Source organism: Narcine bancroftii, chromosome 7, assembly GCF_036971445.1.
Source record: "Narcine bancroftii isolate sNarBan1 chromosome 7, sNarBan1.hap1, whole genome shotgun sequence".
NCBI classification, from domain to species: Eukaryota; Metazoa; Chordata; class Chondrichthyes; order Torpediniformes; family Narcinidae; genus Narcine; species Narcine bancroftii.
In genome coordinates, this window is record NC_091475.1 from 174543705 (window position 1) to 174613730 (window position 70026).

The following is a 70026-nucleotide window of genomic DNA, read 5'->3' on the forward strand; positions in this document are numbered from 1 at the left end:
TTATATTTAATTTACCACTTCTCTGACCATTCTCCTAATCTGTCTAACTCAGTGGTTCTCAACCTTTTATTGTCTAAGGCCCACCTGGCTTCCGGCCTAACGTGCCATGGCCCACTATTGACAATAACTGAGTGACAATATTTTCAAGTCAAAGGCAGCTCTGTAATGAACATTTAAAAAAAAACATAAAACACTGAACATAAAAAAAAAACTCCCAATCAAAATCAAAGCTCAAGCCACTTTAATATTCCTGATGTTTCTTCACCAGTTTCCATATCCTTGGTACTGTTGTAGATGATGCACACCTGAGATCTGCCTCCACTTCAATGTGGTTTCCTGTCTTTATCTTCAACTGCCGCTGCATCACAAAGCCTGATTCACAAAGGTAAGTGGTCGTGAAGGGCAGGATATTCTGAGTCCTTCTGCAGCCTCCCTGTTTCCTCAACCCCACCTGCTCTTTCACCTACCTTTGCATCATCCGTTAACTTGGCCACACAGCCATTCATTCCACAGTTTAAAGTTTACATTTATTGTCAGAATACATTCATGACATCACATATAACTCTGAAATCTTGAAATTACCAGTAGCTGTAAACCGTCCTCGAGAAGAAAGAAATGCCTACAAAAGGAAGCAGTATAAAAAAAAAGTAATATAAATAAACAGAATGTGCAAATACAGAAAATAAATGTTCAGTCATAAATAATAAGTAAAGTAAGTGTCCTGAAATGAGTCTCTGATTGAGTCTATTGTTCAGGAGTCCATTGTTATGGGGGTAGTAGCTCTTTCCAGACGGCAGCAGCCACAACTGAGTCTGTCCTGGGTAGAGTGGATCCTTGATGATTGCTGTTGCTCTGCGATAGCAGCGTTTCATGTAGATGGTCTCGATGGCAGGGAGGGTTTTACCTGTCATATACTGGGCTGAATCCACTAGCTTTTCCACTCAGAACTATTGGTTGCCCCCATACCAGTTGGTGAAGCAGTGGTCAGCACACTTTCCACTACTTATCTGTAGAAGTTTGCCAAGGTTTCTGATAACGTTCTGAACCTCAGCAAACTCCTGAAAAAATAGAGGTGCTGACGTGCTGTCTTCGTGATATCATTAGTATATTGGGTCCAGGAAAGGTCTTCTGAGATAGCGACTCTCAGGAATTTAAACTTGTACACCTCTAATCCCCCAATGATCACTGAATCAAATAACCTCTGGCTTTCTTTTCCTAAAGCCTCCAGCTACTTGGACTTGGTGACATCAACGCAAGATTCTTGTTAGTTCACCATTCAGCCAAGTTTTCAATCTCCTTCCTGAATGCTGACTCATTACCTCTTTATTATAGATAATTCATAATCTTAGTCAGCGATTCTCAACAGGGGCCATATGGATCTCTGGGGGTACCACAGCACATTTAAGGGGGTGGGGTGGGGATGCTTACTGAAATCATAAACATGTTTTACATCTTTTTAAGTAGTTGGTAGGGAAGAAATATGGAAGAAACCAACTAAGCTTGGAAGGGAGCCCAAAAACTTTGCTCAAAGAGTCCTAAGGGACTCATGGTGAAATAAAAGGGTTGAGAATGGCCTAAATCATTGCTATACAACATGAAAGAAGTGGACCTAAAACAAACCTCTCTGAAATGCAACTAGCAACTGGCAACCAACAAGAAAATAATCCCTGTATTCCAACTTTCTGCTTCCTGCCAGTCACCCAGTGCTCTATCCACACTAACATGTTTCCTGTTATATCACGGGCTCTCATCTTCTTAAGTAGCCTCATGTATGGCACCTTGTCAAAAGCCTTCTGAAAATCCAAATACATCATGTCCACTCCCTCTCCTTTATCTGCTCTTCCAATTCCTGTTGTCTATTTGGAGGCCCATAATGCCACCTCATCAAAGTGACCATTCCCTTATATTTTAAATTTAGTCATACAGAAATGGTAACAGGCTATTTTGGGTCATGAGTCCGTGCCACCCAATTATACCCCATTAACCTACACCCCCGTGGGAGGAAATCGGAGCCCCTGAGGAAAACCCACACAGATAGCGAGGGATTCGAAAACTGGTCAGGCCCTGATCGCTGGTGCTGTAAAGACATTGCACTAACTGCTATGCCAACCGTACACCCTACTTATTCAAAGTTCTACCTATCTAGTTTGACTGGATGACCTCCCAAAACTATGTAGTTCTTTCCTCTCTTTTCAAAAATGCAATTCCCCCAACTGCCCCTCTCTCTTACTTGTCTCTCTATTGCACCTGTAGCATCCTACTATCCTGTATTCTGGAACAATGATCTGCTTGTCTTGCTCTTCCCTGAGCTACGTTTCCATTATGGCTATAATATCCTAGACCCAAACCAGTCCTGAGTTCATCTGTCTTTACCAGTTATGTCTCCCACTGAAGTAAATTCAACCTAAACCACGGGACTTTACACTCAGTTTGTTGCACTCCTGTCCACTATGTTTGTTTTCCCTCCCAGAGTCCCATGCAACCCAATGTGCGCTGCTTTTGCCGATGCTCAGCGCTGGCCGCGAGTCAGCGAAGACGCACAGTCCTTGGTGATGTCAATGCCTGCCATCCTCCACTAAGTAGAACCATTCATAAAAAGTGTGTGTGCTGTTGGCCTGTTGTTGCAGTGGTCCACTCATTAAATACCCCACTTGTTTATTTTACCTTTTTGTTTTATAATTTGTGTACCTTCTCATTACGTGAATGGGGCAAGGAAGTTGCCCGGTACATGAAATGAACAGCAGGTACACAAATTGCCAAAATGGCACAGTCCCACAGACTAAATTTCTCTGATGAAGCTGGCAGAAAACCAATCGGCATTGCATCGAGGATCCAGTAACTCCCCAATAGCACAAGTGTCACAAAAACAACAAGAAGCTCTTGTTTTGTTTGCTTTTGATGATATTGCATCAACCCCAAGTATTGATCTATATCAGACCTGTTCCAGCGTGAAGATTTGTATTTCAACTTTGATTTTGTTTTACTGGAGTAAAGTCTGTAAGTCATGGAGCAAAAACAAATTGCTAGAGGAACTCAGTTGGTCATGCAGTATATTCTGAAATTATTTATTTAAATTATGTCAGAGCGCATTGACTGCAGAGAAGGTGCTTTTCTGCAATTCCTTTTTCGACTTTAGTGGTAGTATTAACCCATTAACTCAGTCAAAATAGCGACAGACATTTCCAACAGCCTCACCAGTCACACCCATCAGCCAGTAAATTCCAACAAATATTCAGATTCAACTACAAACAAATTCAAGTTTAATAGAGGGAAACAACATTACATTTAGATGATCCTATTTTTCCTATGGGGGATGATGGATGGGGTTAGGTAGGACCAGCGAAGCCAAGGTGGTTGGGCCTCAGGAGTTAGATAGTTAGATGGGAGGGGGTAATGGATGGGGCTAGGTAGGATCAATGAGGCATTGGGTTCAAGAGTTAGCTGTCGGGCTTACTTGGGCAACGTCTCAGCAGGGGCTGGATCAGCGGTAGGGTTGGCGGGCGAAGAGCACGAGGTGAAAGGTGAGGATCAGCATTTGGCTCAGCTCAGGAGTTCGATATTGGGTAGGCAAGGTGAGAACAGTGGGGTTTCCCTTCAAGTGGCCTCCATGGCATGTGCCCTGGCTGCCATACCCTAGATACACCTATGCCGGGCAATACTAATTGCAACTCTTCATCTGTTTTATAGCAGGCAGAAGGAAATTTTCTGTAATATTACATTTTCTGTATTACTACATGACAATAAAGGAATCCTGAATCCATTCCGCATAAGAGGTACCTTTGATCCAAGAACTTCTTCCCCCACACCAGCTCCTCAGCCATTCATTTATCTGTCCTATATTTCTATTCCGCGTGGCTCCGACTGTAATCCAGAAATTACTCCCCTTGAGTTCCTGTTTTTTAATCTTCTTCTGAGCTCCCTAACTTCACTCCACAGGACCTTACCCTTTTCCTATCCACATCATTATTGCTGATATGTATAATGACCTCTGGCTGCTCACCCTCCACTTTGGGAATGTTCTGTAACTATTCAGAGGCATCCTTGATCCTGACATTTGCAAGGCAAGAAACCATCCTCTTGCCTCGCTTGCTGCACCTCCTGAATACCCTTCTCCACAGCAGTATCTAAAGCAGAATACCTGTTACTGAGGGGATTGGCCACAGGGGAACCATGCTTTGTCTGCCTACACCCTCTATGCAAAACCACAGCCTAAGCTTTAGGTGTAACCACCTCACTGTAACTATTATCCATGATTTTCTCGGCCTCAGTGGTGATACAGAGTTTGACCAACTCTGGCTTTAATTCTGTGGCTCTGTTAGTAAGGAGCTGCTGCTGGATACACTCCCCACAAGCTTAATCACCAGGGACACTCCAATTCTCCCTGATCTCCCACATCCTGCAGGAGTAGCGTGGGAGGGCAGAGACCAGGATGGGACGTCTTTCAGTCCTCATTCCCTCAGTGCTAGATTAGTGAACATTTAGTGAACATGGGCAGCTCGGTTGGTGTAGTGGTTAGTGCGACGCCTTTACAGTGCCAGTGATCGGGACCAGACCAAGGCTCATATTCCACACTGTCTGTAAGGAGTTTGTACCTTCTCTCCGTGCCTGCATGGGATTTCTCTGTAGGCTCCGGTTTCCTCTTACCTTTCCAAACGTACCAGGGGTGTACATTAAAGGGGTGTAAATTGGATGGCCGGACTCATGGGCCGGAATGGCTTGTTACCATGCTGCATGTCTAAATAAAAAAAAAGGATTTTGAACTTCCTCCAATCCAGAGCTGGACCACTGACTTTCCACAGTTTGTTTCGACTGCACCATCATACTGGTTTAGACTAGAATGAACTATGTAGGGATAGTACAATCTCATTGACCAATGTGACCAAATAAGGAAGGGAGAGTGGATTGCAACAAATAAACAAAAAAAGTGCTGTGCCTGGTATTGTAGCACAAAATCAAATTGGAGATCCAGTTCTTAAACAGGCAACCATGAAGAGTAAACAACTTGGTGATTGTTTTCATTTATTATGATGTAAATTTAATTTTTATTTATAATTTTATGACATTTGTTATTAAAAAAAATCTCTTCAAGCATCCAAGTGGATGATGTAAAGTCAGCCTTGTGATTAAATCATTATTCTCTTCCAAAAAAAACAAGCCTCTGGAGGAACTCAGTGTGTCAAGCAGCATCTATAGAGCAAAAGGTCCACATTTTAGGCTGAGGGATCGACAGAGAAGGTAGTGAGTGTGAAGTGGAGAGAGGGACGGGTGAGACAGAGGCTGGTTGATGAAAGGTAGAATCAGGTGAGAGGGAGATGATGGTCAGCTAGACAGTGGGGAAGAGGGGTGGGGAATATAGGTTGGCAATTGGTTCAAACAAGTAAGAAAAAAAACCAGCCAGATTGAGCCAGGTGGGGCAGGCAAGGGGGAAGGAAGACACAAAGGCTGGAAGGTGATGTGAAAGATCTCTGCCAGCTGCAACAGTGCCATTCAGAGCCTCCCCTTTCCCCTTTTCTGCTTTCCACAGGGACCACCTGATCTATTCATCGCTTCCCACCCACTCCTCTCCATCCCCTGCCACTTGTCTCTGAAATGGTAGGAGATGCAATGCTTGTCCCTATATCTCTTTTCTCACCAACTCTTCCAACTCAAGCAAAGTTTCATATGCATTACCTCCAACCTCATCTACTATGTTTAGTGTTCTCAGCATAGCAAACGTAGGGTTCCTGGTTGTATATCCTTTCAACTCCCTTTCCCATTCCCACATAGACTTATCTGTCTTCGGGCATCTCCATTAGTACCAGGTGCCTAACCACAAACTACAACAACACCTCATATTTCAGTTGGGTAGCTAGTCAATGGTTATGAACATTGAATTTTCCAATTTTAAATGTCGCTCATCCACATTTTATTCTAAAATTGGAGAATAAATCAATCAGATTGTCTTGAATTGAAAAGAATGAGTGAGAATCATAAAATGGACTTGCATATTTACAAGGAGTGAATCTGCAGAAGCTGTGATTGCAGTGAAAACACAGGAATGCTGAAGAGTCTTAGCAGGTCATGCAGTACTTGTAGGTCTGAGCCCTTCTTCAAGGTATGAGTAAAAAGCAGGCAAGTGCTTGAATTAAAAGTCTGGGAGAAGGAAAGAAATTGAAGGGGGAGGGGCACAGGCCAACTGATAAAAGATGATCATTGGACATGGATAGGACAGGAGAGGAGAAGAGAGAAAGGATCGGGTCTGTGAATGCAGATCCTGGGGTAAAGGACGGGGAGGGAAATGGAAAGAGAGAGAGAGAGAGTCAAAACTAGAGGAATAGGGATAGATATCGGTGGTGGGGGTGGTGTGGGGAAGTTAACAAAAACTGGAGAAGACTAAATTTAAAGTCAATGTTAATGCCATCCTGTTGGAGGGTACCCAGACACAAGATGAGGTGTTGTTCCTCCAATTTGTGATGGTCTCAGTCTGGCAGTGCATGAGACCAAGGGCTGATATGTCAACAAGGGAATGGAGTGGAGAATTGAAATGGGTGGCCACGGAGAGATCCACAGTCTTGCAGTGGACACAGCTGTGGTGGTTTGAGAGAAGGCCTTTTGAATAGAGATGAGCTCCCTATTCTCACATGTAATAAAAGTAGCAGTGTTGTTTTTCATCATATGTAACCGTCCTCCAAATTTTCTTGTAATAAAATCTTAAAACGTTCAACAAGGGAATGGAGTGGAGAATTGAAATGGGTGGCCACAGAGAGATCCACAGTCTTGCAGTGGACAGAGCCGAGGTGCTAAATGAAGTGATCTCCCAGTCTGTGTCCAGTCCCTCTGATGCAGAGGAGACCTCAACAGGAGCACTGGATACAGTAGATGACCCCTGCAGATTCACGAGTGAAGTGTTACTTCACTGTTTGTGTCCTCAATTGGTGATGAGGGAGGAGGAATGGATGCAAATTTGCAGATGTTAATGATAATTCAGTTGAATTTATTTAACAATGTTATTGCAGGTTATTGGTAGCAACTGTAGCATTTCTCATCCCTGACTCAGAGGTTAGTGAACACACTGTTACTGGTAGCATGAAGGAGAGCAAAAAACTAGTTATTATTCTTCAAGTGGGACTGCTTTCCAACAGTAATCACTCTTCTGAAGTTCACAGCTGCATTCCAATGTCTATGGTATGCTTTCATATGCCAGGTCAGAATTTTAATTAATTAAAAACAGACTCTTGGATGACTTATTTGTTTAGGACAACATCCATTTGGCCTCTAATGACCTGCTTTTGAAGTTTGCTCACATTAGTGGTGATTAAAGTTCCCTTTCTCTCTAAAGGGTCTAAGCTTGAGCAGTGTTAGTCTCGTTCTCAGATCCATATCCACAGTACAAAATCTCCAATAGTCTGGCACTGGATGTAACTGGTTGGCAACCTTGTTCAAAGAAATCATGGGTTTGGACAGAGAGACTAACAAGATTGGTTTCTCAGAGAAGTGGTGTTTTAAAATTTAAGAGCTGAGTTGTAGGTGAATGTATAATGTTTACGCAGTATGGAACAGCTGCGGTGGTTTGAGAGAAGGCCTTTTGAATAGAGATGAGCTCCCTATTCTCACATTTAATAAAAGTAGCAATGTTGTTTTTCATCATATGTAACCATCCTCCAAATTTTCTTGTAATACAATCTTAAACATTTTGCAGGACAGGATCATTTTACTCTTCTGATGGACAGATGCTATATTATTGATTATCTTCAATCAATCCAGTCCAGTTTAATGAGATGAAAGATCTGCGAGCAAGTTGAATACAATAATCCCTCATTCCCCTTTTTCCTAAATCCTAAATAAATTAATTGACATTTTAAAGATATCAAAGAAAAATGCTAAAAACACAGCAATATCCCAGATGGTGTCTAAAAGTGTCTATGATGTGAGAGAGTTAACCAGTTAAGGAACATGTAACATTGTACTGTCTAGGCAATCAAAGCTATCCCATGTCTAAAGCATGTTGGATAAATTGGTGGAAGCACAGTAATACTATTGTTCATACTGGAACAAATAAGATTAGAACCTGCTCTTTGTATGCCAACAATATTTGTCAGAGAGAAAAAAAACATTTGAATGATTCTGGCATAGATGTTAGCACACCAATGAAGTCATATTTCCTGCAATTACAGTATAGTGTGACAATTGATACGGACATTTGCGCACAGAATTCTGTGACCCTTTTTCATTATTTAATGTTTATCAAGAAATAGCTTTGTTCTTTATAAATTGCTTAATTTGTAAATAGATCTTTGGGTTTTACATTACATCTTGTCCCATTAGCCAGCGCTTTTCAGCGTGGATAGTGACTGGATTCACACAATGGCCTGTTATTCTGCCTTTCACATTGTAAAGGCTAAGTTTGAATGCATTCCAGCAATGGATCACACTTTGTTCTTCTTGTTACTGAAAACATGTCCAGAGTATGTATTGGTGAAATAGAAATAATTACAAAGAAACCATATTTTCCAGTTTTTGAGCCAAGAATGGTTTTATGAACAGTACTCTTTAGATAAAACTCCAATATTTGAATATATGATCTTTGAAACTCAGATCATTCTTTCAGCATCTATGAAGCATCTGCGTGCATTTCAATCAAGGTCTCTAAGTTGGTTTTGACCTATTTTCGAGCATTTAATTAGTGGGATTCAGGGAGCAAGTGAGCCAAAAATATGAGACTGAAACTGGCATGAAATTGGGCTTTAAAAATCTTGCATCATTGAGCTCCCCAACATCTGTTGCTACCCCACTAGGTACCTTGCACAGCTTCCTAAAACAAGGATTGCAATATTTCTTTTAGACGAGTGGTTCTCAACCTTTTTCTTTCCGCTCGCACACCACTTTAAGTAATCCCTATGCCATCGGTGCTCTGTGATTAGTAAGGGATTGCTTAAGGTGATATATGCGTAGGAAGGGAAGGTTGAGAATCACTGCTCTCGACCCAATTGATACTGAAATATTTTGCTTGAGAAAAATTTTCTTTGGCCTATTTCCTTTGGGGTTATGAAACCATGCACATAACGAGTCAATTAGGTATGATTAAAACAGTGGTTTTCAAACTTTGTCTTCCCACTCACATACCACTTTTAAGCAATCCCTTACTAATCACACAGCACCTATGGCATAGGGAATACTTAAAGTGGTATGTGAGTGGAAAGAAAAAGGTTGAGAACGACTGTTTTAGACTGTAAATGATCATTTCTAATCTTTATTTTAGAAAGCAGTTACATCCTGAAAAATGGCCCTTTATGTTATGTGTGCCCTGGGTCCAGGACAGTTGTCAGAAGCATTGGTGTTCCTAAGAGTGCAAACCTGTGAAGTGGATGTATCAAGATCTAATTTAAGATCAAAAATAGTAAAGTGGAATAAAAAGTTGTACAAGAAATGAACTAGTTGTAATAATTTGATTAGATCATTGTCTCGAAAAGCAAAGCATTTCTGACATTTTCTATTTCTATTTTCATTGGATTGTTGTGTAGTCAGTCACAGAATGATGAGAGCAGTGATTAATAAACTGAAATTCACAGCACAATTGAAATGCCTGGATTTGAGGAAGAAGTTCTTTTGGTCGGAGCATTGAGGGTGTGGAAGACTATTGGCTGCCTCACCCTTTGCTCATTTGGTCCCATGGAAACAAGCAGGTGGAGGTGCATTCATCCTGTACCCAATATTCTTGCCTGAGCTCAGTGTCATGACTGAAAATGCATGATTTCACATTACTTCCCCCCCCCCCTCCACTTGTTATCTTGCAAAAAAAAAATTGAGTGATAGCATTTAAGTTTCTATTAGTCAAGCATCAAGTCTTGTTGCACTGGAAGTCTGAAAGGGATCCAATGGAATAAGGATCCAATGGAATAAGAAATAAGTTTCTTTATTAAACTGGAAAAAATCAAATGCACATTAAAGGGTCCACAATAAATTTATTTTCCTTATGTGTTATTTCTCTGAATTACGAGTGCACATGGAGTAAATATCTTACTGTACAGTATTATGTACTGGTATAGGTAATATACAAACGATACTGTCAGCAAAGGTGCCAAGGGGTTTGGGTATGTATTTGAGGGAGTGTGTTAATATGTATGTATATGTGTGTTGGATTTTCTTTTGTAAAAAATGGGGAAGAACGTACACCTGTATAATGTGAACGAAGTTGTTTTGGTGCTCAATAAATATATTTTGAACAAAAAATCTTTGATGAAACTCAACACAATTTGACGTTTTTGCATTACCCTATCATTTTTTGCATGCCTAGATGTATGGGAGACCACTGTGTGAAGGTGGTTTGCTAAGACAGAATCCAGCTTACCTGCAAGTGGCCTTAAAAGTCACCTTAAGAAACTGATTACTTATGGAAAAAAAATCATCCAAAAAACGTCTCCCTTGTCTGAGCCAGAATGGATCCATGGTTGGCTCCATAAATAGCAGTTTATCAGGTGTATGAGTTAACTGAACCTCTGATAGCTGAAAATGTAGTCCTTCATCTAGTTCAGTCCATGCTTGCTAATGGCCATGTCTGAGAAATCCAGCGACTCCATTCTCCAGAAGACATTTGGACAATCCAACATTTAGACCGAAATTCCAGAAACTTGGTGGGCCATGACTAAGCTCCAGGGAAAATCTGTCAAAAAGATTGCCCACTAACTTATTCATATTTCACCAAGTGAAGCAACTGGTGACTTCGATTCTTCTATTGTGAGTAGAGGTACCTAAGAAAATGGGACCCTGGTCTTCAAGGCATAGTTTGCTGCCTCACCCTTGGCCACGATACTCCAGTTATGGAATGATTAAACTGAACATTTCCTTTTCTCTGATTCTGCTCCACCTTTGCTTTTTGAAATTAAAGTTGGAATTGTGTTTGTAGATTTTTTTCCCACCCCATTGTGGATCGGATGTTGAAATGTTTTAGTGGAGTTTCAGTGAGTGAAACTGTGTGAAGAAATTCTTACCCAATCCCAGGTACAGATTTATAATAATCTTTAGCTTATTCCCAGAATTTGAAGTGTGATAGGAAAGCTGGAGGAAAATGTTCATTTCCAGTTGCAATCGTGATTATTTCGATATTCAGTTGGCTTCCTATGTCAACCACAGAGCTTTGGGCTGAAGCCCCAAAGTACACAGTCAGGTACAACTGTAATATAATATGACCTGATTTATAAATCATACACCAAGCCATATAGTCATTAGTTTTGTTTAGTTTGTTCACTGCTTTGCAACTGTCAAATTTACAGGCTGAATGAATGAGCTGGCAAATCTTTAGATCTCTTTTCATCTCAGTCCCATCAAGCATATTATCATGTAATGCACGTTGTCACTTCTACCTCATCTCATGACATTGCAGTTCTTCATGTTGAATTCAGTCAAACATGAAAGTCTGCTGATGCTGTGATTGTAGTAAAAATATAAAAGTGCTGGAGGACCTCAGCGGGTTTTGCAGAGTCCATAGGATGTAAAGATATAAAGTGTAACCAAAGTTCCAGGCCTGAGTTCGTCTTCAAGGACGGAGCAAAAAGAAGGCAGCTGTCTGACTAAAAAGGCTGGGGGAGAAGGGAAGAAAGGGCAGGTGGAGGAGCACAGGCCAACAGGCAAAAGGTGATAGATAATTGGATATGAGGGCAGGAGAGGAAAGATGAGAATTGATCGGGGGGAGGGAGGGAGGGAGGGGAGGGGTGGCTCTGTGAATGCAGAGCTGGAGGAAAGGAGACATGGGGAAAGGGGAAGAGAAGGAGAAATAGTGATGAGGAAGGGGGGAAATGGGGGGTGTTAACAGAAACCAGAGAAGTCGATGTAAATGCCATCTGATTGGAGGGTGTCTAGACAGGATATGAGGTGTTCTTCCTCCACTTCTCAAGTTGAATTCTAACTGCCGCTTCACTGGCTATCGACCTTGTCAATTCATCCCCATCCGGAACGTTGATTAGAATCATTTGGCTACTATCATGTGACCTGCTGAACGACTTAAAGAACTGCTCACACTAACCATCCGAGACTCTAATATTTACTAAATGATATTTATTCATTTATTTTTACATATGTACATTTGTCCTGTGTATGTATTGTTTGTCTGTATGTGTGTTCTGTCTGGTTGTGTGCCTGCATGTTTTGAACTGAGGACGGGAGAATGCTGTTTTGGTGGGTTGTATTTTTGCAACTGGAGATAATAACTTTGAACTTGCATAATTTTGAACATTATTCTGTGCATTAATTCATAGATCAAAGTTATCAGCAAACACTCAAGCTCTCTTTCTTTGGCTTGGCTTCGCGGACGAAGATTTATGGAGGGGGTAAAAAGTCCACGTCAGCTGCAGGCTCGTTTGTGGCTGACCAGTCCGATGCGGGACAGGCAGACACGATTGCAGCGGTTGCAAGGGAAAATTGGTTGGTTGGGGTTGGGTGTTGGGTTTTTCCTCCTTTGCCTTTTGTCAGTGAGGTAGGCTCTGCGGTCTTCTTCAAAGGAGGCTGCTGCCCGCCAAACTGTGAGGCGCCAAGATGCACGGTTTGAGGCGTTATCAGCCCACTGGCGGTGGTCAATGTGGCAGGCACCAAGAGATTTCTTTAGGCAGTCCTTGTACCTTTTCTTTGGTGCACCTCTGTCACGGTGGCCAGTGGAGAGCTCGCCATATAATACGATCTTGGGAAGGCGATGGTCCTCCATTCTGGAGACGTGACCCATCCAGCGCAGCTGGATCTTCAGCAGCGTGGACTCGATGCTGTCGACCTCTGCCATCTCGAGTACCTCGACGTTAGGGGTGTGAGCGCTCCAATGGATGTTGAGGATGGAGCGGAGACAACGCTGGTGGAAGCGTTCTAGGAGCCGTAGGTGGTGCCGGTAGAGGACCCATGATTCGGAGCCGAACAGGAGTGTGGGTATGACAACGGCTCTGTATACGCTTATCTTTGTGAGGTTTTTCAGTTGGTTGTTTTTCCAGACTCTTTTGTGTAGTCTTCCAAAGGCGCTATTTGCCTTGGCGAGTCTGTTGTCTATCTCATTGTCGATCCTTGCATCTGATGAAATGGTGCAGCCGAGATAGGTAAACTGGTTGACCGTTTTGAGTTTTGTGTGCCCGATGGAGATGTGGGGGGGCTGGTAGTCATGGTGGGGAGCTGGCTGATGGAGGACCTCAGTTTTCTTCAGGCTGACTTCCAGGCCAAACATTTTGGCAGTTTCCGCAAAGCAGGACGTCAAGCGCTGAAGAGCTGGCTCTGAATGGGCAACTAAAGCGGCATCATCTGCAAAGAGTAGTTCACGGACAAGTTTCTCTTGTGTCTTGGTGTGAGCTTGCAGGCGCCTCAGATTGAAGAGACTGCCATCCGTGCGGTACCGGATGTAAACAGCGTCTTCATTGTTGGGGTCTTTCATGGCTTGGTTCAGCATCATGCTGAAGAAGATTGAAAAGAGGGTTGGTGCGAGAACACAGCCTTGCTTCACGCCATTGTTAATGGAGAAGGGTTCAGAGAGCTCATTGCTGTATCTGACCCGACCTTGTTGGTTTTCGTGCAGTTGGATAATCATGTTGAGGAACTTTGGGGGACATCCGATGCGCTCTAGTATTTGCCAAAGCCCTTTCCTGCTCACGGTGTCGAAGGCTTTGGTGAGGTCAACAAAGGTGATGTAGAGTCCTTTGTTTTGTTCTCTGCACTTTTCTTGGAGCTGTCTGAGGGCAAAGACCATGTCAGTGGTTCCTCTGTTTGCGCGAAAGCCGCACTGTGATTCTGGGAGCCAAAGCCAAAGCCCAGGAACAATAAAGCCCCCAGAAAGAGGTTCAATGTTGGAAAACTGCAGTCAGACGAAGCGAGAGGAAACTTCCAGGCAAACCTCAAAGCAAAGCTCGACGTTGCAACCCGCCTCACGGACCCGTCCCCTGAAACCCTCTGGGATCAGTTGAAGACTACCATACTGCAATCCACTGAAGAGGTACTGGGCTTCTCCTCCAGGAAAAACAAGGACTGGTTTGACGAAAACAGCCAGGAAATCCAGGAGCTGCTGGCAAAGAAGCGAGCTGCCCACCAGGCTCACCTTACAAAGCCGTCCTGTCCAGAGAAGAAACAAGCCTTCCGTCGCGCATGCAGCCATCTTCAGCGCAAACTCCGGGAGATCCAAAATGAGTGGTGGACTAGCCTCGCCAAACGAACACAGCTCAGCGCGGACATTGGCGACTTCAGGGGTTTCTACGAGGCTCTAAAGGCTGTGTACGGCCCCTCACCCCAAGTCCAAAGCCCGCTGCGCAGCTCAGACGGCAAAGTCCTCCTCAGCGACAAGATCTCCATCCTCAACCGATGGTCAGAACACTTCCAATCTCTTTTCAGTACCAACCGCTCAGTCCAAGATTCCGCCCTGCTCCAGCTCCCTCAACAGCCCCTAAGGCTAGAGCTGGATGAGGTTCCCACCCTGGATGAGACATATAAGGCAATCGAACAACTGAAAAGTGGCAAAGCAGCAGGTATGGATGGAATCCCCCCAGAAGTCTGGAAGGCTGGCGGCAAAACTCTGCATGCCAAACTGCATGAGTTTTTCAAGCTTTGTTGGGACCAAGGTAAACTGCCTCAGGATCTTCGTGATGCCACCATCATCACCCTGTACAAAAACAAAGGCGAGAAATCAGACTGCTCAAACTACAGGGGAATCACGTTGCTCTCCATTGCAGGCAAAATCTTCGCTAGGATTCTACTAAATAGAATAATACCTAGTGTCGCTGAGAATATTCTCCCAGAATCACAGTGCGGCTTTCGCGCAAACAGAGGAACCACTGACATGGTCTTTGCCCTCAGACAGCTCCAAGAAAAGTGCAGAGAACTCAAGCTCTAAACTAATAACAACTACATGCCACTCTGACACCTCTTTAGACGCAACCACCTTTGTTGTTTATTTTTTAGTGAAGCATGATTTCAGACTAATACTTTGCTATCTATCCTTTGCAAGTGCATCTTATGAAACGGCCTGTGATGCAGGACAGGGCCAAGTGCCTATCTGAAATTTAAGGAGATAACATTCATTGCATCTATCTCCTATCTATTTTAACTTCCTTCAATTTTACTTCTTTCATTCATGCTTTATCTGCTCAAAATCTGCTCTCTTGAATTCCATTTAAAAAAATCGGCTCAACCTTTATATCAATCTAAACCTTAACAACTACCTTTGCTTATCTTATTTTTTTAATATTTATATGAAGGCAGAAAAGATGAATCTAATTCTTAGGCTTCCTTCCAGAAAAATGTGTTCTTTTTCTTAATGCACGTACAAGATTATTGAAAGAGTTCTTTATTCACTTTTGATCATTCGCGGGAATGTCAACAATCACAAATGAATGAACTGTCCATGGGAAATCCTGCACTTTCCAACCAAGTATGCATTCTCCCAATCTCGCAGTTGAGAAAAGTAGAACAAAAAAAAATGATCACATCGGGCAAGCACTTTCTATTCACTGATGGTAATTTAATTCTAACAAAAATCTTGGTCCTTTTTTTTAATGTGCTAAGTCACTAATTATTTAATGAATTTAATAAATCAGCGGCATTCTCTAATAGCTGTTTTGTGGTGAAATACTGATGAGGAAAACTATTATGCAAGTAGGAGCTTGTTGTCTGCTGTAATCACATATTCATTTGAGAATAAAAGAGCTCTTTGTTCATGTGGGTACCAACAATATTTCATCCACATGTATAAGGGTCGCATTTACTTTGGTTTAACACGATAAATCTAATGGTGGCAGTAAAAGGAACAGAAAAATCGAAGCAAGCAAGATTAGCTTTGCTGTTGCTAAGTCATTTTGAAGTTCTGCATCCAAAAGAGACTCAACAGGGTTCAGCGCCAGATGTGTTATCACACAATCTTTCAATAAATGTGAAAAGTATGATATTGCCACATTTTGCAGAGACTCCATCTTTTTTGTGATGTATTCATAACTATGATTATCTAAACAACTCGACAATTTGGAAGTGGCATGTTCCAACCAAATACCATTTTAGTTTAGACTCTGCAAACTGGAATGTAAATCTTTAAAAAATATGCTACCATAAAGGATGACATAGCTCATTAGCAATGATCATGTACGTTCATGTTGATGCCTGGATTTCAACAAGATGTGGATTTGAAAACTCCATGGAATGCAGTACAAAATACTAATCTTTACCATATAAAGTTATTTTTGCTAGTTTAATGGAAGGGTTATCCTGTTTACAATAAGGAGGTGAATGGCTTCATTAAAACCAAAGCATTGCTGTAAAAAAATGCCAAATATTTCCACGTGAATGTTGGCTACAACAATTTTGTGCCTGATATAATTTTAAATAACATTGGTATGAAGTTGAATAGTACAGTGAGCTAATGTTGACTCACTAAGGGCAACACAATGCAGTGGACAGAACGACAGAACACTACTGCACAAAAACAGGCCCTTTGGTCCATCTAGATTATTTATTCTGCCTAGTCCTATTGATGTGGACCCAGACCATACAGCTCCATACCCCTCCCATCCATGCATCCACCCCTTCCGCTGACAGCTCATTCCACAGTCTCACCAGCCTCTGAGTGAAGAATGTTCCCCTTAAACATTTTACCTTTCACTCACTTTTCACCCTAAATGGAAAGAGCCTGTTTGTAGTTCCCCTATCTGTACCCCTCATCATTTTGTATACCTCCAGTAAATCTTCTCTCATTCTCTGACTCTCTAGTAAATAAAGTCCAAACCTATTCAACCTTTCCCTGTAACTCAGTTCTTCAAGTCTTGGTAATTTTTCTCTGCACTCTTTCAAAATTATGAATGTTTCCTGTAGGTAGGTGTCCAAAACTTCACACTTTTCTCCATATTTCCATATTCAGCTTCACAAATGTCCTATGCAACTTCAACATAATGTCACAACTCCTATATTCAATACTTTGATTTATGAAGGTGAATGTGTCAACCCTATGTACCCGTGACACCACTTTCAAGGAATTATGTATCTGTTTTCCAACATCCTTTTGTTGAGGATGACCCTGTGGTGGCTCTCCAGAGGCTTAATTGAACCAGCTCAGGAGGTTCCGAATGACGTCATGACTTTTACTGAACTTTGACTCGACTACGTCTGATCATTTGCTCATTCTCCATTTCGCACTGTGACACAGTTGCTATATTGGTGACCCTGACCTGCGCAAACGGATTTTGGACCCATCATGGTTTGGGCAGGCTGAGGTGCAGTTCCACATTCCCAAGATAGAAGTGAACGCCACTAAGTACTATCATGTGGTAAGCGCTCTCGACCAAGACACAGCTTTGATACCTGTACCAGGATCGTGGGTTCGGAACTTACTGTGGTGAAAAACAATTCGATATGTATATACGGCACATGGACTATACCCCTGAAATTCAGTGACAGTAAATTCACTTGGAAGTTCATTCTTGCTGCTGTGTCCCGGCCGTTTCTGGGTGCCGATTTTGTCAGAGCTCACTCACTGATGGTGGTTTTAAAAGGGTGCCACTTAGTGAACACCACAACGTTGCAGATTCTTCGCCTTGGAAAAGCTGAATTATCCACCCCACACTTAGATGACATGGAGTACTTGAACAACGAATTCGTCAAACTTCTTGCTGAGTTTCCAGACATTGTCACTCCCTTCTCCACTGTCACATCCAAACATGGTGTTACACACCACATCCTTACCCAAGGACTTCCTCTACAAACCCAAGTCTGTCGTCTGCCGCCTGACAAGTTGCAAAACAAGAGTTCCACAAAATGGAGGAACTTGGAATCATATGCAGGTCTGATAGCCCTTGGGCTTCCCCGCTACATATGATGCCCAAAGCCACGGGAGGCTGGAGACCTTGTGGGGATTACAGGCATCTCAATGATGCTAACACTGCAAACAGCTACCCTGTGTCCCCATATACAGGACTTTACAGCTAATCTTCATAAGGCCAGGATATTTTCTAAAATTGACTTGGTGCGTGGGTACCAAGTAAACCTGGAGGATATGGCCAAGACCACCATCATAACATCGTTTGGTCTCTTTGAATTTTTGAGAATGCCTTTTGGGCTTAAAAATGCTGCACAAACATTCCAGTGATTGATGGACGAAATGCGGCATGGCATGGATTTCCTTTTCATATACTTGGATGACATACTCATCGCCAGCCACTCCCACAAAGAGCACCTGCAGTATCTGCGTTTACTCTACTGCCACTTACAGGAGTTTGGGCTAAATGTGAACCCTACCAAGTGCAAATTCGGGCAGTCCTCTATTGAGTTCTTGGGACATCAGATCAGTAGCCGGGGTGTCATTCCATTGCCTAGCAAGGTGGAAGCCATCCTCAATTTCATGAAGCCCGATACCATCAAAGGACTCCAGGAATTTGTGGGGATGGTCAATTTCTGTTATCGCTTTCTACCCTCTGCAGCTCATATTATGAAACCCCCTCTTCGACCTCATGTCCAACGATGCCAAAGAACTCAAGTGGACAAAGGAGATGACAGTAGCATTCCAGCAGACTAAAGACACCCTAGTGAAGGCAACATTCCTGGTCCATCAACAAATGGATGCAGTAAGTGGGGTCTTGGAACAGTACACCAATGCACAAAGGAAGCCTCCAGAATTTTTTAGTAGGCACCTCCGCCCTCTGGAAATGAAATACAGCACATTCGACAGGGAACTGCTGGCGATGTACCTAGCGGTCAGGCACTTTCGCTATTATTTGGAAGGCAGGGATTTCACAGTTTTTAATGACCACAAACCGTTAACTTCACCTTCATTAAGGCATTTGATCTCTGGTCAGCCTGCCAGCAACACATATCTTACATATCCAACTTTTCAACCAGGATTAAACACATCTCTGGTAGTAATGTGGTGGATGATGCCCTGTCATGCTCCTCTGTTCAAGAAGTTCTTGCCCTCTCTCTGGGTGTAGACTACATGCCGCTCACCAAAGCTCTGTGCCAGGACGACGAACTCCCGGCTTATAGAACTGTTGTCATGAGTCTGAAACTCGAGGATGTAGCCTTTGGGCCACAAGGTACCACATGTCAGCCTTGCCCTATTGTCCCTGCTGCATGAAGATGTTGCATTTTCAATGCCATTCACAGACTGTCCCACCCCTCCATTTGAGCAACATTCCGCCTGATAGCTGACAAGTTTGTAGGATATGGACTCAAAAAGAAGGTCACATACTGTGCAAAGATGTACATGGACTGCCAATCTGCAAAAGTGCAAAGGCACGTGAAGGCGCTGCTTCAGCCTTTCCAGCCACCACAGCGCAGATTCAGCCACATGCATGTGGATATTGTTGGCCACTTCCAGTGTCATGAGGGTCTAGATACTTGTTACGGTCATCGACAGATTCACTAGGTGGCCAGCAGCAGTTCCTCTGACAGACTCATCGACTGATTCATGCGCCAGAGCTTTTATTTCTGTCTGGGTATCTCTTGTTTGGTCTACCCACACAGAGGCCTGCACCTCTGCATTCTGGGACATTTTGTGGCGACTGCTGGAAATGCAGCTTGACCTACCACCTGCAGTCGAATAGCCTGGTGCAGTGGTTCCATAGGCAAATGAAGGCTGCACTGATGGCCTGCCTCCAGGGACCTGATCGGGTGGAAGAGTAGCCTGAGATCCTCCTGGGAATAAGAACAGGACTCAAGGAGGATCTCAACTCCTCATCAGCCAAGTTGTTTTATGGAGCCCCACTCATTGTACCTGGGGAGTTTGTGCCCGCAGCACGTGGACAAGAGGTGCCACTGACTGAAGTCTTAGGCAGACTACGGGAGCAGTTTGGAAAATTGGCCCCAGATCCCATGACACCCTTCATTCCAAAGGAACTCCGGGACTGTGAGTTTGTGTTTGTGTCACTCTTACAGAGGCCGTATGAGGGCCCCTTCAGAGTGCTATAGAACAATCATACAACATCGGGGGCATCCAGAGATATTTACGATTGATTGACTAAAGCCCGCTCATCTCGACCTTGATCGGTCCTTGCCATGATCCCAGATGTGAAGGTGCGGACGACCACCTAAGAGTAATGGACTGTAATGGCACCAGAGGTTTAGCCTCCTATCACTGGTTCTGGTGGGGGCGGGGTGTGTGTGTGCGCCATGTAGAGGCTCACCGGAGGCTTATAAAGGAAATGCGGGAGGTTCCAAGTGACGTCACAATGCGATAATGTCATTTGGAGTGTGCATGGTTTTAAAAGCTGCGTGTGACTGAGTAAACAATTTTTACTGAACTTTGACTTGACTATGTGTGATGATTTTCTCTTTCTTGATTTCACACTGTGACACAGTTGCTACAACCTTATAATAATTGTTACCCGATCATCCTTCAGAATCCACATTATTTTTACAAGGGTTAACTAGTTAAATATTGTATGATATTACTTGCAGAATTTTTATTTTCTGATGTTCAAGTTCAAGTTTAATTATCAGCCAATTGTAACAGTATAACACGGTGAAACAGCTTTTTCCGCTTCACGGTGCATAACACACATTCGGGATGGTAGGAGTCCACTCTGATTTTGCGAGCCCTCTTTAAACAATGATCCCAGTAAATCCCATCGATGAGGCAGTGGGTGGGGGTGGGGGGGTGAGGGGTGTGGAGGGCAACTCCTGTGATAGTCTCTGTGATTTTTATGGATCCTTGCACTGACCTCCGATCTGATGCTTTACAACAACTGTACCACACAGTTACACAGCCAGCCAAGCAGCACACTCTTGAGAGAGCTCCTGAAGAAAGTTGACAGAATAGTGTCCAATAGCCTTGCCCGCTTCATCCTTCTAAGGAAGTGCAGTCGCTGTTGATCATTCCTGACAAGTGAGGAGTTGTTATTGTAGTGCTTTGTGTGGGATGTATTGGCATACAAAATGCTGCTGTGTTTATCTATGTAACAATAGATGCTGAACTTTAAAAATAGTAGAACAGAACAGAACAGCAGATGAAGATTTGGCTCACAATGCATGGAAAACGATTCCAAATTAAACTAAATCTATCCTGCTTGCACATGACACACATTCCTCTATTCCCTGCATATTTATATGTGTGCCATTGTATCTATCCTTGCTAAGCGTCCAAGCTCCTACCACTCTCTGCAAAAAAAAAACTTGCTCCAATCATCTCCTTTAAACTATGTCTTGCCCCCCCACTACTCCTGCCTTAAATGAACGTCCTCTATTTTCTGAAATTTTTTCCATATGAAAAGGATTCTGGCTCCCTCCCCTTATTATGCTTGTAATAATTTTATAAACTTCTGTCAGGCCTCCCTTAGCCTCTGATCCACCAAAGAAAACAATCTCAGTTTGTCAAACCTCTCTTTATAGGTCATACACTCCAAGCCAATGTCTACCATGGTAAATCAGTACTTACTCTTCTCTTTCCATAGTCTTTACATTCTTTCTGCAATGGGGTGACCAGAATTGCAGTGCATTCCAAATGAGGCCAAACCAACTTTGTATATTGTTTCCATTTGACTTTCTTACTCTATCCATAAAGGCAACATATTAAGGCAACATACTACCCACCTTCTTTACCTCCTTGTCAACTTGTGTGGCCTTCAGGGATCTATGTCCCTGAACCCCTAGATCACTTTCCCGTTAACTAATACTATACACAAAACTCTGAAGAGATAAGAAATAAAGTTATGAATATACAAGACTTTCATTGTTATTAATTTTGTCTCCAAGTATAAAATTGATAATCATTCAAAGAAATGGCTGATGTTTAAGATTTTGTTTGATGGTGAAACTTTTGTAGTCTTGAAGAGGAAGATTTACATCATAACTATGGGTCAAGTCACGCCAATAAAAGTTCATTGCTATCCAACACCAATTGGTAGATGCCAGATAAGTGAATTTTCTGGTTGCTTGAGAAGGTGAATTGTGGATTGGCGAACTAATGGTGAGGTGGTTCCATTTTAAATTTCCATATTTTTTACCTATTTATTTTCCGCAAATTTTTTGCCGGTTCTTGAGATTGCCAGTTGCTTGAATTCCTGTTAACAGGGGTTTTACTGTATCACAAACTAATACAGTAAGAAAGTGCACCAATCATTAGATTGGTATCAAATGGTATCAAACGAGGTCAAATTGAGGATAAATTAATTCACATAGTTTCTCAAGAAATTTATGATAATTTTATGATAAAAGTGGAATTCCTCTCATAATCACTAACGAAAACAATGGTCAGGGATGATAAATTGAAAATTTGATGAAACTACAGATCAAAAACTTTTCTCTTTAATAGGATACTCTGACCATGAATGCATTAAGAAACATTGGAACAAATGGAGATTAATGACTGATTAAAAATATGAATGTCTGTTTAATTGAGTTTTTTGTTACGACTATAACAACTTTATTCTTTATTTTTAAAACTAAAAACACTAATCTTGGTTCAGGTGGGAGATAATACTTTCGTATTATCATGCAAAGATCGGATCAGAAATAGACGTTTACAGAAGCCCAGTTCCCATTTTATTTGCATATGAAATTTATGAAAGTGAAAATGTAAGCTAAACAAATTTCAGTAAAAGAAAAGTATATTGTTAATAGTTTGCTGAATCCGAAGAATGTTTAATGTCGGACATGAAATCAGTAGTGGGGAATTTGAAACTTGTACTTGGGGAGAACCATTTGGAGTAGTTAGGACAGAGACGATGAAGGATGCAATATGAGTTGTGATATGAGTTAGATGTTAAGGAGAATGTTGGAGACGCTGGACCCTGTGAAGAAAATGACCAGCTAAACTTTTCATTGGATAGTACAATAGAGACTGGAAATATAATGGCCAAATATTATAGCAAAAAAAAAATGACACCAGAATACCACTCTTGGAATCCAGCATTCACATCTGAATAGGTTTTGATTTACTGTAAGTAACCGTTGACTTGCCTTGGAATTGATTCTTGATGTTGAAATCCATTCGTGAGAACTTTGATCTTGAATTGAAAATAAATCCTGGCTCATCCATTATTTAATTGTAGGTGGCAGAGGTTATGAGCCTCAGGTAAAACAATGGCAATAAGTCATAACTATTGTCAAACAGATTTGTTTCGTGATGTCATTGTATCCTTTGGAGCTCGATATTACTTTTGCACAATAGAGTTGTGCTGAGGATTAGTTCATTATAGATGGCTGATATTGAGCTATGGTTATTTTCAGCAACTGGCTTTGGGCTAAAGGGTGTCTTTACTTGTATGGTGCCTTCCTGTTAATGTAATTGATAGATGGATTTTCTATCTGTCCTTAAGCAATTGTGAATTATTGTAAAAACTGACTTCCATGTCAAAATGGTTGTCATTCAGTGCTGTGCTGAGCAAATCTGATGTATAATGTACACTGCGAGCTGGTTCTGCATCTTACTGGGTTCATAGATCTGATTTTCAGAGGATCACCTTTGGCAGGGATTCAAAACTCAGCTCTTGAAGTAGTATATTTTAATTCCCGGATCTTAGATGAACTTTGATTTTCCTTATCCCACTCACTTGAGATGGAAAGTTGATAGGAGGCAGTGGAAGATCACAAAAGGCTAATATGACCCAAGAGTGTCCCGACATTGAGGTTGTGTGTGTTGGTTGAGGAGGGGAGTATTGCTGGAATGAACAGTTGAAGTGGCAAATTATTCCAGCTGGGAAGGTTTAAAGTTTTCTTCTTGGACCCACTGGAGCATTTCTGTTCTTCCTAGTCCCACAAGAAAACTCCAGCTTTGATGGCCTGATTGTAAAGTCACTGACCTTCTCACACAGGCATCCTGAAAGTAGAGGTTGCATTTGAAGTTGTTAGGGGTTATATTATATGATATATAAATATGTCTTTAAAAGAGATAGATTGTGGGGGTTCAGTGTAGGTCACTTCACAACATTTCATTTAAAATGAAAATGCTGTGCTGAAGCCAGACATTCAGGCACCAGCGACTTTTGCAAAAACAATGGAACAGCTTTGGAAAAATTTCAAAAGCAGGTGAAAATGAAAAGTCCAGGAGACTCAAGTGCTGATAAAGATTTTTCAAGCATTGGGTTTGGAGCCTCGAGAAGAGGTTTGGTTTTTACAAGGTGAGAGAGAGAGAGAGAGAGAGAGAGAGAGAGAGAGAGAGAGAGAGAGAGAGAGAGGAAGAGATCAGTTCCACAGTAGCTTTTGAGGCTACAACATAGCAAGCTGGCAGGCTTGTTGAAAACCCCATTTTGAAGACGGGTTATGAATTCTGAGTTCAGCCTGTTGAAAACCCTTGTAGTCCTTACAAGAGGAAATGGCTGGCTAAAGTGTTTCTCCTGAAATAAGGGAATCAAGAGGTATTCTGGTGACATGGAAGAAGAAGTAGTTATTATTTGGAAAACCCATGATGAAGTAAGTTTCTTTGGCAAGACACTGAAGTGACTGATAGGAGGAAATGAATTTGTGTGTGTCTAATGAGCAACAAATATCTCTCTAAATCCAACAAGAACCTTTCTGAATGGTAATCATTTACCTTTAAGCACCAGAGCCTGGTGAAAATTCATAAATTTTAAATTCTGTACCCAATATGAGAATTTCCTGATACCGGAGAAGTGAGGAATAAATGATTGAACTATTAAAGCAAAGAACTTTCCTGAACATATACACATTACATGCATTGAGAATTAGAAGGTGGTTAAGTCAAGTTAATAGTAATAAGTTAAAGTTTGATCCTGTTTTTATGTTTAAAGAAAATTAAAAACAACTTTTGTTTAAGTAACCATTTGTCTTGGTGAATTTCTATTGCTGCTGGGTTTTGGAGTCATCTGGGCTCATAAGAAAGTGCAGAGGAATCATTGAGACCCAAAATACTTATTAAGATTTCTTGACTTTTGGCTTGGTCCTTTGTCACCTATTTATTGTCGTCACAGGCCACCATCTGGTAGGGTGGGAATGTGATTTAGGATGATATTAATTGCATACCTGCTTTCTGTCACATAGATAGGATTAAGCTTGCTCCTAAATTTTCAAATTAATGTCACATGACATGTCAATTTTCTTTTCTAAACTACTCAAGTGGAGACATATGCTTACTCTAAGCTCAGGTCCATGCATCTCCCAGTTTCTAATTCAAAACACAACTACTGGAGGAACTCGGGGTCAAGCTGCATCAGTGGGAGAAAATGAATTGTCAATGTTTTGGGCCAATACCCTTCATTAGGATGCCCTCCACAGTTTCTAGATTTTTTTTCTGAATTTCTATGGTTATTCCTTTGGCCTGGGACTGCAGAAATTTCTGCTTCATCTCATTCTGCCTTTACTGAACTCCATCTGCAGTAAATCTTTTCACTGCTCCTTCCACTAAGTTTGAAGATTATTATTCCCATACCTAACAATAAGTTTGAGTGAAATCTGGAATACACAATTACAATAACACCATAAACAATTACACTGAGATGAGTGACTTAATTGGTCATCTGAATAGCAGAACTCAAGACTATGATCAACTAGAACATTTTGTAATTTGAAATAAATAACTGGCCAACCAGTGTTTAGCAGTACGATCATCAATTGCCCACAATTGCAGTAAACAACGCAGCAAAGAACACAGAGTGACATACAGTTAGCTTCAGAATAGTGTTGATTGGAGCATGTTGTCTTCTGCAATACAACAATGGGCTTCAGATAAAAAGTCAAGCTGCTTCACCATTTCTAACTACTCAAGTCTATGATCTGTGTTAAGACTTTGCCATACACACCAAGTTAAAGAGACGAGCTCTGACAGGAGACATTCTTGCAGGTTTGATCACAAGATATTCCAACCAGCTAACCATGCTCAGGTCATAAGCATTTAGTTCCTGTTATTTGAATATCCTTGTGAATGATTTTGAGCTAATAGCTGTACTGTGAGAAGATCTCAGTACAAGAGGTGTTCTGCAGATGAGTGATGATGGAACCTGAGCCTTAGGTGGAATAGCAATAGAGAGAAAACATTAATGGCTGCAGGAGAGTATGTTGATGAAGGAAAACAAGCACATATGACAATTGTCTTTGACAAAACAAGGAGAATTGGGAAAGACTCCATGGGTCAGATAGCATCCAATAGAGAGAAATGGTCAGTTTATGTTTCAGAAAGGCACCCAAATCAAATTTATCTTTTTTTTTGCTGAGATAAAAGAGAAAAGCAGATAATTTTTCAAAATACATTTGATAAATGGCCACATAAAGGCTCGTTAGTAAAGCTGAGACATGAATTAAAGGGCCACTCAAAGCAAGGATAGGAAATCAGCTGAACAGCAGAAAGTAAAGAGGTCAATTCTGTGAGCACTGCTTTTTTTAATATATTTTATTTTTTATTTTTTCCATAAATATACATAGAAAAACTCTCCAATATTAAATATATCTATGTAGCAACTACTCCAGTAGAGCTACTAAATGAATTCACCAGACACAGTGTTAGTCAGCAAAAAGCCCTTTATTCAAATTTGCCTCCTCTTTTAAATCCCTTCCAGCCCACCCAGACACCCAGGACCAGAAGAGACATCACCCTGTACCTACAACTCACCTGCAGGGCGTGTGTCTTAAAGTAAAGATGACGGGAGCTCCTCGCCATCCTGAAGGTGAGTACTCAACTCCTCAGTATGCCGTGACCCAGCCTGATGTGCTGCGTGCGGCCCACCTGGCCAGGTGAGTGAGCAGTGACCAGACCCTCGGCTCTGTGCAGCTGTTCGGCAAGCTGGATAGGTGACGGTTCAGCCCACTCACAATGCGGTCACTGGGCCTGCTACACTGCTTGGTGAGCCACACAGGCGAGAGTTCAGCCCACTCGCTATGCGGCCACTTGGCCCTCTACAGCTATCTATATATAGATATCTATCTATATATATATATTTTCTTTACAAAAACAAACAAAACAAAACAACCCCTTCCCCCTCACCCCTCCCTTTCACAGTATAAATCCACGCACCGTCAGGGCTCACATTTATGATGATCATCCAGAATTCTATATGGGGGTCAATTGTTTTGCACTTTAGTAGCATTTATTATTATCCTTTATATTATTATATTTATAATTATAATTGGGCCCTTATATGATCCAAATATGGCTACCATATCTTGATAAATAGGTTGTATTTGTTCTTTAAGTTGTATGTAATTTTTTCCCATTGGTACGCAACTATACTTCTCAGCAGCCCATTCTGCTATATGTAGAGGGGAGTCAGATTTTCAAGTAATCACAATACATTTCTTAGCCACTGCTCAGGCTATTTTAACAAATGAAATTTGGAATTTAGTTAGTTCATTACTTATTTCAATGAAGTTACCCAAAAGATAAAGCTCCAGGTCACCCATGAAGGCCACCTGTTGCTCCTGTTAATATTTCAGTAATATCCAACAGAAAGGTTTCACCTTCATACACGACTACGTAGCATTTAAGAACGGACCTATTCCTGTCACACACCTAAAACACATCTCGGATATTTCAGACATTGATTTATGCTACTTCTGTGGCATGAGATATAATTGGTGTGGGAAATTATATTGCACTAATCTGTATCTTGCATTTATAATTGATGTCATGCTATCCACACACCAATCAAACCAACTTCTTTCCATTATTGCAACAACTTGATTCGACTCCCATCTCTCTCTCTCTCGATTTCTGTAAACCTGTTTTCACACTTTCATTCTGGAGAGCATAGTACCTCTTCATTAAAAATTTAGGTGTATTCCCCAGCCAAATTGTTCATTCCATTTCACTAATTTCAGGTGGGACCAGACTTGGACCCCATTTTTCTTTTAGGAATGATCTTAGCTGGAGGAAACAAAATAAGTCCCGTGAGCTACTCCGTATTTATTTCTTAATTGTTCAAAAGTCATAAGACATCCCTCCAAATAACAGTCATCAATATAACTTATTCCTTTGTCATCCCAGATTATTACCCAGATTCATAGGCAGCTACACATTTTTAATAATATAATATATATATTTAATAATATACCTGCTTTTTTTCCTAATACACTCATTTATTTCTTGTCATTATTCTAATCACATGTATAGGGTAATTCTTTTTTTTATTATTAACATTCAATTTATAAATAATGTCCTTTGCTGTTTCTGCTTCTATTGAATTCAATCCCATTTGGATCCAAAAAGGGGACTGTCTTCTTCAAAAAAGGATGATAAAACTCTTGCTTGTGCAGATAAATAGTATTTCTTAAAGTCCAGAAGTGTTAATCCTCCCAACTTATAGCCCCATATTAGCTTTTCCAATAAAATTCTCGGCACTTTGTTATTCCATAGGAATCACCTTATGTAATTATTCACTAATTTAAATAAATTGTTAGATAATGCGACAGGCAATGATTGAAAAATATATGCTAATCTTGGCATCACATTTATTTTAATACAATTTACTCTTCCAACTAGAGGAATCAGTAAGTTTTTCCATTTCTGTAAATCTCAATTTTCTTCTATAAGAGTAGTGTAATTAAATTTATATAAGTTCTGTAAATTATTATCTGTCATTATTCCTAAATATTTGATTCCATCTATCTTCCATTTAAATCTACTAACTTTTTAATGTTTTCCATAATCATAATTTTTCAATGGCATTATCTGACCACTGCTTTATTGAACTGTGTTGAAGACTTAGACATGATGGCAATAATAACATTTTGAAAGTTGTGTATGGCATAAAGATTGGAAATGAGGTAAACAGTGAGGATGGTAACAGCCTGCGGGAGGCTGACTAAAGGGGCAGATGAAACTTAATACAAAGAAGTGTGAGCTCAGGCTCCTTTGCAGAAAGAATAGAGAAAGAGATAATACAATGAAATCCCAGTATCCAAAAAAAACTGAGGAAATTTTAAAAAATTTAAATAAAAGTTTAAAATTATGAAAGTAAATGTTCTCCAAAGCAATACACAAACCCTTGGTGAAGATGGCAGCAAACATTCAGCCAGCAGAGCACCCCAATCATGACCACTCACAGCAACTGTTTGAATAAAGTTTCAATAAAGTTGCATTTGAATAAAATGGCGGTGCCCAGGATGAAGAACCGATTGATGGTACTCACCCTAAGAGTCTCCCTATCTCTACCTGGTAATCTTCTTTATCTTTATTAGCAAATAATTAAGTTTATTAGTAAGGCTTTATCTGTAATTTTAGTGGGGGAGGGGTAGTAATTATAATGGCAGAACGGTTACTACAGTGGTTAGCGCAATACTGTTACAGTGCCAGCAAATGGGGTTAGAATGTAAAGGAAGGTACATTGAGGGTCTGACCGGGACACTGGCATGGAGGTGAGTTGGGTTAGCACCAGTGACTGGAGTTTGAATTTAAATTTATATTTTGTAAATTATGGGAATTACCTGATTAAAGGGAATGTTGCATAATTAAGGATTACAATGGTGATTTTTTTTTCAAATTACATTACATTTTGCAATGACTTTTTTCTTTTAAACTGTTTACTCTTAATGCAGGTGTCTAAGTTAGGCATTGTTAAGTGTGTGGCTCAGGCAATAGGAAAATTTGCATATCTGGCATCTGTAATCCCCATAGGTGCCAGATGCTGGAGATTTTACTGTATATACTTAATTATAGTTCTAAAGCCAGAATACAATTGGAGAGAGTGGTTAATAAACATATAGGATCCTGTGGCATGGAATACTAAAACAGAGTTGTTGAACCCATATATGCAAATGGAGTATTGCATCCGATCCCAGAGAAAGTGCAAAAAGGCTTCACTATGATGGAGCCAGGGACGAGAAATTTCAGCTGTAAAATTAGACCAGAGAAGCTGGGAATGTTTTCATTAGATTAAAGAAAGTTGAAAGTGGATTGGATGAGAAGTAACCAATGGTAACTGGTTTGGAGTGGGTAAGTGCAGGAAGCCTATTCCCAATAGCGGATGATTCAAAGTTCAAGAAATACAAATTTAAAATCACGGATAAAAAATACAAGAGGAATGTAAGAAAAAGTATATTTTAAATAAGATTTAGAATACACTTTCTCTGAGGGATAGTGGGTAACAGATTAATTTAAATAGAACTGGAGAGGCACTTGAGACAGAATATCTTACAGGTCTAGGGAGAAAGAGGGAGGGAAAATTCATAGGGCCATAAGAGTGGCAGAGAGGATCAATGGAGTTTTTCCCCCGCCCCCCCCCCCCCCCATACCCATCGACATGATCTACTGGGATCATTGTCTAAAGAGGGCATGCAAAATCATGGAGGACCCCTTCCACTCTGCACATAGAGTCTTTCAGCTGCTCCCAGCAGGAAAGAGAGATAGAGGAGTATCAGCGTCAGAACCATCAGGCTTCTTCCCACGGGCAGGGAGACTGCTGAATGACCAAAGGAACTGATCTCACTAACCATTCAAGTATCTCATATTCATGAAATATTATTTATTATTGGTTTGTCTGTATGTGTGTTATGTCTGGTTGTGTGCCTGCGTGTTTTACACTGAGGAGCGGAGAATGCTGTCTAGTTGGGCTGTACTTGTGCAATCGGATTAAAATAAACTTGATGTGATAGTTTAAAATTTTACCAGCAACTTGTAATTGGCTTTACAGCCAAATTGGCACAAAGCTAGCACAGCTGAACATTTTGAAATATGATGGGGAGACTTTGCACAGGGCGAAATACACAGGCTGCTGTTTTTCAGCTGAAGTCTCCATGCCACCTGCTTCCTATTGCTTGACATTTAGATGCCTAGGTTGTGTAGACACTTTAGAATCCTCAGAAATCTGTCCCTGTCCTGATCTTAAGGTTGAAACGTCAATAATGAAACATCTAACCATGATCTGGATGAAGGTAAAACCTCACTGAATTTCTAGAGTTATGGCGAGTGGTTTCTGATCCCTACAAGCATCTTTCTGAGGATCAGGAATGATTCCATCCTGACACCCATTTCCCCTTTCACTCCCAATGGCTGTACTTTTGCTTAGACATCCGATTGGTAAAAGGACTGTCTTGACATTGAAAGGAATATAAGTCATTTTTATAGCATTCTTCTCTTTTCTTTTAATGTCAGATACATCATTGGTTAAAACCTAATTTTATCTGACATTGTGTGACCAGCTGGCCTGGAATGTCTGGCTCATGTGCCTCACTCCTGTCTATGGAATTTCATCACCTTGTGATTCTGTAAAAATGTTTTAGTGCCATCACTTTCAGAATGTTAAAATCTAGCTGCATCATCCAGTACTGAATCTCTCACTTCTGGTCATGAAAAATACTGTTGTTTTGCAGCTTAGTAATGCCACTTAAGCCAAAGAAAAATATCCAATTGTAGTACATAGATCATTATGCACACTTGAAGCTGAGCATTTGATACACGTCTCTCCCCATCCTTTCAGGAACTAGATATGCTAAATATCTCTGCATAGAAAACCTGCCATAGTTGACTTAATGTCTTTTACTAGGGTATTTTACTGACTTCAAAAATAATTATGTATTTATTTATTATCTTGGCAGTGGGATCTCAGTTCATCTCCATTCCCACTGCTTGAGGAGACAATGACTTGTATCAGAAGCAGAATCTTTTCCCAGTTCAATATGATACAAGCACAACTCAAGAAATAAGTAATTTCCATGTTTAGTTGGATGTATTTTTTATTTACTATAGTTAACAACATACTTTAAAAAGTTCTGAAACTGTAGAGAACCAAGTTTCCTGGCTCATCCACTCACATCCATCTGGAGGTTTCCACATCTCATTTTATTGACCTTTTTTTTCACATCAGCATCCTGGGAATGTGTCATCAGGCTCCATCCCTCTGAATCCAACCTGCACTGGCAGGGTGGACAGATTCTACCCCTTACAAAGGCACCAACAATTAGGTTGGTCTACAGGGATTAAAGATGCCACTCATTTACTCAGATCACTACACAGAAGTAATCTATTTAGCCTGTCGGGTCCAGGTGATCTATCAGAAAAGTAATCCTAACAGTCCTATCAACCCCTCCTTGTCCTGCTATAATTTATTCTCTCTTACATACATCAACTCCCTTTGACACTTTTTGCCACTGAGGACATTACCCTTGTCAGTATATCTTTTTTTGTAATATTTTATTTTTCATTTTAAGTATATTTAATAATCAACAATCATACCACACACAAAACATCAAGAGAATCCCTCCTTTTTATATGTCCTATTTAACAGAGAAAGAACAAAAAAGAAACACAAGAAAAAAAGAGCATCCCATTGTCAGTGCGTGCAGTAAAACATATGGAGACACGATAATATCACAGTGTTAAATTCTTTACAGAGGTCTACTGGCTAGCCAGTAGCAAATGTAAACCTATATTGGTGCCAATGAGATACCTATATGCTCTAAATAAGGCAGCCAGATTTTTAGGAAGGCGTTATATCCCTTCCTGAGATTGAATGTGACTTTTTCCAAGTGGGATGCGGCTGTTCATCTCCGAAGACCACCTACGCATGAGTAGATGGGAGTCAGACTTCCATGTTACCGCTATGCACTTCCTGGCCAAAAATAAGGCAATTTCTGTGACTTTGAGAATTAGTTAGTGATCTATCAACCATGGTAAAGTTCCTCAGAAGACAAAGCTCTGGGTCTTCTGGAAAGGTGACTCCAGCGATCTTGGTTAGAAGGGCCTCACCTTTGTGCAAAGCCAGGTAGAATGTAAAAAGGAACCAACCTCTACACCACAACTAAAATGCATCTCTGATAAATCAGTTTTATATTGGTGGAATTTCTGTGGGGTGAGGTACAGTTGATGGAGAAAATTGTAATGGTCTAATCTATACCTGGCATTGATAGCAGCCAACATACTCCCCTGAGATAGATCTAACCAGAATTGTTTGTCAATTGTTGTGTCTAAGTCTGACTCCCATCTCACCCTAGATTTATGCAAACCTGGCTTTGGGGTTTCACTCATCAATAAAACAATACCTTCTAGAAATAAACCTATCTGTGGGATACTCCATATTAGAATGGGAAAGATCTAATGGAAGGGTCATCAGTCTCTTTCATCTGAAAACCTTCTGGCTGCAGTTTACCGCAGGAATTTTTCTGGTTCAGTGAGATGCAGGTGCTGAGCTACCAGCTTAGGTCTGCCTACCTAACATAGCTCCCTCATCTGGTTCCACCTATGAGCCTCTTTTTTCATTCCTACTCTTACTTCTATATACTGGCTATCTTTCTGCTGAGCTCTCAGTCCTGATGCCACCACCAATGCAATCATGACAAACTGGATTTGAAATTTGGACAGCTTCATTGTAAGCCTTATGTTTCCCAACAGGAACAACTCTGGGTCCTATGGGAATTCTTTACCTATGATTTTTTTTCAGGGCTTGGCCAAATTCCACCCAAAAGGGTCTCACCTTTCCAAATGTCCAGGTTGCATGCACAAAAGTTCCTGTCGCAATGTCACATCTAAAACTTTAGTCTGATAATTCAGGTTAAGATGTTCAATTTTTGCGGCACCAGGTGCAGCTGGTGTAGAGAATTGTATGCCACCAGCCTGTACTGCTCATTGATGACTGTCGTCATGCTGGTCCGACACAGTCGTTCATCAATTATTATTCCTAAATCTGACTCCCACCTCTGCCTTGATTTGTCAAGACCTGGCTTGAGGCCTTCTGTTTGAAGCAAAAAATACATTGCCGAAATGAGCTTCCATGTGTTCCCCCTTCAGCAAGCTGGTAGAACCATAGTTGGACCTAATTTGTCCTGTAAAAAGATCTTATCTGAAGGTAGCAGTGAAAAGTCTTATTTGATAAACCATACTTATTCCTAAGTTGTTCAAATGACTCTACTGATGCAGAGTCTTGTCCCGAAATGTTGACCATCCCTTTGGCTCCTCCGATGTTGTGTGGTTCACTGAGTTCTTGGAGCAGTTTTATTTGTGCTCCAGATGCCAGCATCTTCAGAGTCCTGTGGCTCCAGGCATTCATGTGGGTTGATATTGGGACCTTTGAGGGTAATATGGAGCCTTCTGTGTTCTAGCTTCTGCCGTTAAAAAAAAAATACTGTCAATGTTACTTATATCCAAGCTATGCAGCATTTGCTGCAGCCCGGTTATTTTCCCTCCAAAGGAAAAAAACTGTAGCTTGGTGGATGTGAATGGAATTTAGCAGAGAGCAGCACCGGAGGAGTCAGCAATGCAGTAAACCGATATTAATTAGTCTCATCAAGATGGAAACCCTTACATTGCAGTATTTTGGCATCGAAGTGTACACATGGATTCTCCATTGAAGCCGCAACTGAATCCATGAAGGAATGTTGTAGATTAAAATGATCCTTTCACACAGTTTCTCAGGAGGGTCTGTTGTTATCCCAAGAAAGTTAAAGCAGGAGGTTGAGAGAACATCAAGAAACTACAGGAGTTTTAACGCTCCACTGGATCCAACAGCACTAATCTAGTGGTGTCCTACATTTGACTTCATCACATTATCTATGCAAGAGACATTTCAAGATCTCTTTTCAGTAAATTGGCACAGAAAAAATTGGAAAAAAACGAGTTTTGTAATATCAAGGATTTGGACGTGACATATTGCTAGAAACTGGGAAGAGAATTATTTAGACAAAAGATGGTTAATATGCTGACCACCATCTCTTTCTCCCAGAAAATAAACAACAATTAATTTTCAGTTTGTCCAATTATTTGAAAAGAGCTGTCCACCACTGTGATACCTTTGTTGGACTGAACACAGCAGACCATTGAAAGTGAGTGAGCAGCTTTTAACATAGGATATGAAGAAAGGCTCTGATGGGTTAGGAAACAGGATCCTAGGATCTTTCCTTCACTGACATCAGATTGTTTAATATTTACAATGAGTGCCTTAAACATGAAATTGTCCCATTTTCCAACACTGACATCATTATCAATTTACAATTCGAAAAATCCCACCCAACTACTGAGAAGAATGTTTTATTCTTCCATTGTAAACCCCTTTGTGTCAAAAACAATATAGTTAAATATAATAAACTACTTGTTCTAAAGAGCGATAAAAACTGGGTCAGAACAAATGCTCCTTGTTATTTGATAGACACAATTGAATTTGATTTCTCTACCGTCAACAAATTCCAAATGGTTATGATTTGCCAGACAGCAACAGAACCATAAAAAAATATATGAACCTGCCACCCCAACCTACATCAGGTGCAGCCTAAGCTGGGATGCAGTGGCAGTTAATGGGTTGAATTGTGCTGGTTCTGGTCCAAGGTTTCAGACATACATGTTCTTACAGGTAAGTGCATCCTGGATTTATGCAGCCCCATCATAAATATGGAATAAACTAAGCCTCAGCAGCCAGCAGACTTGTGACTGTTTTGTCACAGGATTCCTCATGGTAGTGGACACCGCCTAAGGCATCACAGGCTAAACCCTTCTCACCTTCTGCGATGTTTCTTCTATTGCAATAAAGAAATATGGGTTTTTTTTATATTAAGTACATTTTATTGACAGCTCATGACCTCATGGGACCTCCAATTTCCATCTACCCCGAGATCTTCCAATGCCCTCTAGTGGTCAAGAGGATGACCACATTACCACATCCCCTTAAGATGTTCAACCTAGCAACGTTACATGGTAATACAGTATTCATTTAAATTTAAAGTTCAACGCAACCATAGACACAACATCAACAGCACAAATTTTTTAAGTGTGCAGTTCTTTTTCTTGTAGATATTCAGCCTATTGGGTGCTTTGATAACAAGTGTGGATCTTCTCAATACAGGTGTTTCTGTATCTAGCAGTATCTAGCACTGGTGTTACCTCTTTTGCTGTACAGGCTGGACCTTCTGCATTTGTCCGTTCTTGCAGCGCCACTTGCATTTTCAGCAGGCTCTTTGATTCCTCCTCAGTATTTGACCATCCTCTGTTCTTGGATTTACTTCCTCCAGAATAGTGGCCTTGTTGTCCCAGGTGTTGGAATCTCCGAGTTTCACTGGGTCGTGTGTGCCAGTGCCCTAAGCATCTTGCTGATGTCATAGTTTGCTTTTTGTCTCCTTTGCAGTTGCTTTTGTTTCTGTTTGACATCTCTGTTTGGGCCTGCAGAGAAGGGAAGTGTGGTGCATAGTCTACGGCTCATCAGAAGCTCAGTGAGCGACGTGCCATGTTCAAGTGTTGAAGCTCTGTCACTTAACAGAGCTGGATACTGATCTGTGCCACTGTCTTGTGCTTTCTTGAGCAGCTGTTTAACTATGTGAACTCCTTCCTCTGCTTTACTATTTGACTGTGGATGAAGCCACATGTTGAAAATCATACTCTTCTGCAAAGTTCTGGAATTCTCTACAGCTGTAGCATGGTCCATTGTCACCATAGGTGATTTGAGGAATTGCATGTCTTGCAAAGATCAATTTCATATATTTGATCAGGCAGGCCATGCCCTTTCCGCTCTGCTACCATTGGGAAAAGGATTACAGGAGTATAAAGATGAGCATTAAGTGGGACAAGGACAGCTTCTTCCCCTCTGCCATTAGATTTCTGAATGATCAATGAACCACAGACATTGCCTTATTTTGATTTCTTCTTCCACTATTTTATTTATTTTGCAAGGTGGTTTATGTAAAATGTTTGCATTAAATTCTGATTCTGATCCATTCTGTTCTCATTGCCTCCATTAGGAAGGAAGTAAAGGTGCCACTGGACCTGTACCACCAGGTTCAGGAACAGCTGCTACCCCTCCACCATCAGACAACTCAACAACAACCTCAGTGAGGAACATTTAAGGACTCTTAATTTTGCACTTTATTAACCTTTTTTCTTTCTGTATTGAGCTGAATATTTTATTTACATTTCTTTATTTGTTTACCTTTGTACGTTGAGTCAGGTTTTTTTTTTGCACTATGGTAATTCTGCCTCACCCACAGGAAAAATAATCTCAGGGTTGTATGTGAAGTCATGTCTGCATTCTGACAATAAATCCAAAATCTGGCATTTAGTGACAAAGTTGAGGCATATTGGGATCCTCCAGCAATATGATGGGCTACCTGCTCTGTGATGCCTAAGATTGGAATTCCCTTTAATTTGAATGTATTTGCAAACCTGGAAATAAAGAAGAAATAGACAAGTTCCCCTGTGAAGATAATTAAAAATATTAAGATGAATTAAAACTAAGTATCAGAGTTTGAGTGTTTCAATTAAATGCTTACTTAGTGATTATTTTAAAAGGAACCAATCAATTTTAATAGCTTTTAAAAATCTTTGACTATCAAATTTATTTAAATATTGATACAAACCATCACAGACTTTGAGAGAAGTGAAGTCTCTGCCCCAATCATGTTCTGTTAAATGCTGGAGGAACTTGGTTGGTGTCGCAGCATCCAGAGGAGGTAAAGATAGAGTACCGACGTTTCGGGCCTGAGCCCTTCTTCGAGATACCAGAGTTCCTCCAGCATCTCTGTGTTTTGACTACAGTCACAGCGCCTGCAGACTTTTGTCTTTCAAACTTCTATCAAAGGCTGCCAGGGACTTTTGTGGATGGGGACTGAACTCACCATTGTCTAAGGATCAGTTCGGTGCAAGTAGAGGGCTCAACAAAAGGCCAAATCCAGTAGGTTAGGCCAAAGATTCCAAGTAGTCGGCCAAGCAATTCAGCTGAGTAAACTCAGCTGTGCACATCGTTGTTCCTAACAATTTTAAAGATGTCCTAAAAATCTCTCATTTTCCCCTTTCTGACAAGGTAGTCTTGCATCTTGAGCTAACCCTTTTAGTTCAGGGATAAATTACTGGTGCATTTCAAGGGAATATTTAGCTCTAATTCTGTTCCAGATTTCTTTAGTAAAATGGAAATTAAAATCCCAAAGCATAGCCTTGATGAAGTCTGATATAAATTTCCTTGTCCAAGAATTTTGCACCCCAATTAATCCCTATAATTTATTTATTAGCTTGACTGTTCATCACTGAACCTGGATTTCCTGCTGATTCAGTTCAATTGTTTTCCACTTAACATCCTTTATATTTATATTTCTTTCATCTACTCTGTATAACTTGTTGAATTTAATCCTCCTTCTCTAGTGTGGAAGCCAATTCTCCCACTTGTATCCACCTATCACCTGCTAGTTTGTGTTACTCCCTCTCCTCCCCTCCTCCCAACCCTCTTATTCAGAAGTCTGTCTGACTTTCGACATTGTTACAAATGAGCTCAAGCCCGAAACGCTGAATGACTTTTACTTCCTATGTATGCTACGTGTCCTACTGAGCTTCTCCAGCACTTTTATGCACTGCATATAAAAAAATAAAGAAAAAAGAAAAAGAAAAAGAAAAAAAAAATGGCAGTGTAGGTGGAGCTTCTGCAATGGTGGAGAATAAGGAGATGAGACATAGTGCTCCACCGCAGGGTTCTACTGCCTAGTCCAACTACCGGCAGCTCCTTACAGGCTTTAAATAGCCTGTTAAAGGAGTTGACGGTGTTTTATTTTGAAATCCTGTGGCCTTGGGGTCTGGGCCGAAGATGGCGGCACCTATGTTCGGCAGTAGCCTTTGAGGGGTTGCAGACTCCAGGGAAGCAGAGGACTGGTGCAGGGCACCAGAAAATGGGGAGACCATCCCCTGTTTGAGAAGGTGAAGAGAGGAGACAACCCATAGACGATGACCACAGCAGCAGACCATGAGGGGCCAGCTGCAGTCAAAGGAATCATACCACGCTGCGGACTGCTAGAGAATGGCTCGAGACGGGTTGAAGGGGTATCGGTTATCGGAACAAAAGTGAGAGAAGATGCCAAGGGCGGTGAAGGCTTCCTGATCGTGTTGGTGGTTCGGATCTAGAGCTTGGGTTGCGGATGGTTTGGAATGGAGTCTGTGTAGCTGTGGAGGCTGCAGGAGGTGAATTCATGGACTCTCTGTGACTCTGGGGGGAGGCTCTTTTGTTTCTCTTCTGACTGTAAGAGGACCGGCAGATTTTACTGATGGTGAATCTGTTTGCCTTACGGCAGACTCAAGCAAAGTTTGTGTCATATTACTCCTGTTTTCTGACAGGAATCTGGAATCTCCAATCTTGCAGACTTCTTATTTACCTCCTTTAAATTGTTATACATGGATTAGCCATAATGGTCTTTGAAAACAGTTTGGCATCAACTAAAAATTTAGACAGTTGGGTTATTATTCACTTTCAAAAGCTGTGAATGCATTCATGACCCATGTAAAACTCCATTGTATCAGTTTATTCCATTTATCATCATTTGTTCAAACACCAAATCTGTTTGCACTCTGATCTTCCAAAAATCTAGGAAAATCACTGCATTCACTAGTGTTTTCCCTGCTGCCCCTATTCTCAATCTCTCCCTCCATGTACACTGCCCGCTTTTCCTCTTAAAGAGGTTCTTCATTGTCTGTTGGAAAATGCCTGGTTATATTTTCTTTCTCTAGAGCTCTGGCCAAGAAAAATCACAAAGGGCCCTTTTTTCTTTCTTGCACTCCATCGTCTCTCTCAAATTTCCTCCATCTTTTTACCTACCTGATCAGATTTCATCTCAAATCACAAAGTCAGTTGACACCTCTCTGCTTAGCCACTCTTTCTAAATCATCTGAAAACTGGTCTGACATCCACTGCTGGATGAGCAGAATTTGATCCAGATAAATGTTGGAAATAATAAAGCCATTGTCTTTGGTTCCAGCCACAACATTTGTTCCCTCTTTGCCAAATCCATTCTTTGCCTTGGCAACAGCTCTGAAGTTGATTCTGAATGTTTCATAAACTTGCTGATACTCATTGACCCTAAATCAGCTTCCAACTATCCAACATCATTGTCCATAAGACCACAGAATTCCACCTCCAATTCACATCCTGCCCTGGTACAACTTAATTGTTTCTGATACTCTTTATGCATATTTTTTTCCCTCTGGATCTGACTTTCTGTTTGGCCTTTGGATGGACCCCTATTTTCTGCTGAGTATTCCAGCTGCTGTAGAAGCAAAGGACAAGGTTTTTATTAGGGAATGGTGGGTTTGTTTTTCCTTATGCTATCTCTCTCTGTCTCTAAACCTCCTGAACCAGGACTTCCTTTGGTCATTGAGACCTAAAACAATCACTATATACTGCTCCACAAAATGTACACCCAAACAGGGTTTGAGTGTAACATCTGACATTGGCAGTTTCAATACTTCCAGGTGAGTTCAAATTAATATTACTAGTAATTCAGACCAAAACCATAGGCTTAAACCAGAATTTCAAACCCCTGTGAATCATAAAAGCTGCAAGGGGTAGTACTGTGAGCAAACAAAGGATTGTTGGAGGCACTCGACAGGTCAAACAGCATCCGTGGGTCGAAATGGCCAGTCAACATTTTGAGTCAAACCACTTTATGGTTTCCCTCTTTATGTAAAGAGGGAAAAGGCTAGGGGAGGTAAAGAACAGATGGAAAAAGTGGAATCAAATGGGGTAGAGGTGAGCTAAAATGTGGAAAATCAATATTCAGGCTGTCCAGGAAGAACATGATGTGTTGTTCCTCATGTTTAAGTTTGGCCTCACCCTGATGATGGATGAGGCCAAGGACATGCATGTTACTGTAGGAATGATAGTTGGCAACAGGAAGATCTTGTGTAGACCTATATTATGTAAATCCTCAGCATTACATCCTTTCTTTTATATTCTAGTCTTTACTTTTAGATGCTGGAACCTGGGTATTCTACTCCACAGTTTTGGCCTCTGCATGCATGTAAATGATAATTTACCATATTTATTTTTTCTAAAATTTAGACATAACCCAGTAGAAATCCCAGTGGAGACACAGAGAGAATGTACAGACTCCTTACAGACAGCGTGGAATTCGATCCCTGATCACGATCACTAGTGCTGCAACAGCGTTGGACTAACTGCAACCCTAACCATGTAGACCTACTCTTTGGCTTAAACGTGGCGTCATATCTGAGTTGGATCTTGAAGGAGTCAGATTAAGTGATGCTGACCACTTCTTCCACTCGAACAAAGGAAAATTGGTGACATTGTGGACAGTGAAGAAGATTGTTAAATATACAGCAGAATACAGATACATTAGAAATTTGGGTAGAGAAGAGGCCAATGGAGTTTAATTTAGACAAATAAGGTGATGCATTTTGGACACCAAATGCAAGAGGGAAGTAAATGGCAGGACGTTCAGGAGTATTGATGTTCAGAGGGATCTTGGGGTATAAGTTCTTTGCTCTTGGAATGTACCAGGACAAGTGGATTGAGTGGTAAAGAAGGTGTACATTATGCTAACTGTCATTAGTTCTGGCATTGAATATGAAAGTCAAAAAGTCATGTGCAGCTGTATTAAACTTTGGTTAGATGGCATTTGGAATATTGTGTGCAGTTCTGGCCACCTATTTACAGGAAGGATGTGGAAGATTTGGAGAAGGTGTAGAAGAGGGCCACCCTGATATTGCCTGGTTACAGGCATATTAGCTCTAAAGAGTAATTCGACAAACATTGATTATTTTCTCTGAGTGTCAAAGGTTGAGGGCAGATAGTTGGAGTCTTTTTTCCAAGGGAGTAAATCTCAAATACAAAAAGGCATAAGTTTTAATGCAAGAGGGGTAAAGTTTGGAGATTTACGAGGCAAAGTTTTTGATAGCACTGAGAGTGTAGGTGCCTGAAATATGTGCCAGGACAGGTGGTGGAAGCAGAAATGTTAACAAAGTTTAAGAGGCCTGCAGAGAGGAAAGGAATAATGGGATGTGGACCACGTGCAGGCAGGTAGGATCAGTGTATGTTGGCATCATGGTTAACAGAGATGATGGGCGGATAGGCCTATTCCTGCACTGATCTATGTTCTAAGGGAAGAAACCAAGGTGACTCTTAGACAGGCACATGGATGAAAGAAAAATAGAGGGTTATGAGGTTGAATTGGTTGTGTAAGGCAAGTGCAAATTTAGTGTAAAAACTCTGAAGGTCATCTCTGCCAAAAATGCAACTTTTCATTGATGCAGTTTGTATCCATGGCTATGACGTTCACTTCCTTTTCACCCTTCAGTGTGGAGACTGGCTGTGGCAAAAATGTATCAGAATAGAGGTTGAAGTGTACCAGATGTGAGGTGTTGCTCCATTGGTACTGAGTCATCAAAATGTCATTGTTCACATCGAAGAGAAGGATGAGAAATGAAGAGGGCTTTAATATTTCAACAAAAAGGTAAGGAATTATTGTACTGATTGCAGAATACCTCCATGTAGTCCATATTATTTTTAGTTACCTGTGACTTACTTCTTTATTCTACTTCCACTCTGAGCTGTCTTTACACACCTTTACCATTCCAATGAAACCCAACTCATGCTTTAGGAACATTTCATCTTCCATCTGTCTTGTTCCAGCCTCAAAATTGAATTCACCAGTTTCTGATAACCAGGCTTTCTTATCTGTGTCCATTCTCATGTAGGTCTACCCACCTGCAACATTAACTCAGTCTATCCATCTCCACGCCTACAATCTACAAACACACATACAAACATATGAATCAGAAGGAGAAAGCCACTTGGCACTTGGTATCTGCCCCTCTATTGAATATGATCACAGTTGACATAATTTCAACTCTGCAATCCTTTCTCACTGTGATAACCTTTCAGCACCCATTTACTTCATGTATCCTTCAACTGCTATGTTCTGCACCACATAATTCTTGCAGAGCTGTATTATTTTCTCTCTAACTGAATTCTTGTATCTCTCCCCAATTTATCTCTCACTTATCTCTGTACAAAGTGAAGGGAGGAAAGTTTAGGAAAGACATCGGGGGGGGGGGGGGGTTGGGGGGAAGGGGGAGGAATTATGCAGAGAGTTGTGAATGCCTGGAATGCTTTCCAAGGGATGGAGGTGGAGGCTGAAATATTAGGGGCACTTGAGAGACTCTTAGACAGGCACATGGATGAAAGAAAAATAGAGGGTTATGAGGTTGGAATGGTTTGGTTGTTTTTTGCTAGGAATATATAGGTTGAACCAACATCAAGGGCTAAAGAGTCTGTATTATGCTGTAATGTTCTATGCTGTTCTATTATCAAAGATGATTCCCTTTTTCTCTCCATCTGACCACCCTCCACAACAAATCACACTTGTTTTCTTACCTTCCCAGTTCTGATGAAGGGTCATTGCCCTGAAATGATGACCCTATTCCTCCCTCCACAAATGATGCATGACCTGTTAGGTAACTCCAACGAGTTATATATGTTAATGCTTCAGATTTCCAGCATCTCTACCTTTTTAACTTTCCAAACATTCTGGATAATGCCATCTCTGATGCATTAATCTATTTTTTATTTCACATTTACAATATTTCTTTTGATAGGTATGAAAACCATCCTTGAACCTCAGACAGATAGTGTTATACATTAAAGATATCCGTGACTACTTTATTGCTAAGAGCGTGAATACTGTAATGGCCGTATCACACTGATGAGTGGTGCATGCTCACAAATGTATTCATACATTGTTCCACACAGCAGAAAACATGGCGTAATTAAACCAAGTACGTTAGATGTATATCACATTTGTGTTCTCCCACTTTCAAAAAGAGCACGACTTGGTAGCAGTGGTGTCTGATGATGAAAACCACGCAATACAGGTGATTTTAAATCACTATAAACATGAGTAAATTGCTCGAAGAAAGAAATCATCACCTGATCACCAGCACGAAAAGAAATGGCTACCATCAAAGCAGGAGCATTGCACCTGGTAATGGACTAGGAGGCTGATGGCATCATAGAAGCCTTCAAGGAATTTCAACAGAAGTGCAACCTGGCCTTCAAAAGCTTCCTCAAGGGGCCACACAGGAGGGACAGGGGAACAAGGACTAGACCTATTCACCAACTGGGAGCTTGCTGAGACGGAAGAGAATGATTCAGAGAATAGATCTGCAAAATTCTTCTCTCACCTGGGACCTAAATCTAACCACAAAATCAAACGATATGGATTCTAGAGCCTAAAACAAGAGCCCGATGAGACAGTGGATAATTTCCTCACTAGGATAAAGAAAGTTACCACAAAATGCAAATTCAAGGAAACTGAAGAAATGCTAGTCGACCAACTGATCCGGGGAAGCGCCCATCCTGATGGCTCTTATGGGAAAGGATAGCTTAAAGCTGGCAGACGCAGTAAACACAGCTGGGTCCTTAGAGGGCACAAGGAGGCAAATGCAGTCCCAACACACAACAAAGAGATGAAAGGGTTGATGCTATAAAGGACACTCCAAGAAAGCCACAAACTCCCAAGACCTGCAGGGGATGTGGCAGGTGTACCCCTTCGATGACCGCAAGAAAGGCCTCGCATAAAGTTCTAAATGCAGGACCTGTGGGAAGGCCAGTCACTGGGAAAAGATGTGCACGTCTGCTATGAAGAAAACAAGGTCAGTGAAGAAAGGATACAAGCAGAAAACACATTACGTAGATGGAAGTGACAACGGTGACTCTGACACAATGATGGTAGACGTGGAAAGAACATGCCTTCACGAAATGTCAAAGAGTGAAAATAGAGGGAGAAACGAGTTGCTCACGATGATCCAAGTAAAGAGAATAATCAGAAACGGGCCTACGACATTCAACCTGAAAGTCAAGCTGGACACTGGATCGCAAAGCAACGTCCTTCCACTTAGACTCTACAGCCAGATGTTCCCTGAAAACAATGAACGGATACCCAGAGGAAGGCACATTAGAGGCTGTAAACGTCACACTCACAGCCTTTGGTGAACCCGTGATCAAACAGCTGGGAAAAACCAAAATCAGAGGCTGTCATAAAGAAAAGGACACCATGTGCACATTCTTGGTGGCAGACGCTGACAGACCAGAAATTCTAGGTCTGAATAGCTGCCACGAGTCACAGTTAATTTCCATAAACCATGAGAAGAAAATGTCCAAGAGAATCAACATCGACCCCCTGCTTGAGCACTGTCCCCCCGGACACAAACAAGGCCAGGCTCATGAACATGCTTCGATGAAACAGTCGGGTGCCTTGGAGGCTTCGAATACCACATCACCGTAGACCCAGACTGTAAACCAGTTGTCCATGTACCAAGAAAAGTGCCAATAGAGCTTAAAAAAAGCAAGAGCAAGAACTGAAGGAAATGGAGGAGACGCAAGTGACAGCAAAAGTAATAGAGCCGACTGACCGGGTAAATTCCACAGTGGCAAAGGAAAAACTGAATGGCCGCCTGAGGATATGCCTGGACCCTAAAAACTTAAATCAAGGCATCAAGAGGGATCACTACCCAACACTGACAATGGAGGACACCACAGCAGAACTAGCAGGGTCCAAAATCTTCAGCAAGTTGGATGCTAAAAATGGATATTGGAACGTGAAGCTGAATGACAAATCAACACTGCTCACATCGTTCAATACTCCATGTTCCTGCGACTACCAAGGTGAGCCAGGTCCTGTTTCAACTGAAGATCAACGAGACCTACAGGGGATGCAAGGACATTGTTGGCATCGCAGACGACATTCAGGTCTATGGTAGAGATGAGAAAACTCATGATCTTCACCTACATGAAGCCATGGAGAGAACAAGAGGGGCTGGCATCAAACTCAATGCAGACAAATGCAACAAGGAGAAGGAGTGCCAATTTCTTGGAATGGTGTACACACCTGATGGGGTCAGTACAAGCCAGAGAAGGTCACAACCATTGCTGAGATGGAACACCCAAAGGACAAAAAGGAGCTAGAAGTTTCCTTGGCTTGGTCCAGTACATGAGCTCCTTCATTCCACACACATCTACAGCTGCTGAAAGAAGATGTGGAGTTTCAGTGGTCACCATCATATCAGAGAAGTTGTGACCAGCTCAAGGATATAGTCTGCAGAGAAGTGGAACTGACCTATTATGACAGAAAGACCTGTCACATTACAAGTAGACACTTCTATCAGAGGCCTTGGGGCAGCACTGGTGCAGGAAGACAAACCAATAGCCTTCACCTCAAAAGCCCTGACAACAGCAGAGATCAGATATGCCAATATCGAGAGGGGGCTGTTGGTAGTCATGTGCAAATGCAAAAAATTCCACAAATTCCTCTACAGGAGATCGTTTTTGGTGGAGAGTGATCATTGCCTGCTGGAACAGATCCAGAAAATAACCTAAACAAGGGACCAGCCAGACTGCAGAGGCAGCTCCTCCGACTCCAATGATATGTCTTCACCTTGAAGCACAAGCCCAGGAAATAGTGCTTGCTGATGCCTTGTCATGCCTTTCCCCAAATGAAAAGTATGAGATGAAGGACATGGATATCAAGGTACATCACCTTGTCAATGTGACCAGCAGCAAACTAAACCAGACCAGGGAACAAACTACTAAGGACGATGTGCTGCACCTGCTCTCCAAACTGGTACAGGGATAGCCAGAGAAGAGACAACAAGTGCAGCCTGTAATACGTCAGTACAACAATGGACATGCACAATTCTTCCCAGAGCTCTTCAGAGGGCAGCATGTACATGTTCAAGAGCCAGTGTTGAAAACCTGAAGCCCAGTAAAAGGTTGTCCATAAAGCTGTGACACCAAAGTCCTACATCATCAAGACAGAATCTGGCAAATGGCTCAGATAGAACAGTGTCCACATCTGCCCGATTCCAAATCTGGTAAAGCAGAGAGCTGCAACAACAGCAACACGAGCGACAACAATGGAAACACCAGCAACATCATCAACTAGTATGGCAACGTGCGATGAAACCTCAACCACTGGCATCACAACAGCAGCACAGCAAGGAGCAGGTGAAGCATGGAAACCACCACCACCACCTACACACATAGCAGCACCACAGATTTCAACAGTTGCAACAAAATGTACAAAGTGGCAAAGCCACATTCTGTCACCAGTGCGAGTTCACTGAAAATGTGAGAAATTAGGACATTTTAAGTTAAAATGTTTTTATAACTAGAATGTTTAATTCACAATTTAAATAAAGAGGTAAAGAAGCACTAACAATTTTTTTTTGAGAAGGGATGTTAAAGATACCCGTGACTATTTTATTGCTAGGAACATGAATACTGTAATGGCCGTATCACACTGATGAGTGGTGCATGTGTATTAATGTATTGTTCCACACAACAGAAAACAAGTAAGTTAGAGGTATATCATATCTCACAAGTGCTTTATTGTGTCCTTTCATTTACAAAAGGAATATGACAGGTACTGTGACAGCTAATTAAACAAAGTTTTATGCATATGGCGAGACCATACATGGTCGGATTTGCTTTACTGATGCTGTATATTATCTTAACAATGGCTCCTTACGGTTGTACTTGTACAATTGGATGATAATAAACTTGATATTATTTTTTCCTCTGAACTTTTCTCTCCATCCTCAAAATTGTCTTTTATTTAAACTCAAACACACAAACAAGTATTACATGAGATGACTGCAAAATATATATTATTAATGCATATTTGGAATGTTGCTGGAACTTCAAACCAGATCTAAAAAAAACCTTAGTAAAATATTGACCGTTTTCTTCCTTGCAAACTGAGTGGCTTGGAAAACTCCACCATCCCACTCCTTACTTCTCTCTGTGAGGCTCATGAGTACAATTCACTCCTTGTAACCAGTTGCATACCTGACTTGATCAAGTTGCAAAGTTAAGAATAAAAAGTAACGATTTTTAAAAAATGTGTTTGCAGCTGCTTTGTGAAATATTTACAAAATGTAATGCTTGTTCAGCAGCCAGTGTAATGTGTTGATACATTTATTTTCACTGCATCATGTGAATGTTCTCACATAATCAGACAATAATTTTTAAAGTGCTTGAAATTCAGGAATTCAATTTCCCTAATTCACTGAATAAAATGCCACAAATCACATTTTACGTGAGGGCGACACTGGAGTAATGGAGCATGGCCATAGGGATCAATTTCACTGTCACTTTGTAATCATCACTGAAGCTTGAAAATTTTACATCCAATTAGCAATTAGATCCAGGACTGAAAATGCATGAAGAAAACTATCAGGTTGATTATAATCAAATGTGTGCTTCTTCCAACTCATCAGGGGGACAATAGAAATCATTGCAAATTAGTCAGCTGTTTCATAATTTAATGCAAATGATCAAATGAATTTATGTTTAAAGAATTATTTATTTTACAATACATGAGGTAAAACCTATTGTTAATTTTAATTATGCATATCATGCCTTTGCCCACAGTTGAATGGCACTTGCAAAGTCAAATAAGCAAACACCAGCATTTACCCTGCAAGGGCTTGTTTACAACTGGATTAATGTTGCAATTTGATGAGATACCAGCTTGAACAATAGCTCCAGGTGAGATTATAGTGCAGTTAATCCTCCGATCAACCAACATACAAGAAATAAATACAACTAGGATTTGTATTTTGATTGATACTTTACTTGGGATTTCTTTGAAGTATTCAAGCAATGCATTGCTTTTCCCACTAGGAAAACTATGATAGCTAATCACAGTAGTTGCTTTTTTCACAAAATATCTCAATGGCATCTGCACTGAAGGAAGAACTGGAATCAACGTTGCATGCTTAAAACAGTAACCTCAATGCCATTATTCTTTGTATTTTAAATCATTATTTATATCAAATTAGCAATGGTAATACATCTATTTTGAGAGTTTCCTGAAACAAGGTAAAAAATAGGAGCGGGAGAAGGCCATCTGGCTCGTTGAGCCTGCTCCACCATTTAATAAGACCATGGCTGATCAGGTCATAGATTTAGCTCCACCTACCAGCCACATATCCTTTTGTTCCCCTACTATGCACAATTCTACCTAACCTTTTCACTACTTCATTGAGCAGAGATTTCCACAGATTCCCTACAGTCTTGGAAAAACAGTTCCATTCTAAATCTACTCCCCAGAATCTAGTGGTGTCCCCTAATTCTAATCTCAATGCCAACCAGAAAAACACCCCTGTATCCGAACTCTCTGCTTTCTGATGGTTAACCAATCCTCCATCCATGCTAATACACCCCCACCTCTTGGAATCTTTATCTTTTATACGTCTTTTATATGGCATCTTACCAAGCGCCTTCTGAAAATTCTCTATTAACTGTGCTCATTATAGCCTCAAAGAATTCCATTCATCAAACACAACCTGCCTTTGCTGTATCCATCTCAATAAGATTTTGCAGGAAAAATGAATGGGCTTGCATTAGGAGAACTAACTGGGATATTAAGTTATAGGTTTGAAAATTCCTTTAGGTAGCTATGTAAGGATTTATTTTAAGATCAAGAAATGTAGTTGATGCATCTTAGATGACAACCTGAACTAAATAATTTTCAGAAAACATGGTCTTTAATCCAGAGCTAATCATTTGTTTCAATGCCTTCATTCCTTTTTATCAAGCAATCAATCTGAAATTTGGTCACCACTCACATCAGGAGGAAACAGAAAATGGGAGATGGCCATCATACAACTACAAGTGGTCTGGCATCAATTGTAAATTTCTGAAGCCTGTTCATTCTCTTTTATAGGTGGAGAATTTTCTTTGGGCTGTGAAATTTATTCAGTGGTCCTCCATGTGGCCCTGATTGAGCCCAGATACCGTCCTTCAATACCAACCAAGACAGAGGTAAGGTAATCAATTCCATCCTGAGAATTCTCTTTTATCCCCTCCTAACTTCAGGCCATAGAGTCATACTGCATGGAAACAGGCCCTTCAACCCAACTTTCCCATCCTGACCAAAATATCCTACCAACACTATTCCCACCTGCCTGCATTTGAGCCATTTAAGCCTATCCAGTCACTGTATCTATCTACATTGCAATAGTATCTGCCTTAGCGACATCCTCCTGCAGTCCATTCCATACACTCATCACCCTCCATGAGTAAACAAAGTTACCTTCAGATTTCAATGAAATTTCTCCCTCCTTACCTTGAACCTATATTATCTTGTTCTCGATTCCCCTTCATTTTGCAGAAGAATCTATGTGTTCATCTAATCTTATGATTTTGTTCACCTCTATGAGATCATCCCTCATCCTCCTATTTTAAAGGAATAAAGCACTAACTTGGTTAACCTCTCCCTATAGCTCAGGCCTGTGAATCCTGACAATTTCTCCATCTTGACCAAACTGAACACATTTACTATACTTCAAATGGTGTCCCACAAGTGTCTTGTACAACTGCAATATTACTTCCCAACTTCTACCTGATCCCTGACACCAGGAATATTCTGATCAGAGCTCTGTCCTCATTTGTCATTCTAAACCTGAGAACTGGCATATAAGCCAATATGGAGTCTGCCCATGGCAGTGTCAGTGGATTGTGACCAGGTGTGCTTTTGATACTCTTGCAGATTTTTAGGCTGGTTGTACCAAGAGACAGTGGAAATCTGAGATAACCAACTAACTAGCACGAATCTGTTTCAGCATTTTACATTTCTCACGCTTCTTACAAGATTAATGTGATTCATAGGAGTTCAACTGTGAAATTTTAGGGTTCATTTACTGCATCTGGTGGTCCTGATGCAGTTTCCACTATAACGTTTCTTTCCTCCCCCCTCCCCACTGCAGGGAGAATTGAACCGTGCGCAGTGCACGTGTGTGGAGTTCAGCTCATGCACGACTGCTCCTGTGACTCAGGAGGAAGACGTCTCCGAGCTCCAGTGCCATCTTCCTTGGAGCTCCAGGAAAATGATGCTGGAGTTACCTGGACACTAGGCGGTGGCTGACTCGTCGATCTCGGTGGAAGAGGAAACGACTCTGCAGGCTCCGTTTTTAAGGTAGGCCCAAGTTCTTCACTACTTACTGTTTGTTTTGGGACCATTTTTTTTTCCCCAGTCTGTTGGCTTTGGTTTCCTCATAGCTGCTTTAATTAATGTTAATAATGATTCCAAAAAATCTTTGTATTGTTGTTTTGTTCAAAAAAAACTTTTTAGAAGTTGTGTTTTGAATATTTCTCCCAGGAGAGGTATCTTCCCTCATCTCCCACCTACCCCATCACGCCACGCCCCCTGGGAAATTGCACATTTGCTCTGTCTACAAGGAGCTCCCAGTGGCAAACCACTTCATTTCCATGCCTCATTGCCACACTAATGTGATTTCCCCAGCCTTGTTCACTGCCAAGGTGAGGCTGCTCGTAAAGTGGAGATACTACACCTTACATTTCATCTCAGCAGTCTCCAAACAGACAGTATCTTTGCCTCTGCTACTCTAAGGACATTATTTGACATGCTGAGCTTCTCCAGCATTTTATGTTTTTACTTCAACCACAGTGTCTACAGAATTTTGTGGTTTGCTTCTGAGTACTGCATCAACTCTGTGAAAACATATCGTTCTCCAATTTCCATTAACCCCATCCCCCGTCTCCATCTTTTCCTCATCCTTCAGTCTCCCTTAATTCAGCAGCTTCCCAGCGCTTACCCTTCCTTTCTCCTACCAGAGAGATATCTTTCTCACCCTCTCCCCTGTCACCCTATCACTTCCTAACTCTTCTTCTGCCTCCCACCTGCATCCATCCATCATCTGCTAGCAGCTTGTGCCCCTTCCTGTCCCCCCCCACCTTCTAATTTAGGTATCTGCCTGATTTTGGTCATTCATGAAGAAGAGCTCAGGCCTAAAATGCTGACTGCTTTTTGCTTTCTATGGATGCTGGGTAACTTGCTGAATTTCTCCAGCACCTTTGTATACTGCACTAAATCCTAGCACAGGGGTGGCCAAACCACAGTTCACGAACCACGTGCAGCTCTTTAATACGAAAGTGGAGTAGCTTGCGGAAGTATTTTGGTAGTGTAGTGTTGTTGGGTGGGTATTGTGATCATGCTGTGTGTGTGTTGTGGGCAGTGGGATGAATGGAGTGTAAGTGTGATCCAGGCTGTCTGCCTATTCAACCTTCCACAGCCCCTCCGCCCTCCCATCTGAGTTCCCGATGCCCCAGCTGCCTTCCCATCCAAGCTCCAAATGCCCCAGCCACCTCCAAATCAAAGCTCCTGTTGCCCTGACCATCCTCCCATCTGAACTCCCAATGCCCTGACTGAAGATTCTCGCCAGGGTCACCACTCAGCTGAGCTCCAAACTCACCATCTGCCCTCTCATCCAAGCTCCCAATGCCCCAGCCACCCACCCTCTGGAGATTCTGATGCCCTGGCCTCCCTCCTGTCCAAACTCCCCTCTCGATGCCCCAGCCATCTTCCTATCCAAGGTTCCCCATGGCCCGGCTACAGATTCTCACCCCAGCTGTGTTCCCATCCGAGCTCCCAGTGCCTTGGTCGTGCACCTATTCAAGCTCCCAATGCCTCACCCACCCTCCCTCCAGAGCTCCCAAAGCCCCAGCTGCCCACCCTCTGGATATTCCGACGTCCTGACCTCCCTCCCATCTGATCTCCTGACGTTCCAGCCTCCTGGTCACTGAAGCTCGTGACATCCTGACAGTGGACTCACTCCCCGGCCCCGGCCGCCAGCCCACCCATCAGAGCTCCTGATGTCTTTAATATGTCTTACCACCCGGTTTCTACCAGTATCCCATCCGAGCTCCTGATACCTCAAACAACTCAGGTACTTAACCATGGCCAAAATATGTATGTGTGTAATAAATGACTGCCTAAATTTTACCCTAAAGATTGGTCCACAAAATTCAATGATTTCACTAATGTACATTTTGATTATTGAAACCAATACAAATTAGCAAATTAGCAACATGAATAAACATTATTACGTACATACATTTCTTAATATTTAAATAATTGTTTTGTATAAAAATGTGTATCTCAGAGTAAAAACGTGTATGTAATATTTTTTCATGCCTTGCAGCTCTCAAAATCTGTATTGTGTGTGGCTCTTACCTTAAGCAAGTTTGGCCTCCTCTGCCTGAGCATCTGCAAATTTCTTGTTTAGCTCTTACGACTGCATCTTGTTTCATTGTTCTGCCATTTTCTATCAGTTAAATGGAAGAGTCCTATCCTAAATGTATATTCCCCATATATCAAATTATCTTATTTTTGTTGCCATGTTTAAACATGACATGAGGTCTCATGTAATATTTTGTTACTTTAAAAAAATACACTAGTCCAAAATATGGAGGCCACCTATAGTCATGGATTCTTGATTCACTGTGCTGTTTCCTCTAGGACAACACCTCTAGGCTCACCTACCACCCAACTTCCGTCACCTACAACATGGTCCGGTCACATCTTCCCCTCTCCTTCTTCTTCTGCGATGAGATTACTCTCGGCATTCAAAACTAATTGCAGGCATTTCCCGTTTCTCTCCACCTGTTATCACCAAAGTAGTGACAGATCAGCAGAGAATAGGAAAGGCAGTGGAAAGTAAAACAGGGCCTCTCTCGAGAATCAATTCAAATGCAGGTAAATCCTCCTTTATGAATACTCCTCTACGAAGAAATTTGTGTTCGCTTTAACGAAGAAATTATAATGGGTTTATAACATGTTTTCACTTTTACAAAATTTGGCTTCAATAGTAGTCAATGGGTCTTTCCTTTCCGAGTTTTCAGTTTACAAATGGTTTCGCAGGAAAGCTCTACCCTCGCTAAAGTGGGGTATACCTGAATATAAATATGCATCTCACTACAGAAGGGAGTCTCACTTCATAAATAGATAGATTCACCACATGCTTTATTTAAATTTCATCATTTTTATTTTAATCTGAAACATCTCTCACATTTTACATGATATATGGCTATTGTAACGGGGATAATGATTAAGAACAGCAAACATAATGACATATACTTGACTCCTGGAAACTCATTATGAAATTAGACACCAGGGACAGGGCCTGTGTGCACAAGTTCGAGTTTAAGAGAACTTTAACCTGGAAAGATCTGACTTGGGGACCAACAAGATGGAGTGTTGTTGCAAGCAGATTGAGAATAGGTGGCTTGGATTGAATTCATTTGAGAATGTCATCTTGTTAATTGAGGTTTACTACTTGGCCTCTAAAACAGAGATCCCAGTTGCCACAGACAGAAACAGGTGGTTAAAAACTCGGCCCATGTTAAGCCTACACTTTGCTGCTTCGAGCCACCCTCCTAGATGCACCAAACAAATTCTTCTATTTCATTCTCTCCTTCATTCTTCCATATCATTCTCTCAAGGCATCAGGCCCTGGTGTACCTGGCAGGGTACTGAAAATTTGCACCAATCAACTAGCCGGGGCATTCACAGACATTTTCCAACTCTCATTGCTGCAGTCAAAAGTTTCCACCTGCTTTAAAAGGGCATCAATCACCCTGGTGCCCAAAAAGAGTAGTGTGAGCTACCTTAAGGACTATCGCCCAGTACCACTACCTTCTACTCTGATGGAATTCTTTGAGAGGCTGGTCGTGACCAGAATTAACATGGACCTAAGCAGAGATCTGGACCCATTGCAATTCGCCTATTGTCATAATCGCTCCACAGCAGATGCAATATCGCAGGATCTCCACTCAGCTCTGGATCACATCGAAAACAGCAGTTCATACATATGGCTGCTCTTTATCGACTACAGGATGGCCATCAATATTATTATTCCCTCAGTGCTGGTCAAAAGCTACAAACTCTAGGTCTCTGTACCCCCCTCTGCAACTGGATCCTTGACTTTCTCAATGGAAGACCTCAGTCAGTACAAATTGAAAACAACGTCTCCTCCTCACTGATTATCAACACCCCAAGAATGCATACTTAGCTCATTCCTCTACTCATTATACACCCATAAATGTATAGCCAGGCAAAATTCTAATGCTATCTACAAATTTGCCGATGACACCACAGTTGGCGGCAGAATCACAAATGGCAATAAGGAAGCGTACAGGAGGGAGATAGACCAGCTCATTGAATGGTGTAACAACAACAACCTTGCGCTCAACATTAGCAAAACCAAGGAGATGATTCACTTAAAATTCTCAGAGACTTCTACTGGTGTACTGAGGAGAGTATTCTGGCTAGTTGCATCACTGCCTGGTATGGAGGCACCAACTCTCAGGACAAGAATAAACTCCACAAAGTTGTTAACTCGGCCTGCGACATCACAGGCACCAGACTTCACTCCTTCGAGGAAATCTACATGAGGCGATGTCTTAAAAAAGTAGCCTCTATCCTCAAAGACGCCCACCACCCAAACCACACCTTTTTCACTCTGCTACCATCGGGAAAAAGGTACAGGAGCCTAAAGATGAGCACTGAATGACACAAGGGCAGCTTCATACCTAATGAACAAAAACACTGCCTTACTTTTTGTTCACTACTATTTTATTTTATTGATAGTAATGTTATAATATGAATGTTTGGACTAATGATGCTTCTGCAAAACACCCAATTTAATGACAATAAATTTTGATTCTGATACTATTCCTCCGTCTCCGTCACATCTGCACCCAGGATGAGGATTTCCATGCTAGATCATCAGAGATCTTCTTCTTCAAACAATGTGGCTTTCCCTCTACCATCATCAACTCAGAACTCACCCACATATCCTCAATTTCCTGCTCATCTGCCCTGGCCCCCTCCACCTCCATGAATGACAGGGACAGGATTCTTCTTGTCCTCACCTACCACTCCACCAGTCTCTGCATCTAATACATCCTCTTCCCTCGTTTCTGACAGCAACTACATAACTCCACCACTAGACACATATTCCTCTCTCCTCCCCTCTCTGGGTTCGACAGGGGCCGCTCCCTTATCCATTCCTCTCTCCCCAGTAAATGTCGCCTAGGATGTACCCCCTGTGACTGCAGAAGATGCTCCACTGGATCCTCCCTCACCACTATTTGGGGCCCCAAACAATCCTTCCAAGTGAAGCATTGTTGCATCTACTGCATTCAATGCTTCCATTGTGGCACCTCTACATTGGAGAGACTGGACACAGACTGGCAGATCACTTTGTTGAACACCTTGACACTATCTGCTGAGACCATGGACAGACATGTCAGCAAGGAAATTGAAATTGGTGGCCACTGGGAGATCTACGCTATTGCAGCAGGCAGAGCTGAGGTGCTCAGCAAAGTGATCTCCCAGTTTGCGTCCAGTTTCTCCAATGTAGAGGAAACCACAGCAGGAGTACCGGATGCAGTAAATGCATCCTGCAGATTCACAAGTGAAAATTTCCTTAGGACTCTACAAGATGTTGGTCAGACCACATCTGGAGGTAGGGCTCAGGCCCAACACGCCAGTAATGTATCTCTACCTCCTATGTACATTCCTCCAGCATTTCTGTGTTTAAATACAATCACAGTGTCTGCAGACTTCCATGTTTTAGACTACATCTGGAAAACTGTGTGAAGTTCTGGTTGCTTTGCTGTGAGAAGAATGTCATTAAATTGGGAAGAAAAACAAAGCACATGCATGTTACTAGGGCTTGAATTGCAAAGAGAGGCTGGATAGGCAAGAACTTTTTTCCCTGGAGCATAGGAGGCTGAGGGGGTACCTTACCAAAGATTATACAATCATGAGAGGTTCAACTAAGAAGTGGTGACATCTCCCAGGCCACGCGTGTCGCCAAATACGGGTTTCTCCTGAGAAGGGAAGGGGGGACCATGCCATCTTGTCACAACTGACTGGGGCAGTGATTTGGCCTATCTAACCGCGCGGTCGTTCGGCCTGCAACAAGATGATAAAAGGAAACTCCAAACAGCAAAACAAACCCTTTTTTTAAGAATATGTAAAAGCCATTGTCTTTTTCCCCAGACAGGAGAGTCCAAAACTTGAAGGAATAAGTTTAAATTGTGGGGTAAAAATTTAAAATGAAGTTCACAGACAGATTTTTCACAAAGAGGATGGTGGGTGTATGGAACGAGCTGCTTGGGGAAAATCAATAGACAGGTCCATGGATAGGAGAGGGTTAAAGGGATGTATGCCAAACACAAGCAAATTGACAAACATTTGGTCAGTTGGACTGAGGGTTATGTTTCTGGGTGGTATAGTTCCATGACTCCTGACTCTAGGACAAAGGAAGACAAGAGCACTAGGTACTTGGGAACACCATCTTATGTAGAGTTGCCTCCGATTGGTACACCATACTGCCTTGCAAATGTATCATCCATGCTTCATTCTGAATACTTGTACTTTTTAACCCATTAATATTGTAGGAATACCATCAAAAGAAGGATCACAGCAATTTAACAGGCAGTTTACCACCATCTTCCCAAAGGAAATCGGGGAAAGCCAATAAACACTGGCTTTTGTTGGAGCACCCAAATCCCAAAAAGAAATGAAAGAAAACTGATTGACATTCCTTCCAACTAAAGTGTATAGCCTCAAATTTTTCTTTAACATATCCCACCTTCCGCTTGATGTGTCTATATTTCCTCAAAAAACTTGCATTTTTCAACATCACAGGCCAGAACTTAAGAGAGATTCTTATCCACTCCTGCATGGGAGTTTTTGGGTATTGCAACTGACCAATTGCAACATAGATGAATATTGAAGCCTAGCATTATATGTCAGTGTAAAGAGGCTATCCAAACCATTGAGAATCTTGTGAACAGTTTGTTCCTCTCTGCGGAATTGATTTATATTAACTCTGTTACATTGGAAGCAAATAGGGTGTCTGAACAACTTTGATCTTTACACATAATGTTACTTTTTAAGATACCATATGGAAAAAAATGTTGTGGCTATACACTCAATCACACCATTACTGTGTATCTCATTTTGTCAAGGAAGCATTTTCAAAGGGATGCTTTGTCATAACAAAATGTTCCTTACTTTGCTTTTGTTGGCATGTTGCAGGAGCCAGCTGGCAAACTAGGCCTTATAGAAACAAGCAGCAATTTACAACAAGACTCCACTGCAACTCTAACGTGCTGAGGCATGCCCACCTGACAGGAGCTGGATAACGTGCTTGAAAATCTTCCTCAGTGGGTTATTGAGAGTAAATGGAGAAGTTGCAATCTGCTGTCTGGAAGGGGACCCATCTTCTGTCCTTTGCTAAAGTGCCATGTTTGAACCTATCTGGCTTACTTCTAGTATAAAATTCTGACCTGCCCATTGATTCTGTTCTGAATTTGAGGAAATTTCTGACTTGGACTGCCTATAATCTATTTTTTTTTGTTGCATTACTGTGCAATGGAGTTTCTCTGTGGGACTGCAGAAGACTCCCCAGTGATTATAATATGCCTTCATACAATTACTTGTGAATGGCAACAGTCTTGCAGCTCTAATGTAGTACCAGCACTCTCACGTAGCTTCACCACATGAAGGGATCAATTTTTTGATGCAAAGAGCCCTCTTCCACTGCAATGCGCATTCCAAAGATTCATAACCCTCTAAGAGAAAAATCAAGTGTGTAGAGGGTGACCTTTATTTTATTTAAAAAATAGTTACCAATTTTTAGATACTCCCACAAAAGGTAACATCCTTTTTACATCACCCTGTCAAACTCCTTGAAGGATGTATTTGTTTCAATCAAGTAATCTATCACTCTTCTAAATTTTTAGCAGATAAAAGAGTGCACTGTCCAATACTCCTTCATAAGGTGACATTTCAAGAATGAATCCAGTAAGCTTCAGAACTATTTCTAAAGCATCTCAATGTCATTTTCTGCTTCTTAGTGGAAGGAGTTATCAGAGACAAACATGAATGTTGGGACAACTATAAGAATACCAGGAAGGGGCTAATCTCACCTTCCAGTTGAATTTGGGAATGGCTGAAGATCAAGACTCTGGCCAAAATCAACTACCTGTTTGGCTTGTAAGAGACCAAATGAAAACTTTCCCCAACAGTTACAAGAATACCCCAAAATAGTGAACAACTCTTCTGGGAAAGGACAACCAATTTCATCTTCATTCAGAGTATCAAGGTCTAAGTGTTGGAAGATGAGGTTAATATAGATGAGTACCAATTATCTATAAAACATAAGAAATAATAACAGGATAAGGCTATCAGACATATGGAGCCTACTCCATCATTTAATGGGTGATCTTTCTGTAGACAGCTCCTATAATCCTTAATTTCCCCGACAATGCAAAAAAATCCAACTTAATGTGCCTGAAATGTATTTAATAGGCCAACCTCTACAGAGCAGTCCACTGATTCACTTCTCTCTGGGAAAGCAGTTTCTGTTCATCTACTCCCCCAAAGCTTGAGGGTCTGTCCCCTGATTCTTGTCTCATCTATAAATGGATTCAACTTTCCTACCTCTCTCTTGTCTATTCTTTTCCTAATATTTTTCCTAATATTTTCCTAAGATCCCTCTCTTTCTTCTGAATTCCAGCGAGTATTGTCCCAGGGAACTCAATCTCTCCTCATAGGCTAACCCCCCTCATCTCTTGAATCAACCTGGTGAAACTCCTCTGCACCTCCTCCAAAACCAGAGATGAGAACGGCATGAAATACTCCAGGTTGAGCTCACTGGCATCCTGTACAGTTGCAGCAGAACTTTCCTGCTCTTCAATTCAATTCCTCCAGCAATGAAGGCCAAAATTTTATTTGCCTTCTTGATAATGTATTACACTGCCCAACCAATCTTGTGTTATTGATGAACAAGCACTCCCAAGTTCCTTTGCACAACAGCATGTTGCAATCTTTTACAGTTTAATTAATAATCTGATTTTTTTTTTCAATGTGGACAATTTCACATAACCAACATTGTCCTCCATCTGCCAGACCCTCCCAACTCACTCACTCTAAATCTCTGTGCAGGCTTTCCATATCCTCAGCACAATTTGTTTTCCCATTCAATTTAGGGTCATCATCAAACTTTGATAACTACACTCGGTCCACTCTTACAAATTGTTAATGTATACCATGAACATTTATGAGTCCAGTTACTGACCCCTGCGCTACTCTGCAGAAAGACAGCCATTTATCTCCACTCTCTGCCTTCTATTGGTTAACCAATCCTCTGTCGATGCTGATACATGACCTTAGTTCCATGCATCCTTTTATACTTATTATTTATGAGTCATCTTATTGAATGCATTCTGGAAATCCAACTGTACAACATCCACCTTTTACACTGTGCTCATTATAGCCTCAAAGAACTCCAGTAAATTACGTGTTGGAGTAGTGGCCAGTAGGAGAATACCAGCCCTCTCCAGAAAAGAAGGAGAAAAGTAAAGAAAAAGCCAAGCCCCAGACACACAAACCACAACAAATAAAAAATAAAGGTGTGGAGGAAATGGCACCAAAGAAAGAAAAGCTAAAAACAACAGGAGGAAAAGAAGAAGGAAAGATGCCGGAAGAGAAAAGTGAAGGCCTTACCTGTACGAAGAAGCAGGGACCTGCCGTGGAAAGAGGAGCCCACTCCCTGTGGTCAGTGGAAACCCCGCAGGGTCACGACCCACTGAATGCAGGACTACAAAGATGGCTCGCGGAGCCAAACAGAGGTGCGCAACCGCGCATGACAAAGACAACACCAATGGGAGGGGGGACCAGCTGAGAAAGACCTGACAGCAGGGCTCCCAGAGGGAAGATACAGAAAATAACGGGAACAGGAGGGAGGAGAATGAAAAAAGGAAATCAGAGACACAGCAGATGACCAGCCCAGAAGAAGAGGACCAACATCAAGAGACCATAAAAAAACCCCAGCAAACTGAGACAAACAGCCCAACAAGAAAGTCAGAAGAGACACAGATACAAGGAAGAGAGGTAGAGGACACAGGCCTTGGAGCGGACACAGGGGAAGAGGAGGGAGAGCATCAAGCTCTGCACAGAGAAATGGAAGATGAAGGGAATGGACAGTACATGGATAAAAAAAAAATCAAGAATATATGGAAGCATTAAAATAATGGCTGACGCAAGAGTTTAGTGAAATAAAAAGAAGAATAAAAGGTACAGAAGAAAAAGTGAATAGATTAGAGCTGGTCATGACAGAAATAGGGAAAAGAGTAGACAAGGTGGAAGAATGAGAAACAGCCATAGAAATGGAAGTGGACAATTAAAAAGAAAATTGGAAGAAACTGATAAAAAAGTTAAAGAAACACAGGAGTTGTTAGCTCAGAAGATGGATATAATGAAAAACTATAATAGGAGAAACAATATAAAGATAGTGGGCCTTAAGGAAGATGAAGAAGGCTAAGATATGAAAGAATTTATAAAAGAATGGATCCCCAGGGTCCTAGGAATGCCAGAAATACAGGAAGGAATGGAAATAGAAAGGGCACACACAGAACATTAGCCCCTAAACCACAGCCACAACAAAAACCAAGATCCATTCTAGTAAAATTCCTGAGATATGCGACAAGAGAAAATATATTGGAGAAGGCAATGAAAAAAATGAGAGAAGACAAAAAGCCACTGGAATACAAAAGTAAAAAAAAAAATTTCTGTCCAGACATAAGTTTTGAGCTACTGAAGAAGAGGAAGGAGTTTAACGCAGCAAAATCGATCCTATGGAAGAAAGGCTATAAATTTATGTTAAGATATCCAGCGGTGCTTAAAATAGTTATCCCGGGGCAGCAGACTGTTCTTGGATCCGGAGAAAGCCCGAAAATTTGCAGAAAGCCTGCAAAACAGACAGCGAGATGAAGAGATGTAACAAGAACAAGAATGATGACAAACTTCATATAAAGAAGAAAAATAATGTATCAGTAAGAACTAAGAAGGGGAAGAAAGGAAAGAAAGGAAGTAAGGGGGGAATTAAGAGAGTGAGCTTTGTTATATGTGAAGATAAAAGTCTTTTTTGGGGGGGCTGGGTGGGAGAGAATAACAGTCACTGTGAAATCAGTTGACGCTTGTGAGCGGGTTCGCAATTCAAATGGAGAGGGGAGTTGTGGTTGCCCATCAAGGGACAAGGGGCAATTCAGAGAGGGGGGGACCATTTGGGGTTAAGGGAATTTTAGATGTGGGAATAGTGGAAATATTTTATGTTTTAGAAGTGTTGTCTTACGGTGTGTTCAAAAAAAGAAAACAGAAATGGATAAGGAGGAAAGGTGGTGATGAGGAAGCGGAAATGAGAGGTAAACAAAGTATGAAATGGCCATGTTGAACTATATTACTATAAATATTAATGGAATACATAACCAAATCAAAAGGAAGAGGCTGTTAAATTTACTGAAGAAAGAAAAAAGTGAAATAGCATTCGTGCAGGAAACACATCTAACTGAAGTGGAACACAAGAAATTAAGGAGAGACTGAGTAGGGTACGTAACGGCAGCATCATATAATTCAAAAGCCAGAGGAGTAGCTATATTAATCAATAAAAATGTGCCAATCAAAATAGAGGAGAAAATAATAGATCCAGCAGGGAGGTATGTAATGATAAAGTGTCAGATATATTCAGAATTTTGGAATTTGCTCAATGTATATGCACCTAATGACGAGGATCAAAAATTTATGCAAGATATATTTTTGAAGATTGCAGATATGCAGGGGAATATACTGATAGGAGGGGACTTTAACCTTAATTTGGACTCAAAGATGGATAAAACTGGACAAAAAACTAGCAGAAAGAACAAAGTAACTAGATTTATGGTTAAATCGGTGAAGGAACTGCAACTTTTGGATATATGGAGGAGACAACCCCAAAGGAGAAGGAATACTCATATTATTCGGGTAGACCTGTTCCTGTTGTCAGCCCACATTCAAGGGAAAGTTAGAAAAATGGAATATAAAGCGAGATTGTTATCGGATTATTCACCCCTGTTATTAGCAATAGAGTTGGAGGACATCCCACCGAGAACATATAGATGGAGATTAAACTCCATGCTACTTAAAAGACAGGATTTTAGAAAATTAATTGAGTGACAAATTAAAATGTACTTTGAAATAAATACGGAATCAGTGAAAGATAAATTTATACTATGGGATGCAATGAAAGAGTTCATCAGAGGACAGATAATAAGTTATGTAACTAAGATGAAGAAAGACTGCAATCGGGAAATAGAACAGCTGGAAAGGGAAATAGCAAGTACAGAAAAAAGAATTAGCAACAAGGGAAGATACAACAAAAAGAAGGGAAATGGCGGACAAAAAAATAAAATATGAAACACTACAAACGTATAAGGTGGAGAAGAACATAATAAAAATAAAGCAGAAGTATTATGAGCTAGGAGAAAAAATGCAAAAATACTAGCTTGCCAGCTTAAGACAGAACAAACTAAAAGAACGGTATTGGCATCAAGGAAAAAGGACAAACAAATTACATATAACCTAACGGAGATTAATGAAAACTTCAAGGAATTCTACGAGCAATTATATCGAACTGAGAACGAAAGGAAAGAAGACAAAATAGATGAGTTTCTAGCTAAAATTGAACTACCGAAATTGCAAGAAGAAGAGCAAAATAAATTAATAAAACCATTTGAAATAGAGGAAATACAGGATATATTAAAAAAACTATCGAACAATAAAACACCGGTAGAGGACGGACTACCAATAGAAATCTATAAAACATTTAAAGACTTATTAATTCCTCCTCTCCTGGAAGTAATGAACCAAATTGAAGAAACACAAAACATGCCAGATTCATGCTAAACAGCAATACCAAAGATGGGGAAAGATCCACTAACACCAGCATCATATAGACCAATATCTCTACTTAACACAGATTATAAGATAATAGCTAAACTATTAGCAAACAGATTGGTTGACTGTGTACCAAAAATAGTAAAACTAGATCAAACTGGATTTATTATGAAAAGATGAACAACGGACAATATCTGTAAATTCATTAACTTAATCCATGCAGTACAAAGAAACAAGACACCAACATTGGTGGTTGCCTTAGATGCAGAGAAAGCCTTTGACAGAGTAGAATGGAATTATTTATTCAAAGTACTACAGAGGTTCAACCTGCCAGAGAACTATATTAATTGGATTAAAGCATATAAGGGACCATTGGTGAAGTTGACAGTAAATGGATATATATCAAACCAATTTAAATTAAGCAGGTCAACTAGGCAGGGATGTCCACTATCTCCCTTAATGTTCGCATTAGCTATAGAACCACTGGCAGAACTGATAAGAACAGAAAATAAAATAAGATGGATAAAAATAAAAGAGAAGGAGTATAAAATTAGTCTATTTGCAGATGACATCATAGTATACTTAACAGAACCAGAAATATCAATAAAAGAATTACATAAGAAATTGAAGGAATATGGAGAAGTATCAATGCAAATGAAAATGAAGTGATGCCAATGAATAATGCAGATTTCACAAAGTTTAAGAAAGAATCACCATTTAGATCGCAAACACAAACAATCCGATACCTAGGTATACAACTAGATAATAATCTAGGCCATCTATACAAACTAAATTATCAGCCATTAATGAAGAAAATACAAGATGACTTAGAACATTGGAAAGATTTACCACTAACACTGATAAGAAGGGTAAATTGCATTAAAATGAATATCATCCCAAGGATACAATACCTATTTCAATCATTACCAATTCACCTAACAGAAAAATTCTTCAAAGAGCTAAAGAAAATAATAAGGAAATTCTTATGGAAAGGGGGGAATCAGAGGATAGCACTAGATAAATTAACGGAATGGTACAAACAAGGGGCAATTATTATAGAGCAGCACAATTAAGATACCTATCAGATTTTTATCAGACAAGGGAAAAACCAGATTGGACCAGATTAAAGCTAGATAAAATAGGGGAGTAGGTACCTGAACACATACTATATAAGTGGGATGAAAAACATTTGGAAGAAGATTCACGTAGAAAGGAATAAAACAAATTATCAACTACCAAAATTAATATTGATGCAAAATCAACTAATCCCTTTCACAATAGATAACCTTTCCTTTAGAGAATGGGAGAGAAAAGGGATCAAAAGAATAGAAAATTGTTTTTCGGGAAATAAATGATTATCTTTTGAACAAATGAAGTGCAAATATGGTATAACTCATGGTACAATGTTTGCATACCACCAACTGAAAACCTACTTGTAGGACAAATTGGGAAGCAGGCTGAGGTTACCAGAAGGAAGCAATTTTGAATATGTGATTACAGACACAATGATAATTAAAAGATTTATAACAAACATGTACATCAAACTGCAAGAGAAAGAGAATGAGGAAACAAGCTGTAAACCCAAACAAAAATGGGAACAAGATCTAAACATGAAGATAAAGAATGAAACATGGGAAAAGCTATGCTCAGGAACTATGAGAAATACAATAAACACGAGGTTACGCATGATACAATATAATTGGATACACAGGTTATACACCATGCCCCAAAAGTTAAATAAATGGGACCCAACAATACCAGACAGATGTTTTTGCTGTAAGAAGGAAATGGGAACAACAGTACATGCAATTTGGACATGTGAGAAAGTGGAAAAGTTTTGGGAAGATCTAAATCAGGTATTAAATAAAATCACAAAAAGCAACATACCAAAAAATCCAGAGGTCTTTCTTCTAAGTAATATAAGAAGTAAAGAACTTGGACTTGATTTGGATGGAGCACAAAAAAGATTTATTATGATAGCCTTAGCTGTAGCAAAAAAATGTATTATGTCAACCTGGAAATTAGAAGATAGCCTGAGAATACAGCAATAGTACATAGAAATGAATAAATGTATTCTATTGGAAAAAATAACATACAATTTAAGAAATAACATCACAGTTTTCGAACAAATTTTGGAACTGTACATGGAACTGACCCAGTGTGTAAAAGTAGAAGACACAAATTTCTTGTTTATTTTCATTGTGTGATGACATTGTTTAATGGGTTTAATGTATCATATATGTTGAACGTTGAGTGGGTGGGGAGGTGGTTGAAGGAGGGAGGGAAGGGAGGGGGAAAAGTGGAGAAAATGACACTGTGTATATTCAAGAGGGAAATGCTTGTGTGTATTTTGGTCAATATGATTCATAGTGTGAAAAATAAAAAAATATTTAAAAAAAAAGAACCTCAGAACTGCATCAGAACCACATTGAATGTAAAATCTTTGGGGACTGTGCAAATAAACGAACAATAAAATTAATGGAATACTGAAGCATTTAGCAAGGTGCAAGAGAGCAGAAACAAAAAAAAGTGCAGGTCCAGAAGCTGAAGGGAATATTATGCTTAATAATGCCAACTAATTGATTCTTCAGATGGGGCAGATCGACAAATTGATCATGGAACAGAACATCAGTATATTTACCTGGCACCTACCAACCCTTTTGAGCACCTATGAGAAGGAATGGGATGGGATGTCCATGCAAAATCAAAAAGGGACACAGCAGCACAGGTTTATGGTAGATACCACACTTGACCAACATGAGAAAACTGAGTAAATGACATTTCTGGCAGTACTACAACTCACTGCTATCCACAAATGAGACAAATGCATCAATCACTATTCTGTTCAAATCTTAAAGCTAATAATTATTTTATTGTTACATCACATTTTTAAATCTTTAAACATGTTTTGTGCTTTTTATTAAAAATTGATTTCAATGCAAAAAGAACTCCAGTAAATTTGTCAAGCATGATCTTCCCTTCCTGCATCTGCTTGATGGAACAATTTCTATCCAGATGTCTCACCATTCCTTCCATAATGATACCTTCAAGTATTTTCCCAATAACAGATGTTCAGCTAATTTGCTTTTATCTTGTATCCATTTTTAAACATTTGGTGTCTTCTATTTGGCAAGAAAGCCTGCAGATGCTGGGGTCAAGTGCAATACACAAACCTGCTGGAAAAACTCAGCAGGTTATGCAGCATCCAGAGGAAGTAAAGGTTAACCAAAGTTTCAGGTACATGTGACCTGTTGAGTTTCTCCAGCAGGTTTGTGTATTGCATTTGTTGCCTTCTAGCCTGCCAGGACCTGTCCAGAGTATTTTGATAAATGACCACAAATGCATCTAATATAACTTCTGCTGTTTCTTTCAGTACCTTGAGATGCATTACATTAGGGCCAGGGGACTTATCTACCCTAACAGAAACTAATTTTTTCAGCACTACCTCTTCAGTGATAGTTATTGGATCAAGGTCCCTATCTTCCATCACATCCTTAACATTATTCTTTTCCATGTTTGATGATCTTCCACTAAAGGCCAGCACAAGGGCTCAACCATTTCTGCATATTAATTTTCCCTTCTTCTTTAATTCAGTTACCCTTTTCCATTCAGATAATCATCATCAATTTTATTATCTGATTTTTAGATTATGAAAGAAAACTGGCACAAAATATATAATTCCTTTCTTTATTGGTTATTTAGTTGTTATTCGTTGCTTTTAAAAGTTTTCTCAATCTTCCAGTTTCCCCACTACTCTTCACAACTGTTTATGTATGAGCTTTTAATTTGATGTCTTCCTGTATTCCCATAGTTATCCAAGGCTGGCTCCCTTACTGTCCTTGCTTTTAACTGGAATACTGTATTGTTGACCACTGTGTGCATCTCCACAATGTTCCTCAACTGTCTAATCATATAGCATGTGTTAATACACGGATTTTAGTTCATAGTATTGCCACCTCCATTTTGTATGGCAACATTCAACGATACTGTGAGGATCTCTTAACTTCAAAATAATTTATTTTACTTGTCTCATTGCATGCAGCCAGATCTATGGTAAAGTATTCCCTTGTAGATTTGGTGAAATGCTGCTCAAGAGAGTTACCACAGATGCATTTCCTGAACTCCTTCTCCAGTCTTCTTCATCCAATCTGATTTGCCCAATCTATGTGCAAGTTTGTGTTCCCAATGGCAACTGCAATTCCATCTTAAATGGACCAGACATTTCCTGGTTTCTTGACAGTGCCATTGTAATGTTATTATTTGCTGGCCTATGGACATCTATTCCTAATTTATATCCAGCTTTATTCAACATTCTGGTCATTAGATCTTATATTGTCCTTCACACTACCACCCTGATCACACCTTTGTCCATCCTTTCATAAATAAGGCCAATACTGTACATGTCATTCATCAACTCCCAATATAACTAGAACAATAATTCTCCACTTATATATTTAATTCCCAGCGCAATAAACACAATTATTCCATTTATTTTCTTAATGACTTATTTTATAGACAGAAGAGCCTTTTGAAAATCATGTACAAGGATGTCCAGACTCCTCTGCATCTTCTCAACATTTTGATGATATCCCATTCTTCTACATTTTCCAGCCAAAATAGATAGTATCACATTTCTACATTTATTTCCTTTTGCCCTCTTCTCAATTAATTTTCTTAACTATCAAGTTTTATGGAATGGTATTTGAACCCACAATCTACTGATTCTAGTATAATGAAAATGAGTTTATTATCATATACATTGTCCAATGTACAAAACTCTTCCTTGCTGCAGGCAATCAGATATTGGTAAAAATCAAAACTTATAGTAAACCGAATTGAATTTAAAGAGAGGATGAATACACAAGATGGATAGAGAATAAATATTCACAGTCATCCAGCAAAAGAAAAAAGTGGCTTGCAATAGTGTAGGCAATCTTTTTGTGCTGCTGGAGCAGTCTGTGATCAATGCAATAAGGGAAGTAACAAGCGATAGGAAAGTAAAATGAGTCAGTTCTAAATGAACAGCAAAGCGCCTTCGAGGTGGTCCACTGAGTGGAGTCTTAGCTTGAGTATATGGATGCTATCAAGGCTCTCATTGTAGGCCTGTTCTGCCTACAGCATGGACTCTCTGAAATCATGCGTTGAATAGTAAGTGGTTAACTCAATGATCATCCTTTTAAAAATGGTGGATTTCTACATGTGAGGCAAGAGCACAAAGCATGTGGCAAAGGACTGCTTTCCATTTAAGGGTTCTCTTCCACTGATGGGAAACCTCAAGGTGATGCACATTCAGTGTGGGAATTTGGCAACAGTTTAACAAGGAGATTTCTCCAGCTTCTGCTTGCAGGATTAAGGTCAGTGTGGTTTTTATCTTGTAATTTCATTGTTAGTGTTACAAAATATCAAAACCAGAACTTAGCCCTGATTATGTGATCAAGGATGCGGCAAGATCTCTCTCCAGCTATAAAACACATCTGAAAGTATAATAAACAATTCAGTCCTTTTGAACTTTCCACAGTTATTTCAAAAATCTTTTCTTCTCCAGTCTCCACAAATATTTCCATTGCACCACTTTACTTTTTCCACTTACTGACATTCTCTTGCAATCAAGACTGTGCTGCCAAGATTTTTTGCTATACTGCACTATTTTGTTCTTGAGGCTGATTTCACTGGTACTATCACAGCTGATTACACATGTCCTTTCATTGGTTTCTTCTCACTCGCTTATGCCCCCCTCTCATTCTTTATTTTGAGTGTCGTTGTATTGCTAAAAAAATACTATTGAGGAAATAAAAATGTACTCCACCATGATATTTACACCAGCAACTTTGCATGTCAGTAGATTCTACAATTAAAGTAGAAAAATTATCTTAAAAACTAATCACATTACCAATCTGGAGAGATTGCATCATAAATTTTAAAACCACCAAGAAAGGAACGGGAGAGGCTTTTCCGAGCTTGCTAATAGTTAGGTAGCAAACTATGTAACACTTCTTCTTTGGCTTGGCTTCGCGGACGAAGATTTATGGAGGGGGTAAAAAGTCCACGTCAGCTGCAGGCTCGTTTGTGGCTGACAAGTCCGATGCGGGACAGGCAGACACGATTGCAGCGGTTGCAAGGGAAAATTTGTTGGTTGGGGTTGGGTGTTGGGTTTTTCCTCCTTTGCCTTTTGTCAGTTAGTAAATAACCAAATTAATTGCCTATGAATAAGAATGATGAAGAATGTTCAGGAAATTACAGACCTGTAAGTTTAACGTTGAGGTGGGGAAGATAATGAAATTCTTGCAAAATACAGAATAGAATCACACCACTCCTGTCGTCAAATTTCATCAGATCCACGATGCATAGGAATCAGACCTTGATTTAATTTACAGACTTGCTCTTTGCTGAGGACCACTGCACCTCAAAATCCCTCTTGTAATTCTGTACTTTACTGCATACTCTCTTGTATGTGGTTTTCCCCGTGCATCAGGAATTTCTTTTCTAAAGCGATTTTCCTTCTTTCTAAAGGTTCAAAACCTACCACATCTCCAGGATTCTTTTGTAAATCTTACTTTTGATCCTTTATTCACCTTTCTTCATATTGAATGATATACAGGTAGGAACTCCCTTAGTATTGAAATTTTTTTTACACCTTACAGATTTGAAAGGTGGAATTAAAATTCTCTAAAGCAGTGGTTCTCAACCTTTTTCTTTCCACTCACACACCACTTTAAGTATTCCCTATCCCATTGGTGCTCTGAAATTAGTAAGGGATTGCTTAAGGTGGTATGTGAGTGGAAAGAAAATAATTGAGAGCCACTCCTCTAAAGGAAAGCTTCAAGTGATTTATTTTTATAATTATAGGGAGTAGCAGAGAGACAGGTTGAATACTTTCAAATTCTTATGAGATTA

General features: G+C 40.6%; 1 long non-coding RNA gene across 4 annotated transcripts; it reads left to right on the plus strand.

Moving 5' to 3' along the window:
* The first annotated feature begins 40131 nt into the window (after nucleotides 1–40131).
* LOC138739414 (uncharacterized) lies at nucleotides 40132–57718 on the plus strand. Of its 4 annotated transcripts, none has more exons than XR_011342223.1 (7): nucleotides 40132–40271; nucleotides 41839–41994; nucleotides 47973–48089; nucleotides 49270–49367; nucleotides 50312–50520; nucleotides 52864–53100; nucleotides 57457–57718. It is a non-coding gene; the product is annotated as an uncharacterized lncRNA (long non-coding RNA). The 4 variants fall into 4 exon arrangements; XR_011342226.1 differs by having other exon boundaries at nucleotides 53023–53100; XR_011342225.1 differs by lacking the exon at nucleotides 40132–40271 and adding an exon at nucleotides 40695–40715.
* Nucleotides 57719–70026: the final 12308 nt, after the last annotated feature.